At 51.9% G+C, this 64,547-nt stretch overlaps 5 protein-coding genes across 7 annotated transcripts; 4 read left to right on the plus strand and 1 right to left on the minus strand.

Moving 5' to 3' along the window:
• Positions 1-3,536: 3,536 nt before the first annotated feature.
• IDI1 (isopentenyl-diphosphate delta isomerase 1) lies at positions 3,537-11,650 on the minus strand. 2 transcript variants are annotated; one of them, XM_078619243.1, is made up of 6 exons: positions 11,544-11,650; positions 11,110-11,357; positions 8,547-8,725; positions 7,821-7,913; positions 7,267-7,397; positions 3,537-6,426 (listed from the first exon to the last, which is right to left on the minus strand). In XM_078619243.1, exons 2-6 carry the CDS (start codon positions 11,205-11,207, stop codon positions 6,109-6,111), a joined length of 819 nt encoding a protein of 272 aa, XP_078475369.1. In that variant the 5' UTR covers positions 11,208-11,357; positions 11,544-11,650; the 3' UTR covers positions 3,537-6,108. The 2 variants fall into 2 exon arrangements, with proteins under 2 accessions (XP_078475369.1, XP_078475370.1); XM_078619244.1 differs by lacking the exons at positions 11,110-11,357; positions 11,544-11,650 and adding an exon at positions 10,949-11,067.
• Positions 11,375-20,018, plus strand: LOC144736668 (E3 ubiquitin-protein ligase TRIM11-like). 2 transcript variants are annotated; one of them, XM_078619240.1, is made up of 6 exons: positions 11,375-13,345; positions 13,772-13,870; positions 15,077-15,310; positions 15,971-15,993; positions 17,396-17,493; positions 18,397-20,018. In XM_078619240.1, the coding sequence occupies exons 1-6, from the start codon at positions 12,644-12,646 to the stop codon at positions 18,951-18,953; spliced, it is 1,713 nt and encodes a 570-aa protein (XP_078475366.1). In that variant the 5' UTR covers positions 11,375-12,643; the 3' UTR covers positions 18,954-20,018. The 2 variants fall into 2 exon arrangements, with proteins under 2 accessions (XP_078475366.1, XP_078475368.1); XM_078619242.1 differs by lacking the exon at positions 13,772-13,870.
• Positions 20,019-23,095: 3,077 nt separating this feature from the next.
• LOC144736664 (uncharacterized) lies at positions 23,096-26,438 on the plus strand. The gene is made up of 3 exons (XM_078619236.1): positions 23,096-23,513; positions 24,304-24,417; positions 26,391-26,438. Exons 1-3 carry the CDS (start codon positions 23,196-23,198, stop codon positions 26,436-26,438), a joined length of 480 nt encoding a protein of 159 aa, XP_078475362.1. The 5' UTR covers positions 23,096-23,195.
• Positions 26,439-33,802: 7,364 nt separating this feature from the next.
• HSPB3 (heat shock protein family B (small) member 3) lies at positions 33,803-35,291 on the plus strand. Its single transcript, XM_078619282.1, has one exon. It carries the CDS (start codon positions 33,839-33,841, stop codon positions 34,622-34,624), a length of 786 nt encoding a protein of 261 aa, XP_078475408.1. The 5' UTR covers positions 33,803-33,838; the 3' UTR covers positions 34,625-35,291.
• A 7,213-nt stretch (positions 35,292-42,504) lies between these two features.
• On the plus strand, positions 42,505-64,323 carry LOC144736624 (integrin beta-1-A-like). The gene is made up of 4 exons (XM_078619189.1): positions 42,505-42,654; positions 61,689-61,761; positions 62,365-62,453; positions 63,902-64,323. Exons 2-4 carry the CDS (start codon positions 61,689-61,691, stop codon positions 64,304-64,306), a joined length of 567 nt encoding a protein of 188 aa, XP_078475315.1. The 5' UTR covers positions 42,505-42,654; the 3' UTR covers positions 64,307-64,323.
• The last annotated feature ends 224 nt before the right edge of the window (positions 64,324-64,547 follow it).

Here is a 64,547-nt window from a genome sequence, read left to right on the forward strand (position 1 = left end):
TGTTCGATAAGATTTGTGACGTAACCAATTTGCAGCAGTCAGCGGGTGCAGACTGAACGTCTGCCCTGCCAAGTGCCACTCGAGTTGGCTAAACTTTAGTGGTTCATGATCTCTTTACACAGCCGATACAAATACTTGATAAGCTCTTCAACTTAGGAATGGTCGCGCAGAGATTATTTCTACGAACCCAGCTCCCTGCGTTAAATTTCCATCAGCGACCGATATTCGTGGCGAATGATATCCCCCCCGCCTCCACCAAGACGCATTGACCAGCGTGGTGAAGTTCGGTCAAACGACCCTCATGACCAGCACACACCGCAAGGCGGCCTTCCGTCTGTAAATCACCGTTATACAAGTCTACGTGTTATCACAAACTCGGTGTTGTCGGCTGTTTTGATCAATTGTGACCGCTGCATTTTCGCCACTTTGCGGAAAACCGAATCGTAGTTTGGCCCGTGGCCCGTTGCTTTGTGGCTGCGAATCAAACGAACGAACCAAGTTTGCCTTCTCAACCACCTCGCGCCCCCCCCCCCCCGTTCCACAGTTCCCCATTCACTTCAACCCCACAATGCATTGTGCGCTTGTGATTGTGGGCAAAGCGAGTTCAGCAAATTGCAAGCGGGCAGTCACTGGTCTGTCCGGCACCATGTAAAGATAAAATAAAACGCATGCGTACCGGCATCAACATCCCATGTTTTCTGGCAGCATCTGCGTTAGCAGGCGAAGTTATCAAGCGGTTTAAACCGCCCCCAGTCAAATCAACAAGATGTTCGGTCTGCAAAGGCAAAATGGTAAAATTTTTACTTAACTTTTGTGACTGTAGGAATTCATATTCTTGGTTCTTTCGGTAAAGTCACGGAGATAGAAAAAAAATTAAGCAAAAAACCACGACGTTTCGATCGCCTCCAAATGCAACTGCTTATAAGCTTTGCTCACTTTGATATGCTTATAAGGGCTTTCAAAGTGAGCAAAGCTGTGCGGCGGTTTTTTGCTTTTAATTTTATTTTCTATCTACGAGACTTTACCGAAAGAACCAAGAATACAAAATGGTCAAATCAAGGCTTTACATTGCTCTCTGACATGTTGTCGCTTTGTCTTGGGGAACTGAAGTTCAGTTCCTGAGGAAGCTCCCAGCACGTGAAGCGAAACGTCGGACTTGGTGCAGAACTTTCACGTAGCGTGTAAAGCCGCACGGTGCAACGTTGAAGACCTGCCGTGCGCCGGCGCAGAAGGCCCATAGGCTGGTGCACTGAAGTCTCATTGATCTTGCATGGTGTAACGGATTATTGTATTAATTGCTCTCAGCGGAGCCCTGTGGGAGCCGGTTTGCATGATAAAGGTGACCTCTAGCGCAGTGGTTCCACCACACCTGTGGCCCGTGGACCCGTAGTGGTCCGTGATGCCGTGAGAAGTGGTCCGCCAAACGATTTCAGATGCACAGTAATGTTTTCCTGCCAATTGCACAACTATTTAAATTATACATGAGCCAATAAAGAGCAAGTTAACCCATTCCCATGACGTACGTGTACGTTCCGATGTGCACGTACGTCGTCGGAAGAAATACGGAACGGTACCGAGGCTCCCACAAGGCCATGTGGGAGGGCGCGGCACAATTTGGCGCCAGATATCAAGAGCGGTCGTGTCGCTACAGTTCTGTGTGGTGAGTACAATGTCTTTAAAAACGCTGCTGAATAAAATTAACGCTAACTGCTTGCGCGTTCTGAGATTTGGCGGTGAGCGAGACACCCACCCTGCAACTTGCAACCATCTTGGAATGGTAAAGAGTTAAGTTTATCTGGCTTTTTCCATTTACATTGTACAGCCCTCAGAGGACCGTCGTTGGATTGTTGAAATATTATTGGTGCATGACAGGCCGCAGTCGATTGTTGGGAGTTGGCTGTGGTCCTGCAGGTCCAGACAGGCTGTAACCACTGCTCTCTTGTGGCAAGACCCATTGCATGCGGCTGCGCACGCAGAGCCAGTGCACACGACCTGTCCAGCCTGGCTCGCCCCGAGCCCAACGCTGCGCGTTGCGTCAGAGCACGAGCTTCCGTCTGGTCGTTAACTTTGTAAATGTGCTGGACTTGTTTGCGAGTGGCATGGCGAGCATGCGGACCCCATCGTTCTTGCGCTGACCTTGGGCTCCATGTGCCTGGTGGCCTCTGGTTGGGTGCAGCGGCACAGCCTCGGCTACTCAAACGGCGCGTGGGGGGAGGGGCTTTTGTTAGTTCATGAGCCCAAATCAGATCTCACCCGCACGGTTACCCACCTGAGGTGGCATTACTCGACTGGGTTCCAATAATTTTGCGTGGCCATCCAAAAGTGCAAAATGTGATAACCATTTTAAAAGAAATGGTGTTTATCAATAGTCATCTCAATACTCATAAATCGGTACCACGAAATTGTGGCTCTTTCAGGTTGTAACCCAGTTCTGCTCTGACCCGTGGACTAGATTGGAGTGTGCTGCAGGCTGGGCTAGCTCGACTTGAGGGCTGAGCGAGGGTTGTTGCTTGTGTGTCCTGCTTGACTTGCATAACTTCACACTTGAGTTTCGGTTTTATTCCCCCCCCCCCCTCTTCGAGTGTGTGCGTGTAAATAATTGGAAGGCTGTATTAGTGCTGCCTGTCTCTCTTTCAGGTCTTGAATAGGGCAGTTGGTAATGACGGAAAACGTACAAAAAAAAACGCAAAATAACAATAACATTATCAAAGTTATAAACAAGTACGTGATTGTATTCAGGATCAGTTTCCTGCCCCTGTGTATAACAGCGATGGTCAGAAGTGCTGCTGGACGCGGTGGGCAACAAGAGGACGAAACTGAAGCAGATGACGCAAAATACAAACCCAATGAAATATGACAAATGTGTTTGTGTGACCGTGCCTCGGAGTGGTGCGTGATTGTATCGCTCCGCTGACAATTAAAAAAAACATGTACATACGTGTGCTCCTTACTGCGTTTCCTTTTGCTACCTTCACACCTTCATCAGATGGGGGGGAATTTGAAACCGTGGTTATGGGGGGGGTGCCACGGATCCTGTGCAGGATACATTGTGTGCGGGGAATGTCAGCAGTCATAAAACGCACCGATACATTAATACATAACGTGACACGCCAAACAGAACACAACATGAAAGTCATTGCTTCACACTGACTTGAGGCGTAAACGTGATCTGTGTAGTGTGGCCTTGGCAACGTTAGTTGTTTTTGGGAGCGGAGACCAGCGAGTGGTCTTGATGGTGGTGGGCGACAGGCTGATGACCGCTGTTGGGTAACGCCAATAAGGGCTTGTTGCAACTTCTCAAATTATAAAACTTAGCGGTGTCGAGCTGGAGTTTGTCTGTTCCACTGTGAAGTTGTAAAATGAGCACTCAATGTCTTTATGAGTCGGGCTCAAACCAAGCGACCTGTATACCAGGTGAGGCATTCACATCTCACACCAGGACCAGGGACATCACAGGTTTGTTAGTTCGTGTCTAAACCACACTTAACATGAACCCTCGCATGTTCAATCCCGTTGCTGGAGGCTCGGAAGCAGGACCGTGTTGAAAGATTTATTCTTTACATTCCATTTTAAGCATTATGCATTGGAGAGGAGGCAAGCCCTATTCCACACGTTTCCCCGACACAATTCCCCAATAGGGAACAGCCGGGGGGCAAGAGGATCATCGCTCCACATCACCTCTCACGGCTGCCTGCAACAGCCACACAAGCCGCCGTATGTTGACGCCTCGTTTTCAGCCACTTGGAGATCGGCTCCGGGCAGTGCAGGCCATTACTGTCATTACTGCCACCGCTGTTGTAGGCGATTGCAGCCAAGCTGTTGACACCAACTCTGACAAGACTGCAACGTCTTACGGATAAAGTACACGAGCCTCTTACACGTTTCACACTCAGTGCATACCTCTTCTGCAGCTACCACCATGGTGACTTCCCATGAACGGCTATCGATCCCTACCACCCCCATGCCTTACAGCGGGGGGGGGGAGAGACAATCTACTTGGGCCGACCGCTTTGCCTCTTCCACACCACGTTCAGCCACCCAACTCCACTCGGGTTCCGCTGCTTTCCAAGCTCCACTCCGGTTTAAAACTCTCCCGTCGTCTCCTCTCTCCCAAGCTTCCAAAGACAAACAAAGCAAGCTCCCGGAGCACTCCTCAATCTGAGAAACGCAAACTCGAATCCATGACGCCTTCACGAGCGCCGCTGGTTGCCGGCCATGCTCAGCAACCACGAAACAAAAAAACCACCTGCAACTTGACAAGAAGCACAGTCATGCGCAGAGGTGAGGCACCTCGAAGAATCTGATGAACGATGGTCATCCTCTCACGAGATGGACTGGCCACTGCCATAAGAATGTGGAATTTCTTGACCATGAACGGTCAAGAGCATCGTCTCCAAGCTCCCGCGAGCTTGGAGACACTTTAATCGACATTGTGCGGAGTGTTCCGCAGACATCTCCACTGCAGTTTACGCGTCAACGGAAACCGTAGGCGTTCGTACACAAATACCGAGGCGCAAGCCTCGTGTTCAGTCTAAACATCCTGGTTAATGTTATTAGGATTACGCTCGTTGACCCAGCAAAGTCTTACCGAGTCTCATGACTCTCTCAGGAGGGTCCTGCCAAGCTTTCGCAGTGGCAGGGCGATGAACGCTCCGTAGAAGGAGTAATTTACGGGTAACTTTTCTTCAAATTACTCGAGCAGCGAGTTTAGTAGTTTCAAGAAATCGGCCGAGACGAATCAGTTTCATCCGCGATTAAAACATCTGCACACAAAGTTAAATCTACGTAAACCGACAACGACAAGACCAGCTTCGGGGCTTGGGGTAAAGCTGCCGACTCATTCCACAGCAGCTGTTGATTCAGAAAACAGTGGTGGACAGGGGAGGCACTTGCCTATACACCCAATCCTCAATGTAAAACTTCATTGGACCAAAATAGCATTTGTGTTTGTGGCCAATAAGATGTATTGTGCATATTACAACACAAACCATGAAGAGGGCGCAAAGGAGCACGGAAGAGGTGCGCATGCTCGAAGTTACAGAGTAGGAAGAGGAACACGTGGATTAGAGGACACACCCAAGACGAAAGACATCATGTAGACCAGTAAGCAGAGTGGGCTTTGGCAGAAGGCATGATGGGCTGAGACGACGGAAAGAAAGGCAGCCTGAGGAGAGAAACGCGTTCGAGAAGACGTCCACAGGAGATTGCATTCGCATAAGCGGAGATGCTGGATTTCATTATACCATCGCGAGGCCGTGACATGGCAATGGTATGGGAAGGCCTTCATTTAGCAGTGGATAGTGCCGCGATGATGATGATGGTGTCTACATAAACAATGTGGAGGATGCAAGCAAATTCATCATAGGACAGATTAAGCGACTTGAAAGTTCGAACAGAACACGATATAAAAAAAGGTTGTGGGTGTACTCGGGAAAGAGGTGAGACACGTACACGCAGGATGGATGAGGAGAGGGTACGCAACTTTGAGGTTGGGAATAGAACACAGCAAGAGATTCCTGTCGAAGTGATCAAGAAGAGGACGTCATGATGGTGAGGTGCATGTGCAGGACGGAGAAGTGCAGGTGACCGAGATGGGCATTGGGGTGGCTTCCAGGAAGTCGGCAAGCGAGGGGAAGAGAAGACCAAAAACCAGGTGCTGTTGGTGATGAGAGTAAAAGCGGCCTTTCAACATGAAGATAATGACGATGGAAATGTACAGCTGTCAATGAAGGACGTGCCAACCACGTGACGAGTGGAAAACCTAAATCCAGAAAGTGGTGATGGTACTACAAGGCGACTCTGATGTCTCGTGTCTAATTTGTCACTCTGTGGCAGAGTAGAGGTGACATCAGCAGCAGCATCGACCGGGATCACTTCTTAGCGCACGTGCTTACCCGGTTGCTCTTCAGAATCTGCCTCTGAATAAAGAGGCACTTTAGGGGGTGGGGGGGGGGCACTGCTGCTCATTGGTGAGGGGGTGGACCCATACCCCCCCCTCTCAGACCCTTTCGCACAATCGCCACTGCTCCGTAATCGCCAGGCACGGGCCTATCGGGCGGGCCTCTCCGTTTGCCCTGGGGCTCTCCTCGCCCCCACGCGCCTTCCGCATCACATGCGGTGGATGGTGGCGTGGTCCTTAAAGGACTCCAGGTCGTGCAGGTTGTCCCACCAGCGGAAGAGGAAGGACTCGGCGATGAGACGGAACCAGGGCGTGACGAGGGTGGAGCCGTCGCGCGCGCGTGCCAGCAGCTCGCGCAGGCCGTCCGGCGTCACGTAGCGCACGCTCTGCACCTCGTTGGGGTCGGGCGTCACCTCCACGTCCTTGCGCGCAAAGAGAATGTAGTCCACCTCGTGCTCGCCCCACACCCCGTCGGACGCAGCCTCGTAGTGGATGCGCGTCAGGTACGTGAGCTCCTCCGGGGTCACCTGCCGATTCACGACGACGACATTGGCCAAACGTCCAAATATCGGACCACGGAGCTCGGGCAGCTGTTTGTGGCGGCTCTGGTTGGATGCTCGCTTGCCCGTGGGTTACCCCGCACCGCCGTGCGCGTTGCAAATTCTGCAACGTTTTGGAAATGCCCGTGGCACACAATCGGGAGAAGACCACCGCTGTCGGCACACAGGGCTCCTGGCTGTGGGAGTCAAGAGTGGTGGTGGGTCGGCGACTGCTGCTCCTGCTGTGAAGGCTGGAGGCTGTGGAGAATGGCTCATACATGGCTGGCTGCAGGTTAGAGGCTCGTAGCAGCAAGGCGAGGAAGCGGCTGCTGTCGACTGCTGCTGCTGTTAACAGCGCATGCTCAGCCCAGCTCGTTGAACAAAGCCGAAATGTAATTTGGACTAAGTGTGCATTGGTCCAACTTCATTACTCCATGCCCAGTTTAACATTGGCTAAACACCACCACCAGCGTTCTCCTCCACTAAACTATATACTAAACACGCTTTTAATTTACCAGTTAGGCCCACTGAGATATATCGCTCTTTTTAGAAGCGACCTGGCCACAAATGATAGCTCAATGAAGTGGCTTATGTGGAAATTTATAGCAGCCAAATACTCTAATTGCGTGTTTATTCTAAATGTGGAGAGAACAACTGGAAAACCCAGAGAAAAATCCACGTGACTACGGGGGAGACATGCAAATTCCAGATATACAGGCGTCAGTGTCTGGATTGAACCCACGACCTCCTGTACACAAGGCAAGGTAGTGAACATCTCGCCACCGTGGCACTCGTTATCAAGAGTGCCTCATCAGCCCGTGTCCCCACCTGCTCCATGGGGATGCCGAGCTCCTGGTGCAGCCGGCGCTGAGCCGCATTCCGCACTCCCAGCGCCGCCTCCTCCCTCATCTCCGAGTCGACGTGCAGCGGGTGGCTGCAGCACGTGTTTGTGAAGCAGCCTGCAGGGACATGCCGGCAACAACACGCAGCAGTGTGCACAGAGACACCGAGAGAATGTACCCCTGGCCTGAACAAACTCGCCAACCAGCCACAAGTATTAGACACACTAACCAACACCAGTCACTCGTACTAGACATACCTCTACCCCTAACCAACTTGTAAACCAGCCACCAATACTAGTTCACTCACAATCCTTAGACTAACCCCTAACCCCACCTCCTGCACATTTCCAGGGACAGCCAATGGTGTAATAATAATGACAGTCATTGCATTCATTTCTCCAAGACAGTCGCACCGATACCCACATCTTAGGAGAAAACCGACGAACACGGCGAAACCCCATGAAAACGAGGGGACAGCACTCAAAGATCCCCTGTGATGAACGGAGCGCCGTGTCGACAGCGCACGTAGGGTGCACGCACCTGGGAAGGTGATCTTGGCGTCTGAACGCTGCTGCAGCAGCAGCTCATTCTTGCTGTTGAACAGGAAGACGCTGAAGGCTCGGTGCAGCATGCCTGCACAGCGGACGCACGCACACGCCACTCAAGTCAGCACCGTTCGGTCCCCGCCCGCACGCCCTCCGCTGTGTAGCAACAGCAGCGCCACCACTCGACCCCAATCGACCACGGCATACGCCGAACTAGACGCCAACCTCCGAAACTTGTGCCCGGTGCCAATGAAGTTATTTTTTTTTTAAAAGCAAATGTTTTATTTATTTTACCAAGTAAGGCCCACTGAGCTATGTAGCTCTTTTTCAGAAGTGACCTGGCCACAAATGATAGCCCAACGAAGTGGTTTATCATCACGTTGAAATTTATAGCAGCATTTATCGCAGCCAAATATGAAATGTGGAGGAAAAAACCAGAGGACCCGGAGAAAAATCCACACGGCCACGGGGAGAGAGACACGCCAAATATACAGCAGGCGTCAGGGTCAGGATCGAACCCACTGCCTCCTGCATACCAGGCGAGGGAGGTAACATCTCGCCACCGTGGCAGGACGTCGACACACCTACCAGATTATAAGCACCACCCCCAAATTTGCCATCAAAACACACGGGGGAGAAAGGCGAGTCTCATAACCCGGAGAATACGGCAAGTTGTGCAATGGAAATGCTCGCGGGGGGTGGCGCGCATGCGCCGCTGGACCTTTGCGGATGTTCTCATTGAGGTGGCAGTTCTTCTTGGTGTCGGCGCCCACGGGAACGTCGTCCCGGTCCACCAGGATGCACATCTCGGCCAGCAGTTCCACCTGGCGCCCGTCCAGCCCCGCCGTGTCTCCTGCCGTGTCTCCCGCCGGCATCGCGCCACCCAAGAAGCTGCTCAGCCTTGCGGTGGTGGTGTGGGGGGGTAGGGACACGGGTTATCGGTGTGACACTGGCTGGGATGTTCGGGAGTGATCGCTGGTGGAACAAGTGGTGCGGCAAAGCCCGTGGGTTCTAACCTGGCTTCCTCGCTCGAAAATCTTCCCTCAAAACACTATCCTTGAAGCAGAGTAGTGCTGAGTACAGCAGTCACATTTGCTCATGCGATTTGTAACTCTGATCCGTACTTGTGTAGTATCCATGTTGATGTGTAGTTCTATTGAGGGACTGTGTGGTGTTACCTTGGTGTGGTCTGGAACTGTTTTATTGTTTTTGCTTGATAAATCGAACTTATATTTTACATTTATTTGGTATTTATTCATATTTAGTGGCTTCCTTACCTTTTAATCTATTTTGCACTCTTATCGTTACGTTTTTGTATAATCCATAAGAGTTTTTTGGGTTAGATCGCGTAAATATATAAATGTGTCATTAAACCCACCACTACCGGACACAGCCAATTAGCAAGGCTTGTCACGTGGGCAGAACGTGCCAATTCGTTACTAGTTGGAGAGCCAAGCCACAACATTTACAAGTGTGGCTTGGCTCTCCAACACACCGGTGTGCTGTACTAGTGACGAATTGGCACGTTTTGTTTACGTGACAACCCTTACTAGTTGGCTGTGTCTGTGAAAATAAGCACTTCACAGCTCATCGGATTCCTCCTCCTGCAGTCGAAATAAAGCATTCCGATTAGAGCGCTCTTGCTTCCGACATTAGGAAGCCACTGGAGCTGTCCACTTTTAAATAATCATCGCCAGGATTGAAAAACTCGTTTCTTTACAACTGGTTCAGTGTTTAGTGGTGGTGTCCTTCCGCCCCCCCCCACACCTCTGATTAGTGTGGTTGGCTACGTACGGTGCGAAAAAAGTTCAACATACACACATACTGCACTATACAGTACACATACTACACAACACCAGTGACGGGCCGTGTATTTTACAACTAGGCCTTCAGTGCTATCCTCCCACAATTAAACCGCCTTCGAATAACCTCACCATGACACCAAGGCTTTAGTCATTCGACGTAACCACCCCATATTCACAGTGACAGTAACCTTAATCGAGTGGAATAAAGTGATTTAACACGAGGCTCAACACCTATGAGAGTTACAATACACTAATTGCAGAGACATTAATACTGGTAGGATACTCCTGGCTACACCAGCCCACAGGGGATTATTGTGTCCGTCGTGCAGGGAGGGGCTGGGTGGGCTGGGGAGGGGCTGGGTGGGGAGGGGCTGGGTGGGGAGGGGCTGGGTGGGGAGGGGCTGGGTGGGGAGGGGCTGGGTGGGGAGGGGCTGGTCACCCCGTGGTGCCCTTATAAACTAAACGTTTAACCTACTCACGCCGGCTTGTGCCCGCGCTCAGTCGGCCATATTTGCGGAATACACCACGCCACCGTTGACCCTGGCCACACTATACACTACACATACTACACTATACACATACTACACTATACACTACACTACGTACGGTGCGAAAGAAGTTCAATATACATACAAGGATTCGACCATTACAGTACTTGGAACTCAAGTCAACAATGTAATTAATCGTAGTAAAATAATTAGGGAAATTAACTATTTCACTTTTAAAAGGTGACATTTAACGTAAACAAAACAATGAACGCGGGACTTTTCTTAATTTTAAATGGGAACCTACGCTGGCTTAACTTAATCCTCGACGTTGTGTTAATGAGCTACAATGTTTTCCCATGGCACTCGCTCACCCAATGGTCTTCTACACAACGCTACAATAGCGAATTTTCTCACATTCACTTTCTTAAATGTTCCCTCAGCAACTCTCGAACATAAACAGACATTTTCTACGCTTAGATACATTTTCTACCCCCGATTTCCCCCTGGCAATGCAATGCACAAGGCCGCATGCACAAGGCGACTGCATTATGTCTACGCGCGCGTCATGCTATCACTGTGCTTAATCAACGTTTAGTTCATTTCGTAAATTATTGTTAAAATGTATTTATGATTTTATGCCGAGTGTCTGGCTGCTGCTGCTGCTGTATCCCGTACGACGCTTACAGCTCATTGATGACAAGAGATACAGAAATATAATCACGAATTATTTAATATTACGTGGTGCACAAATAACAAAAACATATATTTATAGGCGACGTTTCAAGTAATAGCCATTTTCTTCATAGTATCGACACGTAAAGCACGCTTACCTCGGAATCGCCTTGCGATAAACACTTAAATCGCTACACTGCGCGTGCTAAAGGCCTTTTCCTCACACGAATGTGTCGGGAACTACTTCGGCTCCACCGGCCGCTTCACACCCTCCCCCATGGCCCCTCCCACTGGCCCCGCGCCCTCTGGGACTATTCACCTCCTCTGCGCGGACGAAGCGAGGAGCGCGCGACACAGGCCCCGCCCCGCGACGACCCCGTTGGCCACCGCGATCACGTGACGGAGCGCGCGCGTCATGGCGCGAGGCGACCTCGACCAATTGGAGGCGGAGGACGGGCGGGCGGGGTGTAGGGGGGATCGCGCGGCTAAGTGACGTCACGTAAGGGCGGAACGGGGAAGTGGAAATTGACGTCACGACGCTCCCGCCGACGTCACCGGCGCGTGAACCTAGACACATGACGTCACCAACAAAAAAACCACAGACGAGTCACGTGACTGTCACTTAACAGTCGCACATTGTATAACGAGTATGGAAACATAGACAATTTTTTTACATAAATTATACAAACGCAGAATGTTGATGAATGCAAACTATGACATTTCACCGAAAACAACTTCAGATTTACAGCTTACAAGTTTGACGGGAAGCTCCTGGCTGAGGTGGCGGGCGGGCGATCGCGGCTCCACGGCTCCTGGATCCGCAATCTGCGACTCCACTCCTGGACGCGGACTGTGTCGCGTGATCCCATTGGGCCAATCAGACGCGGGTAGCGCTCGTGGTCGTGACAGCCTGGAAGAAGCGGGGTGGATGTCCCGTATCAGGATTCTGGATTATCGCTGGGTGCGACATCCACGTGGTTTTCCTTTAAAACTTAACCCCTTTCAGACGTTGTGGTCTAAGTCATCAGCCATAGTCGTGCGTCCCTGACTAAACGAGCGTGCTGCTTGTCAACGTGGCACGACGCAAGGACGGGGCTGGAAAGTCCACATTACCGTGGCGAGTACCAGGTCGACCAGAGTACAGTGCAACCATGTTGGACCCTGACCGCCGCTCTGTGAGCAGCTCCATGCAGCTCTGTGCCGGTGCTCTCCATTGGAAGGCCCTCGGGCCCCTGGTGGCCTTGAGCGCGGCCCTCGACGATATACACGGAGTGAAAACACCCACCACCACCATCATCATCATCATCGTGCCCACAATGGTTTCAAGTGCTGTGGCGTCCCTCCTGACACTGGAGATGTCTTCCCGGCGAGAGGGCCACCCCACCCGCCTCCTCAAGACTTACATTATCGCAGACTTTGATCGCGCTGTTTGTTGCGGGCTGCTTGACGTTTCGTGCCATTGGTCTCCTGTGCTCGGCAGGCTGTGGTTGTAAACAACAGCCTTGGCGCCTCCTCTCACGGGCCACGGACCTGGGAGTCAGTCGGCTTCTTGTAACACAGCAAGCGTCTTCTGTGCAGCGTCAACCTAGAGTCCTAGACAATCAGCCTCGGGTATTGCCTCGGTACAATTGTCGGGCCACGGATCTCCAATCGTTGGTTCGCAGAGGGCGGTACCTTGTGGAGAATGAGCCTTGATTGAGGATCATTGCCCGAAACGTCGCCGATTATATATTTCGCCTTGTAAGGCGACAGTGTTGTTGATAAATGTGTTGAGTTTCGTGTGTGTTGTATAATCACCGTGATCACGGACGGTAAAGTATGCTGACACTGGCCAAGCCAACACGACATTAAATATGAATCCGCATCGAAAGTTCAACGTTTATTGTGTGTGTGTACCAGGCGAGAACTCGAGATTAGCAGGACAAGTCTTTATATTGACACAAGAGTTGCCTGGGTGGGTGGGTGGAGGGGGTGTGTGTAAGCTAAAGTGTCGTTGCCACATCACCTGGCGTCATAAATGTACCCAGCATCTCGCCTCGTCACCAGTACACCAATCAACTTCCCTCTTCTCACATCACCTCGCTTCGTGCCTCTGTGCAACCCGCAGCCCGCGTCCTCCTCCGACCATGGCAGACATCGACCTCGACCTGAGGTGCCCCATCTGCCTGAGCACGTTCACCTGCCCCTCGACGCTCAGCTGCGGCCACTCCTTCTGCCTCGCGTGCCTGGAGGACGCGTGGCGGGTCGCGGGCAACCCGACCAGCTGCCCGCAGTGCCGAGCGGTCTTCCCCGTGCGCCCGCAGCTGAAGATGAGCGTGGCGCTCGCCAGCGTGGTGGAGCGGCGGCGGCTGCTGCGGCGAGCCGGGCGTGCGGCGAGCACCCCCGGCCGCCCCGTGCCACGCGCGCCCCACCTCGGTGACCACGTGCTCGGTGAACACGTGCCGGGCGTGGACGCCGCGGAGGAGCGAAGTTGCGGGAGGTCACCTGGCGGCGGTGGGCGCAGAGGTCACGGAGTCGGCACCGTGGAGGAGGAGGGCGAGGACGAGGCGCGCGAGGTGTGGGCTGAGATCACAATCGGGGTGTTTAAGATGTTCATACTGCGGGAGGAATCCGATGATATGCGAAGCTCTCTCTCACAGGTGTCCAGTAGGGGCACGGCGTAAGAACGTTAACAGCAACAGTTATGAAAAACATGGTAGTCGCGCAAATATGTTTTTTTTAAACATCACCCAAACACATACAAATTAAACGAAACCATCCCCATCCTACCATGCAAAGTCCACTGAGGTATTAACTTATATTGTCAGAAGCGACTTGGCTATCACAAATGATAGCTCAACAAAGTGGCCCATTATTTGGACATTTATAGCAGCAAAATAATCAAAATATCTCGATGCATGCCTCTAAATGTGGAAGGAAAAAACCAGAGGACCCGGAGCAAAATCCACGCGGCCCTGGGGCGACCACGGCGTCTTTTTCAGAAACAAGTGGTCGGAGAGGAGACGCGAGCGGTGGAGGAGCAGAGGGAGGAGGCGGTGGCCACCGTGAGACGGATGGAGGCCACACGCGAGGACTTGCAGGTACCCGGTCTGGGCCAGCCTCCGTGGCCCCGTGACTGACACCCTTGGACTATTTGGCCGCTATAAATGTCCAAATGACGGGCCACTTTGTTCAGCTATCACTTGTGGCCAGTTTGCTTCTGAAAAATGCTTCTGAAAAATAAGTTAACAACTCAGTGGGCTTTGCCTGGTAGGGCGGGGATGATTTAGTTTTATTTGTATGCGTTTGGGTGATTTGTTTACCTTTCTTGTCCTTTGCACGACTATCGTGTGTTTGTTTTGTTTGTTGTTGTAAAGTCCTTACCCCGTGCCCCCACTGGACATCTGTGAAAAAGAGCTTTATAGCTCAATCGGATTCCTACAATATAAATAAAGATTCTGATTCTATGAGGAGTTGTTGACTCTCCTTGCAAGGTCTAATCCATGAATTCTAGTGAACCTTGCGAGTCTTAAAATGAGTGTGGCAACTACACAGGATATTGCACTGGGGTGGATATTGCTGCTTGAGTCGTAAAAGTTGCGATGTGGTAACTCAACTGGAGACCCACCTCAAAGCACGTGACAGGATAACTAACTCCATGGCTTGCTGTGGGTGAGACACAAGAATACACCAGGTACTGAACCCATCTCTCTCTACCCCAGCCACGAGTCCCCGCTTGAGTTAATGATTCTGCTCGTTTTATTGCTTTGTCTGGAATCCCGCACCTCCAATTAGCACGGTTGGCTACGTACGGTGTCATCACCAGGGGAAACATCAACAAAAAGTCTACTTGTTTGTGTTTGTCCCTTGTGGTGATGGGACTTTGTAGGATGAACGTTGAGATGTGTAAGGGCACGGGGTGACCAATAAGGTCTGAATTGGTCTGTAAAAAGGTAGAGCACTGATAAGCGGTTGACAGGTTTGTGATATACACGGTTTACAGGGGCAGCATTGAACAGCTGATACGAGGTAGCGAGCAAGTTACATGGCATGGGAAGGTTGACATGAGCTGCAGAGAATGACATTTTACAAACATGACTATTAAACAACCAGAACTTTATACAATGGAAATCTAGTGAGCAATCCAAAATAACATAATGCATGACACTAACGAGAGGAACCCACACGTGGCATTTAATACGGCATTTATAACAGCACGAACTACAGTCACACTCACAGCACACATCCGTGAACATATAGAGTCCCAAATGGTAATTTGGAATAAAATCCACCGCTCGTCTCTGCAGGATTCCATCGTCAGGTCCAAGGCTCGCATCTCGGGCAAGTTCGCCCGCATGAGGGCGAGGCTGCACGAGGACGAGGAGGCGTTGTTGCGTCGCGCGCACTTGGCGGGGCACGAGCTGCTGGTCCGCGTCGATGAGAGCATCGCTCGTTACACGCGGGAGGTCGGCGAGCTCCAGGCGGCGGCCAATCGCCTGCGGGATCTCGGGCAGGAGAGCGGCTCGCTCACGGCGCTGCGGGTGAGGACATGCTCGCAGGTGTTGCTCTGGTCACTTCCTGGATACCTGTGAAAAAGAGCTTCATAGCTCATCGGATTCTTCCAGTATGAATGAAGGTTCTGATTCTGAAATATTGCGGGGCTAACCCATTGATTGACTTGTGGGTCAGCAGCAATATCTTATAGTCCACTCGACACGTGACTGGTAAAACTAAACTAAACTATTTTAATTTGACCAGGTAAGGCCCGCTGAGCTGCCTGGCCACAAATGATAGCTCAACAAAGTGGCTTATTACGTGAAAATGTATAGCAGCCAAATACTCAAAAGGGATGTTTCAGTGTAAAGACAAGAGAGCAGCTGGATTCTGAACGAGTTTGAGTCTACACGGCACCTTACTGGACTCCTCTGTCCGTATTGACGATGTGATTTTATTAACCATTTTCCCATGACGTACTAACATGTATGTCATCGGAACGAAACCGATAAAGATAAAAAAATAACGCTATCGGTACTGAGGCTCCCAAAAGGCCATGCGGGAGGGCGTGTGACAGTTTGGCGCCAGGTATCTCAGAGTGTGGTCGTGTCACTACAGTTCTCTGCTTGCACGTTTTGAGATTCAGCAGTGAACTGGACCCATCGGAATTGGAAAGGGTTAACAATGCTCAACCTCTCTCCCCGCAGGGCCATATGAAGATGATGCCCAGGTATGGCACTGAGCCTCTTTGCGCGCAGCCGCCAAGCTGGGACCGCGTTTGCTCGCGGTGTGAATGCTCGAGCGACGTGAGGGGATTTCATGAGTCAGGAACCCAATTGATCCAATCGTTTGCCGGGTTGGCCTCGCAATGAGTCGCGCCGTCCGCCGAAGCCAATCGTGGCCTGCGACACGGCCCAGCTGACAAACGTAGCAGAACTCGCGACGCATTTGACGAACAGCGGGCGCCGGTGGTTGGCAGGTTCGAGCCCCAGCCGCCGCCCCTGATCAACACGACGCACCGTGAACGCTGCACGCCCTCGGCTGCGCGCTACACGTTGTGAGATCCCGTGGTGGTGGTGGTGGCGGCAGCATCACGCTGTCAAACTTGACCACATTTCAGAAGTGACTCGCAAATTTACTTAACACCTCTCCATACCAGCAGAGTGGTTGCCCGTGTTCAACCCGGTGCTGTATACGCATTGTGCCGCACAGGGTCAGCTGCTTCTGGGGTCCCCTTGGCTAGACTGCAGCAGGCCAACGGAACAACGATGTGAGATGCGAGGTGCTTTGAGTTGTCGACAAGTGCCCTGTCAATGCAAATACTTAAAATTCTTCTCTCTGCGTAAAAACAAATCCAGTTCATCAGCCGATTGACCATCCCGGCCAGTGCTTCCTAAGAGCAAGTGAGCCATAATCCCTATGAGAGATTCTCTCTGTGTATCAAAGAGTTGTGTGCATTACATAGAGGGTTGCTCCACACCGCTTAGGTGAACCCGGCTCGCGACGCTGCATTAAATACTGGTACGCAGGAGGTCGTGGGTTCGACCCCGCACCCTGACCATGCCTGTTGTTGTATATTCGGAGTCCGCGTGTTCTTTCTCTGCTCTCAGCATGGATCGTTCTCCAGGTTTCTCCTCCGGTTTTGCTCCCGTCCTCCACATTGAGAATCAACATGCGCTTACATTATTTGGCCGCTACTATACATTCCCACGTATGATATGAGCTATTATGTGTGGCCAGGTTGCCTCTAAAAAAGAGTGATTAGCTCAGTGGGCTTTACCCAAATCAGTTTTCGGTTAACGTTCCACCTCCCATAGTGCTCCACGGTTTCGACTGACGTTAACATTTTGATTGACGGTAGCGTGTTTACGTTATGCACGCGGCGCGCCAACTTCGGCCAATCCAAGCGCTCCTAAGTGGGGCTGTGCAGTGCCCTCAGCCAATCAGCCACGCCCGTAGTTTTAGTGGAACGGATTAAAAAACCTGAACCGAGGGACTGCTTTACGTCAACTGGTTGAGTTTATATCATCCTATATTCCTATGAGCCCCTCCCTTCACCTGCCGCAAGTGGAATAGGAGCGCACCTGGCTAAAGGGGCTCACGTGGAGTCCTCGCTGCTCTCTCGTCCTCAGGTCCCCCCCACCCACACCCCCACCCAGCGACTTGTCAGTGCTTGATGACATGAGCTGGCTGAGTGGAGTTGTGGAGAAGTTCAGGCTCTCCACTCTGTGTGAGTTTACATTCACACGGGCTCTGTGTGAGTCTATGGCTCTCTGTGTGAGTCTGTGAGTCTCTGTGAGTCTATGGGTCTCTGAGTCTATTGGTTTCTGTGTAAGTCTATGGGTCTCTGTGTGAGTCTATGGCTCTCTGTGCAAGTCCAGTCTCTGTGTGAGTCTATGGGTCTCTGTGTGAGTCTGTGGGTCTCTGTGTGAGTCTATGGCTCTCTGTGTGCGTCTATGGGTCTCTGAGTCTGTGGGTTTCTGTGTGAGTCCGGTCTCTGTGTAAGTCTATGGGTCTTTGTGTGAGTATATGGGTCTCTGTGTAAGTCAATGGGTCTCTGTGTGAGTCTATGGGTCTCTGTGTGAGTCTGTGGGTCTCTGCGTGAGTCTATGGGTCTCTGTGTTAGTCTGTGGGTCTCTGCGTGAGTCTATGGGTCTCTGTGTGAGTCTGTGGGTCTCTGTGTGAGTATATGGGTCTCTGTGTGAGTCTTTTTGAATTGATGGAATTCCGAGTGGTTGAGTCACAGAATGAGTGAGATCTCTGGGCATTGTTGTTTCTTTGGTGCAAAGCTCTTGGGTGCTGTCGGACATCAGAGAGTCTGTGTTGTTGGGCATCGTCTTTGCCTTTAGTTTGGTGTCCTTCCCCACACCTTTGATTAGCAACGTTTGTTATGTACAGTGCGAAAGAAATTCAACATAATCCATCTTGACATTTAAAGGATGTTTGCTTTGACTTACGCGACTGCTAAATAATATTGGTCTAGAAAGCCAATATGTAATTGGTCGATTGGATAAAAAAAATACATTTAATTTATATGTGGAGACAGAATAAGTTCTGCGTATATTTGCTCTCACACCAGATTCGTGTTATTATTATCTGTAATGTAATATATGTATTAATATTGTTCATTCAGATGGTTGCTCACCAACTCTGGACCCAAACTTAGCCGATAACAAACTTCAGATATCTTTGGACCTCCACACGATGACGCGGAGTGGTGGCAGCCAGGCTCATCCTCATGGTCACCCACAGAGGATCGACTGGTACTACGAAGCCCTCTGCTCCGAGAGCTTCTCGTCGGGTCAGCACTACTGGGAGGTGGACGTGGGAGGCCCCGGGTGGTGCCAAGTCGGAGTCGCCTATCGGATGTTCCCACGGAAAGGGAGAGGCACTTCGAGCCTCGGCTCCAATCGCACGTCCTGGATTTTATGGAAAAATGACGACGGCTGCTCAGCATGCCATGGCGGGGTGAAGACCTCGCTGTCCGTGGAGCGGCCTCCCCGCAGAGTCGGGGTCTACCTGGACTGGGACGCGGGGCTGCTGTCATTCTACCGCACGGACACCGTGGAGACGTTGCACTCGTTCCGGCATGCGTTCGCTCGCCCTCTGCACCCCGTGCTGTGTTTAGGTGACGATAAGGAATCGTTGACGATTCTGGATCTGAGTCCCGCGTCCGCTCCCTGGGAGTGAGACCGACCTGCCTGCCGTGGTGCGTTGCCGGGGTGGAGGGGGCGACGCGGCGTTTCTCCACTCGGCATCGCAGGAGGCCGACTGAACGGACCGCCAAAACGACACGTCCCCATTGCATCACGAGCCCCTCCCGTCATACTGTAGGGGCTGTGCGGGGGACACGGCCAGGATTGAGTGTACGGGTCACACAAGGGGTCAAGGGGTCACGCCTACAGAAATAATTAATTGAAGATAGGCGTTGGATGTGGGGAAAAAAACCCAAAAGATACAGATTGGGGGGAGGGGGTGGGGGAGGAGAGAGGGGTTTGTAGGGAAGAGTGAGACGAAGGCTCGGGGCTCTGGGAATAAAAGGCGTCAAGTCAAACAACACTTGTCCCTGTCCTCCCTGGGGATGGAGGGGAGCTAATCACTGCTCTGCGGCACTTTGTCATGGCGATAGGTTCACTTGGCCCGTGTAAGTTATTCTGTTTCGTAGATTTGTTGTTGATTTTTCCACCACGGTGGCAAGATGGTCGCATGGAATTTTCTCCAGGTCCTCCGTTATTTCTCTCCACATTTAGAATCAAAGTGTGTTTAGAGTATTTGGCTGTTATACATTGACCACGTGGTAAGCCACTTCGTTGGGCTATCATTTGTGACAGCCAGGACGCTTCTGAAATAGAGCTACATAGCTCAGTGGGGTCTTACGTGGTAAAATTAAAAAATAGTTTTTCTAATAGTTAGGTGCCCCCCCTTCCCTCTACCCTCCCCGCTACCCCTGCTACCCCTGCTACCCCTCCCTTTGTGTTCCTCTCCCCCCCTGCCTCCCCCACATCAAAAAACCATGCTCCCACTCGTAGTCCCTACCCGGGGGGGCAGTGGAGCCCAATTTTTTCCACCCTCCCCTAAACCCAGGAGCACCGAGTTCAGGATTTTCTGTGCCCCCTCCACCCTTGTGACGTTCTGTGCTTTGTACCGAGCTCTTGTTGAATACAAAACAACAACAGTTCGTGCCCTGCAAGTGTGCCTGCCCTAGGAGCGTCGGTGTTTGTAGTTGAATGCAACAATAAAGTTCCCTTACCCGGACGGACTCGTGTGGACTCCCTTGTCGCGCGGAATGAGAAGCAGAGGTCGGAGGCAGTACGGCAGGAGCACGCTTGCTGCTATTTGACATGAATGTTGCCACTTTGGGGGGGCTGGGTGGGTGGGGGTGCACTCGGTGTGACGGACGACTCGCGGGCCTGGAAGGAAGACCATTGGATCAGGGCGTTCACGAGAAGGGGCTTTGCGACACAGTTTGACCTGGGCCTTGGAAGAAGCAATTTTCGAGACCGTTTCCCGCGGGTCAAATCGACGAATCCGGAAGGTGATGAGGTCTTACATATAGCAACAATCATAAGACCCCTGACAACCTCAATTGATGTTTATCGGAACCACCCGACCCTTCTCGTTGCTGTGCACTCAATGAGATGATGATTGCCCAATCTCCGTTGACCGGCGTGTCGAGGTGCTTCCTCTGCTAAACGTCGAGCAGCCCGATCCTCGAGTGGCCAGATTGTCCCACGACCCGGCCACTCGTGCCACTCCGTAGGGGACGTCTCTCTCACCCACCCACTGAATCTCTCAATCAACCACTCACCCAATCAACCATCCACCCACTCAACCACCCATTCATCCACTCATCCACTCATTCACCCACTCATTCACCCACTCAAACATCTACCCACCCACTCAACCACTCACTCATTCACCAACTCAACCACCCACTTATTGACCCACTCAACTACCCACCCACACACCCACCCACTGAATCTCTCAATCAACTACTCACCCAATCGACCACCCAATCAACCATCCACCCACTCAACCACCCATCCACCCACTCATTCACGTACTCAATCATTTATTCACTTACCCACCCACCCACCCACTCAACCACCCACTCAGTGGCGCCACGCCTCCCCACACCGGTACCAACTCGCGCTGACCAGCTTGGTGAAGTATGACCAAGAGCGAAACGACAACTGGCACACGGGGTGGACAACCCTTCATCAAGCAGTGGACAGAGAATAGCTCCATAATGACTGGATAGTATATGCCTGTTTTACTAAAGATGGTTCTAATGTGGAATTACAACCCAGGCACGCACACAGTGTAAACCAGCGATGCCGAGTATATCAGCAGCCTACTTGCTGTGCTGCCACATGCTGACCACCTCGCAGCGCCGTTGCAATGTGCACGATGTGGGCGTGATCCACCAACCCCCTGGCCGACAACTCGCATACTGTCACGATGGGCGGGAAGTCCCTATACCCCAATCCCAAAGGAAACCGTTGCTAATAGAACTTGGACGGGTATAGGGACTTTCCGTCCACCCCCCACTCTGCCGACCGTTGGGAGTCGTCAGTTGTGGGAGTTGTTGTCGTTGTTGTCGTCGTTGTTGTTGTCGTTGTTGTTGGGGCTGCTGGATGAGGAGGCCCCCACCACCACCACCACCGCACCTATGCGGACGGTGACGGTTGTTCGACCATACTTCACCACACTGGTCAGTTCGCGGGTTGGTGAAGGCCCGGCAGCATAGACGATTGGCGTGAGTACAGCACAACGGCCGCCTCGCACCGCGGCTGACGGCCACAGCCTATAGCACCTGTTGCTGTTGTTGTTGCTGCTGCTGTTGTTGTTGCTGTTGCTGCTGTTGTTGTTGTTGCTTGGCTTGAGACTCTCACACGAGGTGAGCTCAGTCGGCGTGTTGGGCTGCGGCGGTGACGAGCCCCTGTGGGAGCGGTGGCGCAGTGGTTAGCGCACTGCGCTGCAGACCACAGCCACCCGAGTTAGATTCAGGCTCACGGCCACCATCAACGGTGACTATTGTCTGAACCGTTTCTGGGCCTCCCCTAGGTCGACTCGGCCTCAAGTGAGCAGCCGGTGCGGCGTGTAAACATCGCCACTGGGGAGACAAAGGCGGCCGTGCGTAGTGCTGGCCACCCACCCCTTCGTGTGCCGTGCCGGCCTTCATAGGTGCTGCTCGCTAACAGCACTTGCCCCTACACGTTTCTTTCGGATATGCCTGGGACCTTTGTCGTTATATATACATATTGCAATAGGAGAAGTAGGCCAAACACCCTCTAACTAGAGCTCTCCTTTAGTGGAGGCCCCTTCTGTATACAGAAGCTTGAGGCAGCTCTTGCAGGGCTGCGCCTCTGCCTTCACCTACCTAATGCAGTGCTAATTAACAACTGTAATAGATTATAGGTGTTCCACAATTAGTGTATATCTCTCTACTGGCCTCTCTCTATGTGCCGGCAATAAGGACCGTTGCCCGAAACGTCGCCTGTTAAATTTCTCCGTTTAAGTTCCACACACAGAGCTCCGCGTGATATTTGAATGTCTCGATTGAAAACGATCAGCGTCATATTTTGAAAGTTCAATTCACGGCAATGTAACTTTGTATACAGCCCTGTTCTCTATCCACTGCTGGATGAAGGCCTCCTGCAACCCGCCCTGCCGTGCGGATTGTGGCAGCGGTGGGGGCATTATTTGACCATACTTCACCTCGCTGGTCAGTGCGGCCTGGGGAAGGATTCGGTACCTCTGGTGAAGTGTGCACGAAAATTCAGTGCGTATTTAAGGATTTGTTTTTTTACAGAACACAGTTTATTGTCCTACACCAGAGCCAGCGGCCTTCTTCATGGCCCAGTGTCACCACCACCAGTGCCAGACGAGAGAACAACGCCTAAAGGCGACCAGCACAGAGACAATGCCCCACGTAGCAGAGCATTTATAGCCCGGGGTGAGCAGCTACATCATGGGATACCTTTCATTTTTATCAAAGCACGTTGTGTTTGCATGTTCACCACAAGTACTGGGTGGTTAATGCAGACACGATTCCTTGCAAAAGGCTTCTGTTTGATTTTATTCTGGCCAAAACGGTCCCATGATATAATATAGTTACAAAATAGATGTTACATTTTTTTAAATTAAAACACAATACAGTACTGAAATTCGTAGCCAACGGTGCTAATCGCACCTCCAGTGAGCGCGGTTGGCTGCCGTGCGCAAGGAGTTCAACATCCGCACTGCGTACCTACATCGTCTTGAAAGACACCGATTCTCAATTCCCAGGCCGCGTTTCCCCAGCGTGGGAAACTTCCTGTGCCCCTTCACCGAGGCCATACGTCGCCCTGGAGGAAGAGCGGGGGACCAGTAGGCTGCGCCCCGTGCTCTCTCACTCTCTCTGTCTGTCTCCGCTCCCTCAGTGGCACCATGGGGGGAGTTTGGAGGACAGCCGCTCCGCTCTTCCTCCTCGCCACCGTATTCTTCCCCCCCGGTGGCGGAGCCCCCACGGCGATGTCGCCGGGGGTGACACCACCATTTGAGGGGGCGCTATTAATTGAGGTGGCACCACCAGGGGAGGTGTCACCAGGGAAGGGGGCACCACTAGCGGAGTTGGCACCAGAGGAATTGGTGCTAGCAGAGGTGGCATCAGTGGAGGAAGTGATGCCAAAATCGGTGGTACCAGCGGTGACGATTACAGCGACAGCCACAACATCAACCAAAGCACCAACCAAGTCACAAACCACGGTAAGAACGTCACCAACTACAGTGCTAACCACCACGAGGCTGGAATTGATTTCGTCAAAAAAATACTCCACAGATTTGGAATTCAAGAGATCACTGGACCTACCGTGCGGTCACCCACACAACCATCGCGCGTTGCCGTCACCACCATCGTCGACACTGTCATCGTTATCGCTACCATCATCGACATCACAATCGCCACCATCATCATCATCACCGTTATCGTTATCGCTACCACCATCATCATCACCATCACAATCGCCATCATCATCATCATCACCACCGTTATTGTTATCACTACCACCATCATCATCACAATCGCCAGCATCATCATCACCACCGTTATCGTTATCATCACAATTATCACCATCGCAATCGCCATCATCATCATCACCACCGTCACCATCATTGCCGCCATCGTTATCATCACACTCGCAACGTCATCACCGCCATCACCACCGTCATCGTTATTGCCATCGTTATCACCACCACCGTCACATTCGCCACCATCTCTATAACCATCATCATAATATTATCACCATCAAATTTGCCACCACCTCTATAATCGTCTTCATCACCGTAACCAACTGAGGTTTGACTGTCAAGTAGAGCGAATGGGAAGTGCTGCCCCCTACAGGCGTGGGCCAGAGGTCACTTGAAGAAGGGATCTGGAGGAAGGGGAGCTCACAGAGCTACCTCCGAGATCCTTTCTGTGGGCCTTACATGGTAAAAAAAAAAAGTTTCTAGTTTTATTTCAGAAACTCCGGGACGTTGACTGTGACGGTGCGTGCAGGACCCCCGCTCGCACGACCAGGAGATCTCGCACGCCAATCAGAAGATACTGTTCGTCGGCATTGGCGTCGTAGTCGGCGCCATCGTCATCATCTTCTTCATCTGCGTCGTCGAGGTCGGTAATGGGGGTGGGCGTTGAAAAGGTAAAGGCGCAGCCCTGCAATTGCTTACGAGCGACACTGCTGGCGGAAAGAGGCGTTCCGTCGAGCGCCACACTCGGGCGGTGGTGTTTGGGTTGACTGCTCCCACGCTAGAAGAGGTGGGAGTCGGCCCACGCCTCTCAGCCACCAAAGACGCTCCGTGCCGTTCGACCAACTGCAGTGGACGCGCGTTTATTCCGCTGGGTGGCCATTGTTGAAACTGCTGCGCCGGGCGGTGTAACGTGGAGAGGGATCCTTGTTTGTGGAGGTGTTGGCGGTCGTGGCTGAGAATGGAATTTAAATTCACTTGGCACGAGGACCCGAGTTGTGTTTTGGAGTGAGAATAGGTTTTCCCCTTTTTCTGGCAACAAAAGGTCAGAAGCTTTCGTGGCCACAGGATTTCATACTCTTAGGTTCTTTCGGTAAAGTCACGTAGATAGGAAAATAAATAAAGAATAGATCACGACGTTTCGATCGCAACAACAAGCGGTCGTCCTCAGGTGAAAGAGAGAAAGAGAGAAACATGCCTCTGTGACGAGGCAAGGGAAGTGATGGCTCACCCCCGCGTCCTCTGGTCTAACACCGTTTGAGACGAAAGAAAGCTGTCTCTGGTGTGGACCAATCAGTTTCAAAGTCGATGCATTTATTATCAGAGTACGTTTTTTGTTTGCATTCTGACCACAAGTATTGTGGTCAATGCAGACATGATTCCTTGTAAAAGGTTTCAGTTTGGTGTTTTAACATCTTAACACCTTTGGAACCTCATTTGCCAGTAGAAAAATATGATAATTGGTTTTTTACCCTTTTATCTGGCAACAAAAAAGGTGTCAGTTTTGTTGCCAGATAAAAAGGTAAAAACCAATTATCATCTTAACACCTGTTTTGTTGCCAGAAAAAAGGGGTACTGGCAAAGGAGGCCCCATGATGTATTTTGGAGTCTAGGAACCACAGCAGCGGTGTCTGTTCAGTGGCTCTGGCCTGGCCATCACGAGCCCCTGAGAGAGGGTGAGTGAGACGGAGACAGCCAGCCCCAGGTCTTGGACTCGTGCTCTCGGCGGTACTGGCAGAGTGATTATCACATGGGCAGTGCGGACCGATACGACGGCAGTGAGCACGTCGTGCGGGAAGGGTTGGTCCACAGAGGCCGCATAGAACAAAAGCGGTGACGTACAATAGATGATATTCGTTGTTGTAATTACCGGCGAAATTTCGTACTCGAATTGTAAATGTTATGGGCTTACTCTCCAACACACTGGTGTGCGTGCTGTACTAGTAACAAATTGGCACGTTTTATTTACGTGGCAAACCTTACTAATTGGCTGTGTCGGGTGGTGGTGGGTTTAACGACACATTTATATTTACGCGATCTCACCCAAAATACCTCCATCATGGAAAATATTGGTCGTGAAAGTCTGCTACTATGCGTTAAACTGGGATCTCGCGAGTATCCAAACTATCCACGTTATGCACAACACGAGTGGGGGACCTGACTTGGGGCATTTGCGATGGTATTCGTAACAGCACGAATTACAATTGCATTTTCTTCTTGATGTGCAGCAGAGCGCATGCATTTTAACAGCACAAACATAACAATGACAGCGCCACGGCAACACGATATCTGAATAAGGCAGACCTCGCTTAGCGCTCGAGAAGCGTTCCAGGGGAAGTGGGCAGCGCTGAAAGCAGCGTCGCTGAGCGGGGTCTCACCGTGCCCCATTGTGTCCATGGTGATGCATTCCCGACGGTTTCATTGACTTCATACGAGCCATACACGAGGGCTTCATTGGGGCCTCGGCAATAGCGCTCAGAATAATAATAATACAGATGGAAAACATTATTTCGTGAATAGAAATAATAAAACATTTTCATCGTAACATAAGTACTGTACCCCCCCCTCTCTCACCCCTGCCCCCCCACCCCCCTCCCGCCCCCTCTGCCCCCCCCCCAGCTGTCCACCCACAACAAGCGAGGCGAAGGAGGCTCCCGGCGCGGGTGAGCCATCACCTCCCTCCGTCTGTCCCAGTGGTCACAATAACGGTGACAACGACGACAACGACAACAACGACGACGACGATGACAACAACGACGATGACAACAACAACAACAATGACGACAACAACGACGACGACGACGATGACAACAACAACAATGACGACAACGACAACAACAACAACGACGACAACAACAACGACGACGATGACAACAACAACAATGACGACAACAACGACGACGATAACGACGACGACGACGATGACAACAACAACAACAATGACGACAACAACGACAACAACAACGACGACGATGACAACAACAACGACGACAACGATGACAACAACGACGATGACAACAACAACAATGACGACGACAACGACGACGATAACGACGACGACGACGATGACAACAACAACGACGACAACGACGACAACAACGACGACGACGAACACACAACGATTTGTGTGTCCGGTAGAGGCCACCCGCTCTCCTCTATGGCTGGTGGCATCTCCGAACCACGGCACCTCGCTGCTGATGTCGTCAACGAGTAACACACCCCCATCATGCAAACTCCGCTCATCCTCGCAGCAGCAGCGGCGGCAGTCACCGCATCGCGCGGCACTCTCAGGCACGCTTCCACGGCCGTCTGGAACGCTCTTCCCTTCCGATATCAGGAAGCCACTGGGAGCTGTGATGCCCCTTTTAAATCATCATCGAGATTGACGAACTCGTTTCTATAGAACTGCTCTGTGTGCTTAGTTTGTTGTCCTTCCCCCGCACCTCCGATTAGCGCAGTTGGCTACATACGGTGCGAAAGAAGTTCAACGTGCACACGCAAAGAGCGCATCGCACGAGACAAGCGACTCGCATTATCGCATCTCATCGTCTCATTTCTGAAAGGTTCACACCCCCACCCCCCAGCGGTCCTTGTGCGGCACAAAGCGGCTTGGAGCCTGGCCCGCAAGGAGGGGCCCGGGTTCAATTCCCGACTCGCGACGCCCTTTCAGCGTGGAGTTTGTGGTTCTCCGCTTGTTCGGCGGATTGTGAGCGCAGGAGCCACGGCGCCTTGTTTCCACAGAGGGCCGCGGGGAGAGGGACTCGGAGTGGGGGCCGGCCACACACTGAAGTCACGTGTCTTACGGGAGGCTCGAGACGATTGAGTAGATGGAGAGATGTCGATGGGAGGCACGGCGTTCAGAGTGTGGGGGGTGGACACATCACAGGAGACACGTGGCTTACGGGAGGCTTGAGCCGATTGAGTAGATAGAGAGGTGTAGATGGGAGGCACGGCGTTCAGAGTGTGGGGGGTGGCCACATACAGGAGACACGTGGCTTACGGGAGGCTGGAGCCGATTTAAGATCGCGAGGGTGACAAATGTCGACGTGCAACGGCCACTCGACGTTGGGCGCGGACGAGGAATGAAACGGCGCCGTGGTAAGTGGCTGCCTGTTGCCCCCAGGTCGACTACGCAAGGCTACAGCCAGCTGCCCACCGAGCCCAGCGGGGTGAGTTGCCGTGCGCATGATGATGATAATGCGTCTGCCCCGAACCGCACTTGTTGAGGTATATATATATTTTTAGTAATTTAGAGTCTGGAACGCGCGCAGTTTTTTTTGTTCACTCTGAAAGAAAGACGGACAGAGAGGGAGAGAGATCCGGAGGCGCGGGAAACCGTAGCCTTTATTCAGTTGTGGATATATCTGCGAGTGTGTGTGCGAGTGTGTGTGCGTGTGTGCGCATTGTATGTGCGAGTGTGCGTGTGTGCGTGTGCGCTGCGTCCCTTCGAGGGCCAGGAGCGCGGCAAGGCGGTGGCCTCCTCCCAGACGTGGAAGCCGCTGTGGCTCAAGGAGCTGAAGCTCAAGGAGCTGAAGCCGCTCGCGTCCGCAAAGCTGGGAAACCCCCCGTTGTCGTCGGACGAAGAGGACGAGCTGTTTAGCCGGACGACGGAAAAGTAGGGTACGTGCGCGCACCGTCGGACAAATGGCTAGAAGTTTATCGTTGAACAGGGGGGCGGGCAACCCAAATAACTAGAAGAGCCTTTTTGTTGTTCAAGGTGGTCCTTAATTAATGATTTCACGAAGCGTCTTCTTGAAGAGCCGCATGATGATGGTTGTGGTTGTTGCTGTGCGGATTTACCCAGGGAAACCTCACCGAGGGTCGGGTGGAGGAGGGTGCACGGCACAGATTTTACTCGCGCGATCTGACCCGAAAATGAATCGTGAATCTGTTCCAGCGGTGTTTGTCCACGTGGGAGGAACCTGGGAAACAAAGACAAAGATCCCCTGTATAGCCTGTAACAGACTGTTGCGGCAAGTGCTGTTAGCAAACACCTACGAAGGCTGGCACGGCGCACGAGGGGTGGGTGGCCAGCACCACGCCCGGCCGCCTTTGTCTCCCCAGTGGCGATGTTTACCACACACTGCACGAGGTACTCATTTGAGGCTGAGTTGACCTAGGGGAGGCGCGGGACCGATTCAGATAATCGTCACCGGTGTTGGCCGCGAACGGGAATCGAACTCGGGTCACCGGATTCGTCGCGCAGCGTAGCGCTCACCGCTGCGCCACCGCTCCCCACGGCGGCAACACAGAGGAACAGGAAGCGCAGATGGATTCGCGAATCCCTAATTTCGATCGTATCATTGGTGTTTATTAGTAATAAATCGGTATTTTGCGACCCCCACTGCCACTGTGTAGCATATTATTACGTGCCAGGGACTCTTTGAGACGATAGGACAATAGTCTGAGTCCATAATTGGCAATAAGTAACGGCAAAGCGGTTATAAGTGACTCACAGAATTGTGCGCAGTTGCGTATACAGAGTCCACGACATCCCTGAAGGCATTCACCTTCAGCGAGCGCGATGCCGATCACACAACGCGGTTCGAATTCGACCCTCGATCGATGGCTGCGCCATCGCCGCACACGCGTCGAATAAAAAGCAAGGGACAAGTCCTCACTTACTAACAACTCCTCTATCATTTTTCATTGCTGGAGGGGTTTCCCCCCCTACCTGAAAATCCTGGCTCCGCCATTGCTTGCAGCTATTAACAGGATGGGGGGCCATGTCGCTGCTGCTGATGATGATGCTACTGATGATACTCATGCTACTGATGCTACTGATGATACTCATGCTACTGATGATACTCATGCTACTCATGCTACTGATGATACTCATGCTACTGATGCTACTGATGATACTCATGCTACTCATGCTACTGATGATACTCATGCTACTCATGCTACTGATGATACTCATGCTACTGATGATACTCATGCTACTGATGATACTCATGCTACTGATGATACTGATGATACTCATGCTACTGATGATACTCATGCTACTGATGCTATTGATGATACTCATGCTACTCATGCTACTGATGATACTCATGCTACTCATGCTACTGATGATACTCATGCTATTGATGATACTCATGCTACTGATGCTACTCATGCTACTGATGCTACTCATGCTGCTGATGCTACTGATGCTACTGATGCTACTCATGCTGCTGATGCTACTCATGCTACTGATGCTACTCATGCTACTCATGCTACTCATGCTGCTGATGCTACTGATGCTACTGATGCTACTCATGCTACTGATGCTACTCATGCTGCTGATGCTACTCATGCTACTGATGCTACTCATGCTACTGATGCTACTCATGCTACTCATGCTACTGATGATACTCATGCTACTCATGCTACTGATGCTACTCATGCTACTCATGCTACTGATGCTACTCATGCTACTCATGCTACTGATGATACTCATGCTGCTGATGATACTCATGCTACTCATGCTACTCATGCTACTCATGCTACTGATGATACTCATGCTACTCATGCTACTGATGATACTCATGCTACTCATGCTACTGATGCTACTCATGCTACTCATGCTACTGATGATACTCATGCTACTGATGCTACTGATGATACTCATGCTACTGATGCTACTGATGCTACTGATGATACTCATGCTACTGATGATACTCATGCTAATGCTACTCATGCTACTGATGATACTCATGCTACTCATGCTACTCATGCTACTCATGCTACTGATGATACTCATGCTAATGCTACTCATGCTACTGATGATACTCATGCTACTCATGCTGCTGATGCTACTCATGCTACTCATGCTACTGATGCTACTCATGCTACTCATGCTACTGATGATACTCATGCTACTCATGCTACTCATGCTACTGATGATACTCATGCTACTCATGCTGCTGATGCTACTGATGATACTCATGCTACTCATGCTGCTGATGCTACTGATGATACTCATGCTACTCATGCTACTCATGCTACTGATGATACTCATGCTACTGATGCTACTCATGCTACTGATGATACTCATGCTACTCATGCTACTCATGCTACTGATGATACTCATGCTACTGATGCTACTGATGATACTCATGCTACTGATGCTACTGATGCTACTGATGATACTCATGCTACTGATGATACTCATGCTACTCATGCTACTGATGATACTCATGCTACTGATGCTACTGATGATACTCATGCTACTCATGCTACTGATGATACTCATGCTACTCATGCTGCTGATGATACTCATGCTACTCATGCTGCTGATGCTACTCATGCTACTCATGCTACTGATGCTACTCATGCTACTGATGCTACTCATGCTACTCATGCTACTCATGCTACTGATGATACTCATGCTACTCATGCTACTCATGTTGCTGATGATACTCATGCTACTCATGCTGCTGATGCTACTGATGATACTCATGCTACTCATGCTACTCATGCTACTGATGATACTCATGCTACTGATGCTACTCATGCTACTGATGATACTCATGCTACTCATGCTACTCATGCTACTCATGCTACTGATGATACTCATGCTACTGATGCTACTCATGCTACTCATGCTACTGATGATACTCATGCTACTCATGCTGCTGATGCTACTCATGCTACTCATTCTACTGATGATACTCATGCTACTCATGCTACTCATGCTACTGATGCTACTCATGCTACTCATGCTGCTGATGCTACTCATGCTACTGATGATACTCATGCTGCTGATGCTACTCATGCTCTGTGCGTGATCCCAATGGAGTAGATTTGCAGTGTAATTTTTTCAGCATTGAGATGTTTTGGTCCAATACCACTTGCTTTGTTTGTGTGTGTGGGGGGAGCGGTGGTGTAGTGGTCAGCGCGCTGCACTATGAACCCGGCGACCCGAGTTCGATTCCCGCTCACGGGCACCACCGGTGACGATTATCTGAACAGGTCCTGGGCCTCCTATAGGTCGACTCAGCCTCAAACGAGTACCTGGTGCGGTGTGTAGTGAACATCGCCACTGGGGAGACAAAGGCGGCCGGCGTGGTGCGGCCTCTGTAGGTGCTCGCTAACAGCACTTGCCCCAGCAGTCGGTTAAGGCTACACGGCACATCTTTGTCTTTTTGTTTTTGTAGCTATGGGAGGAATCCAGAAGGGACCCGGAGGGAAACTGCAGCCCCGGGGGACAAGACGCGGACGTCGCCGCTGTGTGTTTCATCTCCCCGCCTGCTCATCCGTCGTTCTGCGTGGCTGTTGTTTGGATCTCCGTCTGAGCTGTCTATCTATACGTGGGTCTATCTGTTGTCTGCCCGTGCCTTCAGTGATCTTCATCTGTCCATCTGTTGTCCGTGCGGCTGTCTGTCAGCATGCCTGTCCCTGTCTCTCTGGAGACGCAACATTCTGTTACATCTTTAAAAACATATTCATGTTTTTTTATACGCAACACAACAAAGTCTGCTGTATGTGGCTACCACGTTGCAAAGAGTCCAGAGTTTATTCCAATGTTGGACAACGTCGTAATCATCTTGGGTAGTGGAAAACAACGCGAAAAACGAAACACTGAAGTAATTAAAGTCAAATGATTTAAATCTGTTTCTGGAATTTTGCCACTGCGAGGGTTTGTAACCGGCACGTGACGCGTCGTGCACCGATAAAGCTGAGCGGGTGAACCTGGTGCCACAATCCGGTGAACCTGGCGCCACGATCCGGTGAACCTGGCGTCATGATCCGGTGAACCTGGCGCCACGATCCGGTGAACCTGGCGTAATGATCCGGTGAACCTGGCGCCACGATCCGGTGAACCTGGCGTCATGATCCGGTGAACCTGGCGCCACGATCCGGTGAACCTGGCGCCACGGTCCGGTGAACCTGGCGCCACGGTCCGGTGAACCTGGCGCCACGATCCGGTGAACCTGGCGCCACGATCCGGTGAACCTGGCGCCACGGTCCGGTGAACCTGGCGCCACGGTCCGGTGAACCTGGCGCCACGATCCGGTGAACCTGGCGCCACGGTCCGGTGAACCTGGCGCCACGGTCCGGTGAACCTGGCGCCACGATCCGGTGAACCTGGCGCCACAATCCGGTGAACCTGGCGCCACGGTCCGGTGACCGCCCCGGAGTTGCTGGGACGTCTCTTTGGTTGTGAATGCTGCCAAAAAGGCAAAGGTCCCCCGTGTAGCCTTTGACGAGGCTGTTGGGGCAAGTGCTGTTACTGGGCAACGATGGAGGCAGGCACGGCCCACGAGGGGCTGGCGTGGCCAGCGGACACGCCCGGCCACCTTTGTCTCCCCAGTGCTGGTGTTTACACACTGCACAGGGTACGGTTGAAGGCCAGCACCAGTTCACATATTCGTCCCTGATGATGGCCGTTAGCGGGAATCGAACTCAGGTGGTCGGGATCATGGTGCAGTGCGATAATCAGTGCACTCCCGCTGCCGTAGTGCACACTTACACATAAAGACAAAGGTCCCCGTGTAGCCTTTAAAAGGCTGTTAAGGCAAGTGCTGTTAGCGAATAGCACCTATGAAGGGAGTCGGTGGCCAGCACCACGCCCGACCGCCTTTGTCTCCCCAGTGGTAATCTTTACACAGTATCGTCTAGTAATATAAGGCTGAGTTGACCTAGGGGAGGCCCTGGATCAGTTCAAATAATCATCACTGCACTCCTGCGGTAGTGTAGCGGTTAGCACGCTGCGCTACGAACCAACACGAGTGATAATTATCTGAACCGGTCCTGGGCCTCCCCTAAGTCAACTCAGCCTCAAATGAGTACCTGGTGCGGTGTGCAAACATCGCCACTCGGGAGACGAATGCATCTGCGCGTGGCGCTGCCCACCCACCCCTCGTGTGCTGTGCCCTCCTTCTAAGGCGCTGCTCCTCGCTAACAGCACTTGCCCCCAGCACTCTGTAACGGGCTACACGGGGCATCTTTGCCTTGTGTGTCCCTGAGCAGTGGGGGAGCGGGGCAGGGGCGGGGGACGGTGTCAAGTGGCCGCGGCGTCTAATTTTGTCACTCGCGCCGGGAGTTGTGGGGCGAGACGCAACTCGGACGCTGCGGGCACCATGGCGCTCGCCTGCCTGCGCTTCTGGGTCGAGACGCCGCTCCGCTACGGCGACCTGCTGGAGGCCGGTGGACTCCTCGACGAGCCCGAGCGCTTCCGCCTCCGCCACGACCTCTTCGCCCTGCCCGGCCCGCGCGTCGCTGCTGCCGGGGCCGTGGCGCTGGACGGGGACCGCCGGGCCGCGGACGCGGCGAGGCCCCCGGGTGAGCCGGAGCCGAGCCAGTCTGGGCCCCGGAATGCGGAATCCCAAGAATCTGGGCTGCACGAATCCGGATCCCAGATTTCTGGATCCCCGACAGGCCGAGAGTCCGCTGCCGGCGGCGAGGAGTCGCGCTCCGGACAGCGGACGTCTCGCCAACCTGGGCCACGTGAGCTCCAGATTCACGACTGTGAATCACAGGAGTCCCACGCTGGATCACGAGGGCCAGGACCTCCAGGACCTCGCGGCTCGGGATCTGGGACTCCAAGTTCTGGCGCGTCCGCACCTCCGAGGCCAAACTCTCCTGAGTCCGAGTCTCGCGAATCCGGGCCCCGCCCGCCGGGCCCTCCGCGCTTCCGCCTGCTGCTGGACCTGCTGCAGTTCCGCCCCGAGGACGTCCTGCTGCAGGTGTGCGAGGGCTGGCTTCTGCTGCGCGCCGAGCACGCGCCGCGCTTCGACGCGCAGGGGCTGTGCGCCCGCCGCGTGACGCGCGCGCACGCCCTGCCCGCCGGTGTGGGCGCGCGCCACCTGCGGGCCCTGCTGTGCCACGACGGCATCCTCGTGGTGGAGGCCATGGAGGCGGCCTGATGCTCGTTACCCACAACCCCCAACCCCGACTCGGACCTGCCCGACCCCAACCACCACGGTGACGTCTGCCGTCGGGATCGTTCGCTCGCATCGCGCACGCGTTTGTGGGTGCCGCTCGCTGACAGCGCCCGGCCCAGCAGGCTGTTGAGGCTATACGGGGGATCTTTGGTTGGCGTCTAGCGTGTTGAATAATACTTTAAATGTTGATATTGCCTCTTCTCTATTGCGCAATCTCTTCAGCTTCTCGTCCCTCCCCCCACGGCCCCTGTCGCGATCCCCATGCACCCGTCCATCGCGGTGTCACTCATTCCTCGGCCCTTGCAGCACGCCCCTGCCATCTCAATCACGATTCTACTATCTTGCCAACGTTTTGCAAACTATGCGAAGCGCCTTGAGTGACTGCGCTCTATAAATATAAAATGGCCTTGGATGCGGGACAGATGTGATGGCGCATGTCATAGCCCGCGTGTTTATGGTGTCATCACTTTGCTCCGTTGCTGTAACTTTTGTTGTTTTGGTGACCTCCCAGGTCGATCTTGCAAATGAGACCACAAAATATCAACTTGGACGTGTTGCCTGTGCTACACAAATATACCACAAGACGGCGCTGTGAGCCAGCACTTTGCCCGCTATCATATCCCATTGAAATAAAGGTGGCAATATTGAACTGGCCCGGTAATTTGATTTTCTGTTGCGTGCAAATGTGAACACCAGCCACATCAGACACAAGTACATCTCTAGTCGGCATGCTCATTGGTTCACTGCAGCTCAAAGACTCAGTCCCTGCAAGGCGTGCGGTGAAGTTAGGAGATGCCTCGTGCGTGTGCGTGCGAGTGCGTGTGCGTGCGTGTGTGTACGTGTGTGTGTGTGTGCGTGTGTGTGTGTGCGTGTGTGTGCGTGCGTGTGTGTGTGCACGTGTGTGCGTGTGTGTGTGCGTGAGTGTGTGTGTGCGTGTGTGTGTGTGCACGTGTGTGCGTGCGTGTGTGTGTGTGCGTGAGTGTGTGTGTGTGCGTGTTTGTGTGCGTGTGTGTTCGGCGTTTGAAGGCCTGAAGACCAGAGACGGTGATCTGGCCAGCAATGTGCTCATGAGGGAGGCAGTTCCATATGCGGGCAGCAGAGTTCAGAGAAGGGAGCTTTGTCCGGGCAGCATGTTCTGACTTGTGGGTTTTGTATTCAAGTTAAACACGGAGTCATCTGTTGCACCATCATATTAGTTAATTGACTCATGCACTTTGGTAAAAACTCGACTGCTGCGATGCTAAAATAAAACAAACAGTTTAAATAGTTTCTAGTTCACTTACCCCGCCATCGCTCATCGGAATCCTCCAGGATATATAAAGATTCTGATAGAATCAATAAATTACAGATCCTGATTCTGACTGTAGCCACGTGGTGGTAGCTTTGCACGTGGCCTCTGATCCTGCACTGGAGGCAGCGAGGGTTGGTGGATCCCACACGGATCTTGTGGGTGTTGTGGGTGTCGACGAGGAGCCGTATTCTGGCTACAGCAGAAGATGCGGACCCCCATCTGTGCCGTCTCGATGGGATAGAGCGCTCCCCCTCGCACGCGTGGGTTTCCACCCGCGTGTAAACACTCAATCATTGGCTGAAAATATCTTTAGCACAGAGCTCCGTTGTCTGGTTCCTCGCGCCTCGAGGTTGTTCTCAGGCTTTGAGAGTGTGCAAATACTTTGCTGCGTGTTACAAGCTGCATATGTTAGAACTGTCCACCAGACAACAACACACTCAGCACAATGCAAGTCACAACATACACTTATCCACTCACTCTCCCACTCACTAACCCACTTACCCACACACTCTACCACTCACTCACTTTACCCACTCACCCTGCCACTCACCCACCCACTCACTCACTCACCCTACCACTCACCCTACCACTCACTAACCCACCCACCCACACACCCTATCACTCACTAACCCACTTACCCACACACTCTACCACTCACTCACTTTACCCACTCACCCTACCGCTCACCCACTCACCCACCCACTCACCCTACCGCTCACTAACCCACTTACCCACACACTCTACCACTCCCACACTTTACCCACTCACCCGACCACTCACACACTCACCCACCCACACACCCTACCACTCACTAACCCACTTACCCACACACTCTACCACTCACTCACACACTTTACCCACTCACCCGACCACTCACCCACCCACTCTACCACTCACTAACCCACTTACCCACTCACCCTACCACTCACTAACCCACTCACCCACTCACCCTACCACTCACTAACTCACCCACTCACCCTACCACTCACTAACCCACTTACCCACACACTTTACCACTCACTCACACACTCACCCATCCACTAACCCACCCACTCACTCACCACACTGCAGGTCACCCAACGTCTCTCTCTGCTCCACTTTGGAATTCTCTCTTCCCGTCACCATCATCACCATCGTCGTTTTTCCCCCCAGGTCCTGACAACAATAACTTCGGTCATTTCCAGGAACGTGTGACCGCTTATCGAGTTAACACCTTCAGCGGAGCCGGGTTGTTTCTGTCTGGCCGCGTGGCGTGTTTCGCCTTTGCTTAGCAACCGTGATATTGTTCAGAATACAGATTTTTTTTTGGGATTAGATCGCGTAAATATATAACTGTCGTTAAACCCGCCACATCCAATTAGTAAGGTTCAGTAAGGTGTGTCGGCTGGTGGCGGGTTGAACGACACATCTATTTTTTTACGCGATCTCACCCTAACCCCCCCCCCCCCTGTATTATGGATGACATTGGTCGCGAAAAGCCTACGTGCTAAACGTGATCTTGTTTACGTGCTAAACGTGGTCTTGTTGTTTACTCATTTTTTGGCGATGGCAGGGGACCTGGCGAACAGGTCGAGAAGATAAACACAAACACGGTTGGTTCGCAATCTCGATGAAGGAGCGATAACGGCACAGATAACTGGACAGATTTTTTAAAATGATAAGTCATCTCCCATATGAATGAAGCTAAGAAATATCTTTTGGTCCACTGCACCGATTGCTCCAACAGATGGCTGCTTTTTATTTCAATCTAGATTTGAAGTTTTCGTGACTGCAGGGATCCACACTCTTTGGTATGCTTTAAATTTCCTTTGCACAGAGTCCTGAGCTGGTAAAATAAAAAGAATTGTTGTGAGTTAGAGTTGGGTATAAATGGCCAGGCCCGATACGATGGTGTCCTTTGCAGCTGTTAGACCGACACAGCCTGCAAGTTGCCTGTCCCACGGGGAACGTTGCGGCTGCTGCAGCGAGGAGGATAGATGTAATCTCCAGCCTGGTGATTTAGAAGTTTCAATGACTCAGGAAATGTAAAAAAATCGGCCGCTCAGTGGATGTGCATGCAAAGACTTCATTAACTAAATCCCGCTGGGAGCCTTGCTTGTGTTTACCTCATCATCAGCAGCAGTCATTACCTATCCGCTGCTGGATTAAATAAATGTTATCTTCACATGTCCGTCTCTCCATCTAAAATGCACAATAAAAAGTAGCTTTTACGCATCGTATCAGTCGCACGCACGCCCTTCTGCGAGTGTATCATGTATGTCAACATAATTTATAAAACCAAGCAGAACTCGGCAGCGGTTTCGACATTGAGTGTCTCATCAGCAGGGTATTGTATTCACATATCTGTATACCCCTCGTGGTCCTACGACGCATCAGCGAACTGCAGCATGAGTCACCTGGTTCACGGGAGGCTGGAGCTGACTTCTAAACGTGGCAGACGGGAAATCGCAGCCTTCCCAACCCACCAATGCGTCTGTCTGGGAGGGGGGGTTGGCCATACTTCACCACGCTGGTCAGTGCGACATCAGAGGGTGTCGCGGTGGCTATGAGATGTTCACTCCCTCCTCTGGTATGCAGGAGGTCGTGTGTCTTTGGAGTTTGCGTGTCCCTCTCCCCGAGGTCGGGTGGATTTTTCTCCGGGTCCTCTCTGGTTGTCCACCTCCACATTTAGAATCGACATCACCACGCGTTCAGAGTATTTAGCTGCTGCGAGACATTTCCACGTGATAAGCCACTTCTTCGTTGAGCTACCATTGTGTGATAACCAGGTCGCTTCTGAAAAAGAAGCGACACACCTCAGTGTGGGTCTTAACTGGTGAAGTAAAACTAGTTTAGAGTTTAGTTTAGAAGGGATGGAAAGGCGGTGAGTTTATTTTTCGTGATGACAGCACATTGTACTCTTGTGTGTCTGGAGCTGAGAGAGAATGAATACAAATGCCTCCTCGCCTGCAGCCATCCGGCTCAAGACCATCAGCTGAGGTGACCGCAGCTAGGGACGTCCGCCCCGAGGCAACATCATGGAGCTATCGTTTGATGAACACGTCCTGATCATGGGGGTGGTGGTGGTGAAGATGAGGATGGTAATGATGGGGATGATGATGGCGGTGGTGATGATGATTCTTCCTGTGATTATGCTGCTGCTTGTGGTGGTGGTGGTGATGATGATGGTTATGATGATGGTTATGATGATAGTAATAATGGGGACGATGATGGCGGTGATGATGATGATTGTGGTGATGATGGTAGTGGTGATGATGGTAGTGATGATGGTCATGATGGGATACGATGATGGCGGTTGTGGTGATGATGGTAAAGATGATCATGCTGGTGAAGATGACGGCGGTGGTGATCTCCAGCAGCAACGGAGGGCAGAGGAGCGACGCTCACAACAACGAGCGTAGCGCCGGGTGGATAAAATGCGGCAAGTTGTTACAGTAGGGGGTACAGCTGGTGGTGCATCTACCGGTCATTTCAGTCAGCCAACCCATGGCACCTGCTGGGTCTGTCCCGAGACCTCCTGCCAGCAGCGAGCCTTCGACACTTCACGTGGCCTCAAAGTGCACCTAGCCTGGCACAGCCGCAGTGGTGACGTCACCGTCAACTTCGTGGCGATTGGCGGCTGTTGGTATTGATGGTCGTGATGATGTAGATCGTCATCACGACGATTGTCGTGTCTACGGGGTTTGCAACGACTGCCAGCACTGTACGTGCTGTGGAGACTTTGCAGGATGTTTACACGGCCCTGCAGTTATAGCTGAGGTTTCCTTTGTGTGTGTGTGGTGGGGTGTGTGGTGGGGTGTGGTGGGGTGTGTGTGTGGTCGGGTGTGTGTGGTGGGGGGTGTGTGTGTGGCAGAGTGTGGTGGGGTGTGTGGGGTGTGTGTGTGTGTGGGGTGTGAGTGGTGGGGTGTGTGTGTGGCAGAGTGTGTGGTGGGGTGTGTGGGGTGTGTGTGGCAGAGTGTGTGTGGCGGAGGGTGTGTGGTGGAGTGTGTGTGTGGCAGAGTGTGTGTGGTGGGGTGTGTGTGTGGGGGGTGTGTGTGGCGCGGTGTGTGTGTGGCAGAGTGTGTGTGGTGGGGTGTGTGTGTGGGGGGTGTGTGTGGTGGGGTGTGTGTGTGGCAGAGTGTGTGTGGTGGGGTGTGTGTGTGGGGGGTGTGTGTGGCGCGGTGTGTGTGTGTGGTAGAGTGTGTGTGGTGGGGTGTGTGTGTGGGGGGTGTGTGTGGCGCGGTGTGTGTGTGTGGCAGAGTGTGTGTGGTGGGGTGTGTGTGTGGGGGGTGTGTGTGGCGCGGTGTGTGTGTGTGCCATAAGGTTCACATCTACCACAACGAGCCTCTTGCCCGTCCAAGGAGGGGTGTATTGCAGTAAATCTGAAACCTGCAAGCGAAAATCAGAGCGCGACGTGATATTAATTGCATCAGTGAGTGTGCAATTAGTAAGGGCGCGGTGACACAGACTTATTGCATGTGAAGGTTGTAATCCCTTGTTCATCACGACGTCCTTTTTACTTTGATGTCTCAACAGCAGCGTGACGGAGACCACGTGACGTGAGGGTCTTTGTCGTGAGGGTTGTGAGTTGACGCCGAGGAGGGGGGAGGAGGCGCCTCGCCCCCCCATGTGGAGTGACGTCACCCGCTAATTATTATGAATGTGGGGGGGTCTATATGGGGGACGTCACCTGCTCATGGATATTAATGAGGGGGGCTGGTCGATGTGGAGTGACGTCACGAGCGTTAAGGACAGACATTCCTGGGTGATTGTAGTCGGTGTCTGGGTGAATATGGTGGGAGCGGTGGCGCAGTGGTTAGCGCGCTACCCTAGTTCAATTCTCGCTCACGGCCAACACCAATGACGATGCTCTTAACCAATCGGGGGCCTCCCCTAGGTCGACTTAGCCTCAAATGAATGCCTGGTGCGATGTGTAGACGTTGCCAATAGGGAGACAAAGGCGGGCGGGAGTGTATTACTGTAGATGTGTCACAGCAGGGCATGCGGTGTGTGTGTGTGCTCCCTGCTGATTTTGCCAGCTAAAGTAGAACTTAGAACGCCGAACTTAGAAACCCTGACTCTTGTTGTGCCCTGCTGTATTGAAGTCTCCACACGTAAGCAGCAATGGGTGTCTGAGTTCCATCAGCCTGTTGGCAATTCCTGGGTGTGGTTCAAGGATCAGGGTTAATCATTGACAAACTCGACAAGAATGTGGATTCTGACTGTTGACACATTGGCGATTGAGAAGACAGCCAGCCATCATTCTACACTATCAGAACCTTTATTCATCATGGAGGGTCACAGATGTATCAAGTAGGGTCACAGATGTATCAAGTAGGGTCACAGATGTATCAAGTAGGGTCACAGATGTATCAAGTAGGGCCACAGATGTATCACGCCACGTGAGTGCACATTGGTAACACGACGTCTCTTGCACGCTCAATAAGCAGCAGCAGCAGCAACTGTGTGCCTATAAACAGACACGAGCCATGGTCGATCTACTGTTGGATTAAGTGATGGTTGTGAGTGGTGGCTGTATTGGTAGTGAGTGGTGGTTGTAGTGGTAGTGAGTGTTGTGAGTGGTTGTGAGTTGTGGTAGTGGTTGTGAGTGGTGGCTGTAGTGGTAGTGAGTGGTGGTAGTAGTGGAGGTGAGTGGTGGTTGTAGTGGTAGTGAGTGTTGTGAGTGTTTGTGAATTGTGGTAGTGGTTGTGAGTGGTGGAAGTGAGTGCAGTGGTAGTGGTGGTGGTTGTGAGTGGCGGTAGTGGTTGTGAGTGGTGGTAGTGGTGGTAGTGGTTGTGAGTGGTGGCTGTAGTGGTAGTGAGTGGTGGTTGTGGTTGTTAGTGGTGGTTGTGGTGGTGGTAGTGAGTGTTGGTAGTGAGTGGTGGTTGTAGTGATAGTGGTAGTAGTGAGTGGTGGTAGTGGTTGTGAGTGGTGGTAGTGAGTGGGAGGGGTGGTAGTGGTTGTGAGTGGTTGTGAGTTGTGGTAGTGGTTGTGGGTTGTGAGTTGTGGTGGTAGTGATAGTAGTTGTGAGTGGTGGTAGTGAGTGTAGTGGTAGTGGTTGTGAGTGGTGGTAGTAGTTGTGAGTGGCGGTAGTGGTGGTAGTGGTTGTGAGTGGTTGTGAGTTATGGTAGTGGTTGTGAGTGGTGGTAGTGAGTGTAGTGGTAGTGGTGGTGAGTGGTGGTAGTGAGTGTGAGTGGTGGTAGTGAGTGTGAGGGGTGGTAGTGGTTGTGAGTGGTGGTAGTAGTTGTGAGTGGTGGTAGTGATAGTGGTTGTGAGTGGTGGTAGTGAGTGTAGTGATAGTGGTGGTGGTTGTGAGTTGTGGTAGTGATTGTGAGTGGTGGTAGTGATAGTGGTTGTGAGTGGTGGTAGTGGTGGTGGTTGTGAGTGGTGGTAATGAATGATTGTAGTGGTGGTGGTTGTGAGTGGTGGTAATGAGTGGTTGTAGTGGTGGTTGTGAGTAGTGGTGGTGGTAGTGAGTGTAGTGGTAGTGGTGGTTGTGAGTGGGTGTAGTGGTGGTTGTAGTGGTAGTGGTTGTGAGTGGGTGTAGTGGTGGTGGTTGTAGTGGTGGTGAGTCAGGGTCACGCCCCTCCTGCCGTCCCCACCCCCCGCGTCTCGCCCGGGCAGCAGCAGCAGCCACAGCAGCCACATCGCTCTCCAGCCAGAGAGGAGGAGGAGGTGAAGAAGGTGGAGGGAGACGAGCGAACAGAAGAAGCCACTCGACGAGACAGCGAAGAGCCACGAGGTACGTGTCGGCTACAACTACACTCGCAACAACCACCACCACCACACAACCTTAACGCCAGCCGGAGCAAGGAGCAGCAGCAGTAGCGAAGTGAAGGGTGTTGAACAATGGGGCTGGCAGGCCACGCCTGCTGCCGGCGGCAGGACGAGATCAGTCGATTCCGTTACAAAGAAAAGGGGGCACAACTAGACAACAACCACCACCACAGACAACAACCACCACCACAGACAACAACCACCACAGACAACAACCACCACAGACAACAACCACCACCACAGACAGCAACCACCACAGACAACAACCACCACAGACAACAACCACCACCACAGACAACAACCACCACAGACAACAACCACCACAGACAACAACCACCACCACAGACAACAACCACCACAGACAACAACCACCACAGACAACAACCACCACCACAGACAACAACCACCACAGACAACAACCACCACCACAGACAACAACCACCACCACAGACAACAACCACCACCACAGACAACAACCACCACAGACAACAACCACCACAGACAACAACCACCACAGACAACAACCACCACCACAGACAACAACCACCACCACAGACAACAACCACCACAGACAACAACCACCACAGACAACAACCACCACAGACAACAACCACCACAGACAACAACCACCACAGACAACAACCACCACAGACAACAACCACCACAGACAACAACCACCACAGACAACAACCACCACAGACAACAACCACCACAGACAACAACCACCACAGACAACAACCAAATACTGTACAACAACCACCACAGACAACAACCACCACAGACAACAACCACCACAGACAACAACCACCACAGACAACAACCACCACCACAGACAACAACCACCACCACAGACAACAACCAAATACTGTACAACAACCGGCAAGCGACAGGCACGGCAAGTGGAGGAGTGAGTGTACTGTTAGTAAGAGTTAGTAAGTCCGTAAGTTAGTAAGAGTTAGTAAGTTAGTAAGAGTTAGTAAGTCCGTAAGTTAGTAAGAGTTAGTAAGAGTTGGTAAGCGTTAGTAAGAGTTAACGGTGCGAATAGTGAGCGGTGATCCAAAGGGGCTCTACTACTACACTGTCACGCCTCTAAGAGTTGATACTTTTTATTTACAAAGACAACGAACGGGACACAACTTAAAAGCAACTCACACGCCACAACCACTCACCACCACAATCACCACAACCACCACTCACCACAACCACTCACCACAACCACCACTCACCACAACCTCTCACCACACACCACAACCACCACCACTCACCACACCACAACCTCTCACCACAACCACCACACACCACAACAACAACACCGACTACATGCAGTGACAACCACCACACACAACAACAACACTGACGACATGCAGTGACACACACCACCACAACAACAACAACCAACAATAGCAAACATCGGTGTGTAAATGAATGAACTGCTACTAATAACGGGAGTATTTACAATGAGCGCAACCCTTGACAAACAACTCTTGAGGAAGCCGCAACAAACAACAACAACCACCATGAACACAACTTGTAATAATGGGCAACATCAGACGATGTGTTTATATTACAGCCAGTTAACAACCTCATGGGAACCAACACCACCTGGCTGGGCTTCTTATCTTGGCGTCTTGAGAGAATTATTAAAGCACAATAGGCAACCGAAACCATCAACGCCATCATCAGCAACAGCAACAATCGTATTTAGCATTCAAAATCAACTAAAGTTGATTGGCGAGTCTTGAGACGTCTTCAAACATTCGCCTCGAATGCAACGGGGAGAGGCCCTTTTGTACTTTGAGGCCGTGTCAGATTTGTGGCTTGCGTGGTAAGTTTGTATGGTTTTAAATCGTTGTTGTTTCTTTTGCGGCTGTCTATCCCGGTCAGATGTTGCATCAATGGTGCAGACCCTTTCACTTTGTAAATACATCGACAATCCCTGCTTGTGATCACCGATTATATTCGTTCAGACGTGCCAGGGTCTCGCCCACGGGCCCCCCGGCTTTCCTAGCACCGCTGCCGGGTGGCTGCAGCCCTGGCCGGCAGACTGAGCCACACCCTGCCCCCCCCTGCTCCCCGCGAGGACCTCTGCCCCTGCTGCTGCTGTGTTGGTCAAATGCCCTGCAAGGCCCCCACGTTGTGTCTCCCTGCCCCAGCAGCGAGCGGGCGGAGGCGTTGCAGAAGTCTGCCTCGTCCAGCCCTGGCCACGTCCATGGAATCACCGCGTTCACCACCCCCGCCGTTGACTTAACCACAAAGCAGTACCGATTTTACCGGACCCCGGTCGGCGGAATGATTGGCTGAGTTAACCCACTCCGACCTCTTCTACCCTGACCGCGATTTGAATGGGCAGGTTTGAATGGAAGCCAATGTGATAATCGCACTCTGTAGCCTGCGGCAAAGTACAGAATTCGTGTGCAGACTATTTAACTATACATATGTTTTTATTTAACCAGGTAAGGCCCACTGAGCTATGTAGCTCTTATTCAGAAGCGACCTGGCTATCAAACGATAGCTCACGTGGAATGTTATAGCAGCCAAACACTCTTAAAGGCGTGTGACGTTGATTATAAATGTGGAGGGAAAACCCGGAGGAGCTGGAGAATAATTCACGGGGAGAGACAGAGAGACGCAAACTCCAGATATACAGCGGGTGTCAGTTTCGGGATCGAACCCACGACCTCCTGGGTATACCAGGCGAGGTCGTGAACATCTCGCCGCCGTGTATAATACGGTAACGCTGTGAAATGGCACGGCAATTTATTCTACCCCGTCAATCCACATCTGGATGCGGGCTTCCATCATCATGCTGTGGTCGGACTTGCTGCCGACCACAATATTTAAACGCACTGCTTTGTTCAATATCCTTTTGGAGATCCTAGCCCCCGCAATGGGGTGTCTACATGGATGTCCCTGTACATGTTTTATAGTGGAGGGGGGGGGATGTGCTGAGAATTTAATTTAATGCGTATGTGGAGCAATGGTGCCAACTTCACAAATGTGTGGCCATGGGTCAAGAAAGGGCACGGATTGTAAAAGATCAGCGTGCTGATTAAGCATCAAGCGTTGTGTTTTGCGATAACTTACGGAGGTGCGTCTTATGTTGGCGCAGTTATCGGCACGGTTTCCTGCATTGTGGTTCCGGTGAGTCATTCACCTGCGTTGTTACCTGCAGGGCCGCCGCTACATGGAACCAAGGCGAGGAAAACTTTCGCGAGCTTGCCAATTTGTAGTGTTAGTTTATTACTCCGCTTGTGAACGCAGGATAGACTCGGCGAGTCTCAACAATGATTCTTTTTTATGGACCTGCTAAGTTTTCGCAGGAGTGGGTGATGTTGCTGCGTGTTATCCCGATTGAGTAAATTGCAGGCGATTCATCTTCTTGGTTCTTTCAGTAAAGTCACGTAGAAGGAAAAAACTAAAAATAAAACATAATAAAATACAATTCTCACGACGTTTCGGCCACAACGCAAGCAGCCGTCCTCAGGTGAAGAACAGGGCTGTCGGAAAGACAGCGTCAGACGCTGTCATTCCGACAGCCCTGTTCTTTACCGAAAGAACCAAGAAGATGAATCCCTGCAGTCACGAAAGCTTTAAATGGGAAAAAAAATTGCAGGCGATTCGTCCGGATTTGGGATGTTTGGCCAATGCCAGTTCCATTCTATGTGTTTTTTTTTTACCAAGGGAGGAAACCGGAGGACGTGGAGGGGAACCTCCTCATTCAGAGCAGGAGAACGTACCAATTCCAGTAGAGAATCAAACTCATGCTCTTCTAGCTGGGAGGCTACAAGTATTAACATTGCACCAGCACCATCCTGTTAAGTTCGTTTATGAAATTACTGACAAAAATATCCGTCGACCACGCGTTTATTGTGTTCGTCAACAATACTTAAGTGAACGAAAATCATCAATATGATGACCACGACTTACCCACCAAAGCGCAGCTGATGATGACAAGACTAAACTAACGAGTCTGAGTGAAGGTGCAGACTTAAGATAAGTCAGGTTCGTTGTTAGAGACTGCGGGTTCGTGTGCAGTGCTGGGTGGATTATCAGATGGCAGGACTGCGAGATGTGGTGACAGCTTGGGGCAAGGCCTTAAACCAGCAGTAGATTCACTTTTAACTAATGATGATGATGATTGGAAACTGCAGACCAAAAATGGTAAATAGCTATACGCAGTCTGTATATAATACGATTACTGAGCTCACCAACGATGAATAACTAAGAGCGGACCACATTTTTGACCCTTTGAGAGGATAATACTTATCTAAATGACTGATGGATAATAATCTACAGACGAAGACTCCACTGAAATTCAACAGGCTGTCTTCGACTAGACTATGAGTAACATGTATTTTCTTAAGTTAACACTGCTGCTTGTGAAACATCATGTTGTTATGAAACCACTATGTCTATGCCAAGTAAAGGGAGGTAACGGGGTGGGGGGGGTTGGCATAGGTTGGGGCAGTTCCCGTGGCCTTCCAGGCACCTTTCACACAGGAAGTTGTGACATTCTGACGTGGGTGAGAGCGTTTGCAAGATAGCCTGGCATAATAAAACAATAAAAGTCAGTTGAGAGTTTGGAGTGTTTAAGGCAGGTCGTGTGCAGGTGCTGGTTGGATTGTTCGTTACATGTTAGGACCATCAGAGATGGCTTCATACGGCAATGGATACATCATGGCTGATGAGGAAACCTAAAGCTAAGGAACAGATACAATTGCAACGTCAATACAGACAAAGAGCTTCCCTGATCAAACAGGCATGGAGGGATGGATGCTTATTTGTGGTGGAAATTCCACATTCCTTTGGCAGGAGCCAGGTGATTAAGAGAACAGTACGTGTGTATCGACCTCGGATAGATTATGGAATTCGGACTCCCGCTACAGCCCGACAGAGAGTGCCGCATACTATACTGTACGTAACAATGCCGATTGTTTCTTCAGGAAAGGCTGGCTGAGCATGTAGGCCTTCTTGTCATGATGGGATGTTTTGGCCAGTTTGAAATCAATTCATTATTTGGTGGTACTCCATTGGCAGTGGTGTACAAACGCAAATAACATAAAACTCAAACCATTTGTCAATGACACTCACTGTTGTGAGGGAGAATATTAATTCATACCGTCTATACTTGTTCTTTTCGGACGGTGTTTTTCACGGACGTGAGCCCTTTAATGTTCTGCTTCGTGCGTAGGAAGGAAATTGGATTTCTGGGAGAGCCCCGTGCACAGTAGGGGGATATTGCTCAGATAAATCTCATGCGAGAGTTTACAAACCTACTTGCTGTACTCCCATTTCCTTAGCCACGTGGCAGCGCCAGCAGTGACCTTGAAGTTTGATCCGCGAAACCCATGCCTCCTGGTCCGGCAAACCCATCATTGTAGTGAACAAACATCTGTGCGGTGACCTTGAGATCTCTGGAGGCCGGACGACTTTACAGAGTGTAAGCCATTTCCTCAATGTTGCACATGCGGCACGTTGAGTTTGTCTTAATGCTTAATGCTTGATGCGTTGAGCAGGGCCCCCCCACCCCGCCAGACCCCTTTGGGTTGGATGCGGAGAGCTCTTGCCAGTGAACGATTCGGCCAAAGTGCTCTACCCTCGTCAGGTCACCGAGGCTAAGCAGACTTGAAACTGGATAGTGCTCGGATGGGCGTCCGCGACTGTGAACAATACAGATGTACGCACAGGGTACTTCGCAAGCTCTTCTGTGAGGACAACAACTTCAGTTGTTGTACTGTGCTCCTATGCTCTCACATCCGCCAGCCCAGCAACATTTGTTGAAACAAGCCCAACTCGGCTGACGAGAACCAGAAGGTCGAAACTGGTTCATGGTTTCCTTGCAAAAGCAAATGTTGCTGGATAATGTTGGCCTGGGAAGCCAGTGGGCCGATGGAGGGAGAATACGGAAACGGAGGTATTGATTATCCTGCAAATGTTATTGCTCACAATGCTCCCCACGCAGTGTGGGTCGTGGGGGTTGTTTGACCATACTTCACTACGCTGGTCAGTGAGGGTTGGTCAAGGCGGGGAACCCTGATGCGAGCGCATGCCCTCTGCTTGCTTACAGTAGTGCCCCCTGCATCACCATACACACACACCTCTTTTATGTACATTCGTGGTCCACCCATCCAAGCACTATCCGGTTTCGACTCTGCTTAGCCTCAGTGACATAACGAAGGGCAGCACGGGTTGGCTGATTTGTACGTAAGTGTACAGAACGTATTGTATATTTCTAAAAAAGCGTCTTTCAGTGCGGTGGTGCGTGGTTTTATGAGTAACGGCTTTTACATTTCTGCGGGGCGGTTTTAATGCCTGTGATGCGGATGCTTTCACAAGGCCCGCCTCAGGAGCTGGAACCCCCTGGGATCAAACGTTTAGCCACCGCCTGGAACTAGCCACCGCGGATATTAACCAAATTAATATAATGCCTCCCCTTCCCATTACCTCTCCCATCTTTAAACACGGGCACAAAAAAATGAACGCATTTATCAATAACACCGTGGCCTTAAAAGGAATAGATTGAATAGATGTCGTTTTGGCCAATGGCCCTTTTTCATGGAATGACGACACCGATTAAATATTTTTCCTTTCAATGACCACTGTTATTGACGAATGTGTTGATTTTGTTACTTGTGCATGTGCACCACCGCCAAATAAGTTGCTTAAAATAGAATGTTTTTCTTTTCCTTTATACAACCCATCAGTCGCATGACCTTCTGTGAGTGCGTCTTATCAGCAGCGTTGGTTCAATGCTAGCGAAAACGCTGGGCCCGATTCGACATTCAGCTTCTCGTCAGCCGAGTCTGGCTTGCTCTATCTAACCAACGGGGTTGGATGTGGAGACCCCTCCCTACCGGGAACGTGAGATCTGTAATCCGGGCACAGCCAGCTGCCTGCGTGCGCGTGCCATTGGCGTCGCTGACATGTAACTCTTTTCGGGATAAAACTAAAAATGCGGGGCAGTAGGAGCTCCGGTTGAGTTTACATGCGTGCAGCTTTTGCGGAATACAGCCTGCCCCGTAGATTTCCGCGGATGTGCCCGATAGCTCCGCGATTGTTGGGTTACGTGGAAAAAACATGTCAGGCTTTGCTCGCCGGTAGGAGGTTGTCACGTCGGAGCGATGTGTTGTGGAATTGTCCGTTTCGGTGACGATTGGGAAGGCGTTCGTGCGTTCCTGAGCGGACGGGATATCCGGCGCTGGGAGCACTCGCTGCCCGTACGTGCTGAGCAGAGTATGTTGATATGTGCGTGTGTGCACGCTCACGCCGTATAAGGTGCTTGCTGACAGCAGTTTCCCCAACCATGGCGGCGACGTGGGGGGCTATTGTCTTTTGCTTGTCGCACGCCAAAAGGATACTGCTCTGTGAAGCCGAACTCTGCCTTGATAAGTGGAGTCTTTCCATGAGTCACATCGCCATATTTACTTTACAAGACACTCACTGTGTCTGTCTGCGAGTCAGTCCGTTAGTCACAGCTCCTACTTGAGTCATTTTTATTTAGCACGGTCACGTAAGGGCTCATCCATACTCCAAGAAAGCAGGGACCTCTCCGGCTTGTTTACCCGTGACAGTCTCGCCGAGTCTCACGACTCCTTTTCAGGAGGGGCCTGCCAAGTGCTCACAGTCGGAGGTGATGGTTGTGTAATCCTAACCGAGTAATCTGCGGTGTAATTTGTTTGCGTATTTGGCAATTGGACTGACACCGACACGCGATGGCCTCCTCTTGCGAATTGACACCACCAGATATTTAACGACCTCTAACACTGCAGTTATCTACTGGACATCTGTGAAAAAGTTACTGGACTTTTGTGAAATTGAGCCCTATAGCTCATCAGATTCCTCCAATACGAATATATATTCTGATTCTGATTTAATCGGAGTGTACTTTCTCTTGGTCATGTCACCACCCCTATACGGTACTGCCCCTTATTGATAATGCATTCAAGACTCATCATCTCAGACTAAGGTCAACGAGTGACACAATGTTAACCGCGCAGCGTTGGTTTTTTTTTCTTTCCTTGAGCGAAAATGTCGAAGCTCTCTCTTTCCATTGCTAAATGTTGTTATATCTTCAGTTCAAAGTTGGGAGAAGTTTTTGTAAAATGAAGAGAACAATCCGGCTAAATTGTTCCTCGGGCTCGTGTCTTTGTCTCGCATGTGACGTACAGGGACTCCTAGGTTCCAGAGGTCTGTTGGTAAGTCAATTAATCCAACTTTACTCCTGTTGATTCCAAACATGCTGTACGATCTGTACACTAAACACGGGAAGTGGCTTTAAAAGTTGTATAATCTCCTGTAGATGTAGATACCTCTCTTTCTTCACGTTCTGCAGATGTAGATGTCACTGGTTCTTCACGTTCTGCAGCTGTAGATGCCACTGGTTCTTCATGATTTGCAGATGTTGATGCCACCACCGCCATCCATTGCGCGGCGGTTGAATTTATGACTGTCGGTCCGAACAGGAATCTGGACATACGGACCAGGTTTGTTCGTATCTCTGAAAGTTCGTAAGTCGAATGCTCGTAAGTAGAGGAGTCTCTGTATCAGGATTGTAGCACAGTAGACGTGTGATGTAAGGACACCAACTTGCGGGGTGCAAGTCCACGTGTGTGTGCATCCTGATGAGAAGTTGCTGCCTGTGTCGGGGAAGCTGCCCTTTGCTACCCACCGCCCTCCTCCCGTCCCCCCTCCCCCCCACCAGTGTAAACTGTGTTGTTTACATGCGAACTGTGCGGCCATATAGAGTGCGCCTACGTGCAGTTTCTGCAGGTACGTATGTTGAAATTACTCGCCACAGTGCGTGGCCAACCGAGCTCATCGGAGGTGCGGAAGGTAGACAAAGATTCACCCCCTAGGTCGGCGATGGTCAACGCGGACGAGTTACCGGGGCCACGGATGCCCCCGGCGCCCCACAGGTTGCCCACCACTGTCCTCGTCTGTAAGCGGTGGGCCGGTACCAGACTTGATTCACCGCGGGACGGGATTTATTGACAGGAAAGCACTGAATCGTTTTCGTCACTCCGGTGAGAATGTTAGGTGCTAAAATATATAAGTTGACAAATGTGCCTGTTTTCCCACGTTTAGCTCTCCACGTGAAAAAATTAAACTAATATTTTTGAGAAGAACGTCCATACACCGAGGAGACGGAATGACGGAATCGGTTCGTGTCCTCCATGGATTGTCGCACCGTGAGAAGCGGCAGTGGTGGGCGGCCGCTGGGGAAGGCCTCCATCCAGGCTGATGCTGACATTAATGGGGTATCTATAAACCGATCACCCTCTGTAATGTTTGTTCTTCGACGGAGCACTGCCTTGCTTAGGTGAAGTATCGTGAGTGCCGTGCAGACCCGGCTAGCTGGACTGGATAGCGGCACCCATGCCAGCTAGGTACTTGTCTTGCCTCGAGACAACGTGTGCTCCCTTCGCCAACCCGCACTGACCGGCGTGGTGAAGTATGGTCAAATCCCCCCCTCCCCCCCCCCCCCAATGCACCTCAACCATGGCCCCCGATCGCCAGCAGCTCCGGATCCACCCACCGACGATGTCGGTCGAGATGGTGAAGGGGAGCAGGTGGGTGCTACGAATCGCTGGGTACTGCGAAAGGTGGCGGCGGCGGCTTGGGGGAGGCATTGATCCAGCAGCGGATTGACCATGTCTGCCGATGATGATGCGCGTATGATGTCTGCAGTGGGCCAGGGAGAGTTTTGTTATCTGGGAGGTTTGTACTGCGGTGGCGGTGACGCGTTGGGCTTGGCGCGGCGTCTCTCCGTGTTCACGGCAGCCAAGGTCCAATTCACTTGCGCTGCACCCACCTTCCCTGTCGCTCTGCCTGCAGTCACCTACGTGGGGCTGGGCCCCATCTCGCCACGTCCCGTCGCCTGTACCCGGCTGTGTCACAACGTTGACCGTGGGACAGGCAACTTGCAGGCTGTGTCGGTCAAACAGCTGCAAAAACACCGTTGTATCGGCCCTGGCCAACTATAGCTCACAACTCTTTTTTATTTCACCAGACAAGGCCCACTGAGCTGTGTAGCTCTTTTCCAGAAGCGACCTGGACACTAATGATAGCTCAGCAAAGTGGCTTATCACGTGGAAACGTATTGCAGCCAAATACTCTAAACGTACTTTGATGCTTAATGTGGAGGGGAAAACCGGAGGACCCGGAGAAAAATCCACACGATCATGGGGAGACACGCAAACGTCAGGGTCAGAATTGAACCCACGACCTGCATACCAGGCGAGGTAGTTAACATCTCGCCACCGTGGCGAATTACTCGGCGGAATCTCGCCGAATCTAGGGAGGCTCAAGAGATGCCGCTGAGTTTCGGGGCATTGCCTGAATGGGCTCCACGCGTGCCGTACACTGTCGCCATGAGAGTCTCGCCGAGTCTCCGGGAGTCGTTTTCAGGAGTTTCCTGAATTCATTGGGATGTTGTGGCCCATTGAATTCCATCAGCGAGTGTTCAGCTCTGTGTGGGAGGAAACCAGAGATACCCGCCCGTTCAAGGACGTGTAAGAACTTCCTTGAAGAAATGTTACGGTGATAGGCACATGTCAGTTTTAAGGCTATCGGAAGCGCACAAAACTGTACATACGAGACAGACACCAGCGAGAAACGCTTCAAAGCGAGACGGTGAAAAGGACACACAAATAATCCATTCTTGATCCGTTAAGCATATTCATCATCACAGTTCCATCGATTCGCCTAGTTCATAGGTCCTCTCTTTTTTTACATTTACGCAGCTAAACCCAAAAACCTCTGTTGTGGATAATATTGGTCACGAAAGCCGACGTGTTAAACTGAGCTGCTTTCTTATGGCAAATGTCCCTAAGCGGCCCAACACTTCCGGACCGAGAAAAATAATATGTCTGTGGATGTGTGCGTGCTGTCAGCCGACCTGCCGACACTGCCGGCGATTGTGCGAGCGGCGAGTTCACAGCAGCAGCGCCGACTAGGGCCTGCTGTGCGCAGATGCTGGGCTGTTTGCCGGGTTCCGTGCCGGGCTTTGTTGTGCCGGGGAGCCACGTGCTGCTGGGTGGAGGGCACGGTGACGCTGGGAGCCGAATTCTCATACGGTTCCCAGTGCAGTGTGTGGTGCGTCGTCCCTTGTGTTCCTTGGGAGGTGGTGGGGGTGTTTGATTCTTTTCTCACTCCAAATCAATGTTGCTTTGTATGTATGTTGAAAGTTCATGTGAACTCAACCAGAGCCGCCCCTACCTTTTGCTCATATTTTGTCGAGTTCAATGTACAGAACAGGTATGAAACCAGGCCAACATATTTAGGCCCAGTAATTAATATTTACTGAGATATGTGTATCCTTTAGTACAGGAACGGGGTGGGGGGGGGGGCGTACACTCTACTTGTGTTACAGATGGGCAGTTAGGTCTTCTGTAATATTTTAGTGAAATGATTAACAATCAGAGCTTTGGTTTTCTTGTGATACTGGGTGCCTCAAAATGTATTTTTTTACGTCAACATTCCCCACCTTCATTTTAAAGAAACAAAAACGCTTTTCCCTTCAACTTTCCCCGCGAGAAAAATGAATTGAAGAAGACGCTTTGATTCGGAAGCCGAGGCACTTTTCGCACGATTCAACGTTTAAAATTGTCAACGCATGGAACGAGAAGTGAAATGGAATTGACAAACGACATTCCACGTTGAACACACGTAGGAGGTGTCGCGACCAGTGTCATCCGTAGCAGAGGTTGGGTTTTTTTGTTGAGTTGGAGCGCGTGAATATAATCGTGTCGTTAAACCCGCCACCCTCTGACACAGCAAGGTTTTTATCACGTAAATAAAACGTGGCAATTCGTTATTAGTTGAGCACACCGGCGTGTTGGATAGTAAACCCACGACATTTACAATTGCTAATTGGCCGTGTCGGATGGTGGCTGGTTTAATGGCACATTGATATTTACGCGATCTAACACCAAAGAGAAAAAATAACTCTGTTATGGATGAATTCGTTGTGTGGTGGAGTTTTTATTATGTTGTGTGGCCTTGTGTAGTGTCCGCACCTTACACCACCGTCATCTACCCGTGGCCATGTAAGAAGCCGGTTTCATCACAAAACGTATAAATCGGATGCAATTCGCGCCTACTTCATGTTAACAAAAACGAAATGCCTCTGACTCCATAGCTGCTACTACGGTATTGTTAGGCAATTGCTCGCACACCAGTTTAAAACGTTTAACAATTTCATTCTCACCAGGCCCCACGGCGTAAGCAAGCACAGTTTTATAGTCCGATCTGTCTCTCTTTTCGCCTCTCTTATGTGCTGAAGAAGGGCCAATTCCAGAAACATTGCCTGTTATATATATAATTTTTAAGGCCGCATGCAGCGTTATTGCCGAATGTTTTGAGTATTTTTATGTCACGCTTTGTTCACATTCCTCTTCTCATCGGACAAGAATTTAGTTTTTCGATGTGGGGGTTGGGTGGCGTTAGCATGCCAAGCGATAGTTAAAAAAAACACTTCATTTTAGACATCCCGAGGCCAATATCTGCTCAGTGCGTTTTCGGACTGTACTTTGGGCCCCTTAAGCCGAACATCCAAGGGGGATTTTCCCGCGTAGGATTTTGCCATTGGTTCTGCTACTGCTGTGTAACTCCCCGGCGTGTGTTTTCGGGTTCGTTGCCGCGCGTTGTCAGCGTCGTATTTTCCTGTGTTTGCTACCCGCGCGTAGCAAGCAAGATGTTTCCATCGCAAGGGATGGTCCGAAGCGAAATGTTAATCAGAAACTGACGGCCACGTGGAGCGAAACGTCGGACGTCGTGCCGAACGACAATGTCGCGCGGCACGACCCGGAAGCTCCATCGCAGAACCGCCGCGGCAGAGCAACTGTGGAAATTGACGCGGCCAAATCCTGCGAAACCGATTAAAATTAATTTTAAAACATTACTCCCCTTGGTTGCTCGACTTTTGCGACCCAGAGTGAAGCAACCGCCGAAACAGCTGCTGCTGCATATTAGTGCAAGATTGTAATGCCGGGAGCATTTTGCAATTCTTAAACAACTACAACTTTTTATTTTTGTTATATCCCCGATAAAAATGTGCGCGGCTGTACGGCACAACCACGGAAAACTGTCTTGAGAAGACGAAGAAGGCTGTTGGTGCACGGTGGCATGGAGATGTTAACTACCTCACCTGGTATACAGGAGGTCGTGAGTTCGATCCTGAAACTGACACCCGCTGTATATTTGGAGTTTGCGTGTCTCTCTTATCATCATCATCACGATGGCTAGGAGATGTTAACTACCTCGCCTGGTATACAGGAGGCCGTGGGTTTGAGCCCGACCCTGACACCTGCTGCAGAGATGGAGTCTGCTTGTCTCTCTTCCCGTGGTCCCGTGGATTTTTCTAAAGTATTTGGCTGCTCAAAATTTCGACACGATGAGCCACTTGGTTGAGCTATCATTTAGCGAGGGCCAGGTCCCTTCTGAAAAAGAGCTACACAGCTCGGTGGACCCTTACCTGGTGAAGAAAAAGTTTTATAACACGTGGGAGGCGGTAGCGTGACCATCTCGGACATCGCGAATGCGATCTGAAATTCCTGACATTTTGCTGCTGCTAATCCGGGGATCTGGTTTAGAAGGTGCCCTCTTTTATTATTCTCTGCAAAGTAAATCGGTGCAAACGATCACGCCTCTGGGAAACACAACAAAAAACTAAACGTTTGTTTTCTCTTACTGCGATTATGTTGTCCCGTCAAGTTAAGAACTTGGGTTTTTTAGTCGTAGTTTTTCGTTGCCGAGACTATGATCAATGTTTGTTTGGGCTCTGGGCACGTGGAGCGTACTGTAGTACTATGTGGCCTAACCAAAACACAAATGTGGATCACAATCAATTTGTTTCAGACCCTACACTTTTAAAACTTGTCTCCCATGTAATTTGTAGTTGCCTCTAGGATCAAATCATTACAAAACGCACCCAGTCCCATATGATCTCTGAAGCTAAGCAGGCTTGAGCCTGGTTGGTGCTTGGATGGGTGGCTGGCAGGGCTTGCCAGGTCGGCGTTGGGGTGGGAGGCTGATGGCTATGTTGAGTGTCAGCCACCCCCTTGGTGTGCCGTGTTAGCCTTAATAGGTGCTCGCTAACAGCACTTGCCCCAACAGTTTGTGAAGTCTATACGGGGGATCTTTGTCTTTGTCTGCTTACAGCACACGTGGAAGCCCTCCTGTCAATCCACTGCTGGTTTAGAAGCCATCCGCGCGCTCCACTGGGTTGGCGTTGTTGTCAGCAAGGTGCCGTGCAGAGACGTGCAGTGCAGAGACTTGCAGTGCAGAGACCTGCAGTGCCGTGGTGAGCACTCGTCTTTTGCGCAGCTGCACTCTGTTGGTGCAGCGTGGCGACACTGCGGTTTGTGTAGCGAAGTTGTTTATACGCTTGTTGACGATCATGGGGGCGGGGGGGTGGTGTTAGGGGTGTTTGACCATACTTCACCGCTCGCTTGCTTGAAGCAGCAGTGATGTTCCCAGCTGCGTGACCCCTGTTGAGCGGTTCGCTGTTCCGGCAGTACATGCGTGGGAGGTGACCCGCCCCCCCACTCCTCTCCCCCCCACCACTCCACCTCACCCGCCCCCCCATTCTCTACCCCCCCCCCATCCTCTCCCCCACCACCACCACACTGCATGCCTCGCATTCCAACTCCCACCGCCATCTCCCGCCTGCAGCTCCATGCTCCCTGCATGGGGACAAGCGCAGCAGCAGCAGCGTCACGGACTGCTGCTGCTGCAGCAGAGAGAGTGGGGCCATGTCTCTTAACACACAGGGTACACTCTGTGTTGTGTTGTGTACAAGGGCCTGGTGGCTGCTGCTGCTGCTGCAGTAGATATGTAATTCGTGCCATGGTGTAGCGGGGCGGGTTTACAATGGGAGACTGCGGAAGAGGCGGCTGCTGGAGAGGTTAACAACAAGTTTTGCTGGCTGAAGGGAGGGAGGGAGCGATGGACGGTCACAGCCTTTGGACTTGCAGGTTGCTTGTGTTAATGTTAATAAAAAAAACATTCAATATGTTTCGATTGGTAAATATCAGTACATTTTCAATATTTGTGGTCTAAAGGGTGGGGGGGAGGGGCAGAGGTCATAGCCCCCCCCCCCCCCCCCTGTATCTGCCACTACACAATGCTGCACTATCTAACCACACCATCTACACCACTATAGGCTGTGCTGAGCATGCGCAACTCCAAGTCTGGGTTGTACAGCAGCATTGCGAACTACCCGCTGCACCACCATAGTGCCTGGGGCAGTGTGGAGGGTAACACACTCGGTGCAGTGCAGTGGCTTCCCCTGCGTTTGGGCTGGTGGAGTGGCCCACGCTGCACTTGGCGCGGTGTAACAGTTTGACGCTGCGAGTTATGCGACCGCATTGATTCTTGCTGCACTTGTTGTGATCGGCGGAGTGTACTCAGTAAACTCGCAGATACACGGCGTGCTTCGGTGTAGTTGTAGTGCACTTGGCTTGGTGACTCATGTTGTTGTGTACCCGTCTTGGGGGACTTCAGAACGCATTTTGTCATCCATCCGGTGGATCTAGGCACCGTGCAGTTGCGTCGGGGGAAGTGATCACCATGACCCCCACCAAGTCTGTGTGGGAGACAAAGGCGGCCGGGCGTGGTGCCGGCCACCCACCCCCTTCGTGTGCCGTGCCGGCCTTCATAGGTGCTGCTCGCTAACGGCACTTGCCCGAACATTCTCTTGAGGCTATGCGGGGGATCTTTGTTATTGTGGGTGTCTGTTCTACTCTGCTTGGCTGGGTTTTCAGTCATCATAGTCAAATAAAAGCAAAACCCATCGTAACGGAAAACGTAAATGCAATACTTTTGTTAATGATACCGTGTGGCCTTAAAGGGGATAAAACGTTTCTAGCTGATGTTTCGGGCAATGGCTCTTCTTCATTGCACAGAGAGAGGCTGGTAGAGAGACAAAGAGGCGATCACAAGCAGGGCCTCACCATTCTGGCGAATTGCCCGATGACGCTGGATGCAATTACCAGCGAAACGTCGTACTCAAAAATTGTAAATGTTGTGGTTTCACGCTTCAACACACCGGTGGACTAAAGTAGTGAACTATTTGTCTTTTGTCAACGTGACACTTTTTTGCTGATTGGCCGTGTCGGGTGGTGGAGGGTTACGACACATTTATAAATAACGCGATCGAACCCAAAATCGTTGATTATTAATAATATTGGTCGCGAAAGCCTACGTGTTAAACGGGATCACAAGAGTTGGAGACTGCGCTTGTTTACACCATGGAACCTGATGGCAATGACATTTTTCAAAATATGTTCTGGTGAAGGAAGGACCGTTTGCTGAACCTTCGCTCATGATTTTTTTTCCTTTCAAGGCCATGCCCAGTATTGTTATTGACGAATGTGTTGAGTGTTTGTTCCTGTTGTTAATTGTGCTTTGTGCACCCACCGCTAATGCATTGCCAAATAATTCAGGGTGGGTGGGGTGGGGGGTAATGTGCAGGCCGGATATTCATTTTTGTTACACGCTCCTGCGTGTTGCTTGAAACTTGTGGCCCGGTCTTTGTGCTCGCTGCTGGTGATGCTGGCGGATGGCTTGGTGGGCGGGTGGGTGGGTGGTTAGGCGGGGCAGGGCAGGGCTTGACTCACCGTTGTCTGGAACCGCACCACGCCACTGTCTGCGTCTGCTGTGCCAAGCGTCAGGTTTTTTTTTCAGCCAGCCCGCAGCGCGACCGCGTCAGCTGGCGTCACTGCCCAGCCAGCACTGATCGATCGGGCGGCAGGCGAGATGTCCATACATGGGCGTAGGCGAGGCTCGCTCCGCCGTGGTGCGTGGGGGTGAGAGGGAGGCTTGCCTTGCTCGCACGCTGCGCAGCACGTTCTTTTATTCCCAAGCGATTTTGTCCCATTTTGTCCCATTTTTGTCGCCCGTCGTACCGGTCGGCGTCGCGTCTCGAGACGGAGTGTTCGTGGCGCAAGCCCTTCGTGTTGGAAAACGGCTCGCGGAAGCGGATATCACGGAGCTTTGGTCTCCCGTGTCTGCCTTGTCTGGCATCAGAGCATGCACGCCTCCGTGTCCCCGTGTCTCCGTGTCTCATCCTCTGTCTTCCTCGTCCAGTGCAAAAATGGTTCAGTACGTTCCACGGTTCAGCATAGCTCCCATATTCCCTGTGTGCCAAGTGTCTCCGTTTCTCAGGTGTCCCGTTTTCCCGTGCCTCCGTGTCCCCACGTGTCTCCTTGTCCCCCGTGTCTTGGGCGTCTCCCTTGTCCAAAGTGCGACCGTGGTTCGGCAGAGCCCATTGCAAGTCGATACCTGGCTGACGGGCGGAGGTCGTGGTGGGGTCATTGGTGAGAAAATGATTCGTTCGAGTTGACGAGGCCCATTGGGTCCGTCACCAAAGCGATGTTGACGAGAAGCCGTGGGGTGGAAACTGAGACCACAGTGGGGTGGTCGTGATGCACGTTGACCCATGTTGTGAGTTTGGGAAGGTCGTGGCGGAAGGGGGTGGAACATGGTTGTGGGGGTGGTATGTGTGTTCGTGTGGTTGTAGGTAGTGTAGCGGTCAGCATGTTGCATCGCGAACCCCGGCTACCCGGGTTCAACTCCCACTCACGGTCGACACCAGTGTCGATTACCTGAACCGGCCCTGGGCACCCCCTATGTTGTGTATTGAACTTCTTTCCCAGCGTACGTAGCCAACCGTGCTAATCGGGTGAACTCAGCCTCCAATTAGTACCTGGTGCAGTGTGTAAAGATCACTACTGGGGAGACAAAGGCGGTCGGGTGTGGTGCTGGGCACCCACTCCCTCGTGTGCCGTGCCGGCCTTCATAGGTGCTCGCTAACAGCACTTGCCCCAACAGTGTTAAATTCTTTCCAGGGCATCTTTGTCTTTGTTTGGTTGTAAGTATCCGCGGGGACCGGTGGCGATGCAGTGGATAGCACCCTGCCCTACAAGACCTGCTACCTTAGTCTGATAACATCAGTGCCGAATGATATCAGAACGATTCCTGGGCCCTCTCCTAGGTTGACTCGGCCTTAAACGAATACCCGGTGCGGTGTGTATAAACATCAGAACTGGGGGGGGGCAAAAGTTCCAGGGCGTGGTGCTGTCCACACCGCTGCCTCGTGCACCGTGCCGGTCTTAATAGGTGCTCACAAACAGCACCTTTCCCCAACAGCGTGTTAAAGGCTGCACGGGGGGGGGGGGCAGATCTTATTCTTCGTAGGGGTGTGTGCGGATGTGCTGGCATGTCAGTTGTTATTACAGTCATGTTATCACTCTGCTACGACCCTATGTCCAACCTTCCTCTCTCCCGCATTCCGCTACCCACTCATTCTGCCGCCCCCAATCCTCAAAACCCCGACATAATGTCTCACCTTTGTAAAGCATTTTGAGATGCGCTTACATTCAGACAAAAATTATCACGTGTCGGCAACATCATCATTATTGAGGGCCAAATAGGACATTGGTGTTCATTCAGTGGGCTATAAGTGACTGGTCGCCAGGACGAAAATATATCCTCCTCGAATCAGAATCTTCATTTCTACTGGAGAAATCCTGTGGGCTCTTCTTCACAGATGTCCAGTCGGGGTGGGTCCGAGTGTTACAACAACAAACAATACAACAAACACAATAGGAGTGCAAAGTATTAGAAAGGTAAATAAATCACTTTTTAAAATGTATTTTACCAGGTGAAGGCCCCTCTTAGCTTTTTTTTCAGAATTCACCTGGCCACAAATGATAGCTCAACAATGTGGCTCATCACGTGAACGAAGTGGCTTATCACGTGAAAAACCAAACAAGAAAGACACTCCTCATACCCGACGCGTGCTGCTCGTAGTGATGCATAGTTGCGGTTTGCGGGACGTATATCGAAGTCGGCTGCCTCGTGTGGCCGAGGGCCGTATGAAGTCGCGGGCACGATGTTCCCAACCTCCGCCACGCCTTCACTGACGGTCGCTCGCTGGCCGCGTTCGCCGGGCTGACAGGACGTCGGGGCTGTGTGCGTGTGTTGTTGTTGGCGCAGATGGAGGTGCGATTGCTGCTGAGGACGGCACTGGCTGTCACGCTGCTCGCCAGCCTCTCCCTCGCCCAGCAAGGTGAGGGGGGCAGGCCACGGCCGGGATTCAGAATGGCCTTGGTGGAGACGCCGCCCAGGTCCTGGGTACCAACTCGGGTTTCGTACGCTCGCGGTCATCAGAATATTTACTTATACCGGAGGAATCTGATGAGCTATAAAGCTCTTGTTCCGCAGAGGCCGGATTCCCAAGTGCGCCGAGTTGATGGTCCGGTCACCAATGGCTGCACACACACAAAGACGGTGGTCACCGCATCGCGCAATTTCAGATGTGCTTCTGCGGCCGTCTGGAACGCTCTTCCTTCGGATATTTGAAACCCACTTTTAAATCATCTAGATTGAAAAGCCATTTCTTCAGAATCGCTTTCCATGTTTAGTTTGTTGCCCTTCCCCCGCACCTCCAATTAGCACGGTTGGCTACGTACGGTGAGAAGGAAGTTGAACACACGTACAATCGAGTGCCGCGATGAGGGATCTTGAAGACGGCGAGGAGAGATGGAGACACGCTATAACCATGCCCTGTTCCCACTACCCCCACAATCTCTCCTCTCCCCCCCCAACCCCTCTCTACCGCCCCCCCATCCGGCCCCAAAACCCCTGTCCCCCCGCAACTCCCCGTGTGCAGAATCCCACAACGAGTGTCTGTCGCGTAACGCCAAGTCGTGCGGGGAGTGCATCCAGGTCGGCAGCCGCTGCGCCTGGTGCACGATGTCCGTGAGTAGCGCGACGCTTGACACAACCGCAGGGCCGCAGGGCCGCAGGGCCGCAGGGCCGCAGGGCCGCAGGGCCGCAGGGCCGCAGGGCCGCAGGGCCGCAGGGCCGCAGGGCCGCAGGGCTGATGGTGAATAACTTAACCTGACAATTCCAGCAGCGAGGAGCTATTTTATGTAGCGGCGTCGTTCACGCAGGCTGCATCCGCAGCACACGGAGGGGCGCAAACAAAACGACGTTTTCAGTCAACTAGCGATGGGCGTTCATCCCGCCTGGGAGGCGAGTGGAGCACCCGGAGACAACCCTTGCATGCGAGGGGGGTGGGGGTTGGTGGGGGGCAACGCTCTATCTCCGATCGCCGCATAGACGAGACGAATTATATTTGTCCTGGATCGACCTGGACCCCCACAGGAAGGGAGTTTTGAGAGTTTTGAGATACTTTTGCGGTCGTCCACCAACCCTCGCTGCCTCCACAGTGCTGGGCCACAGGCCACGTGCATCGCCACCACCGCCCGTTGGTGCGTGTGCCGTTGAGCGTTGGCCTCTGGGACTGGGTGGGGCTGACCACGGGCACTCCGGTCTTGACCCTTAATATTCCAAAAATCTTTTGACTTTCCTGTGCCGGCGTAGAAGCATTGCCCTGCTGCCTTCTCCTTGCAGCCCAAGCCTAGGGCACCTGGCAAGCTCTGTGGGTCCTGGTGTTCGCACATCAAAGTGGAAACTGGACTCAATTCTTTCGTAGCTTCCGAGATGTACAGAGATCGGGCAGATTTAAGCGTGGTTGTTTTCCTAGCCAAAAGTGTTACTTTCGAACATGAGTCAATCAATCTGGTGAATGAGAACAATCTCATTTACATTGTGACTGCAATTCATTGACCAATGCTACAATTGCAATTGGCCCCAAGGCTTGGGTTGGTGGTTTCAGTTTTCAGATTCATTTATTTGGTATAGCCCTGTGAGCCATTCGGCTCTTGAATCGGGTGCTACCGCAACAAACAAAAAACGAAAACATGAACAAGAAAACATCTTAAAGTGACAAACATAAAAATCCAGGAAAAAACCGCAAAATCTTCCAGAAAAAGCACCGTACACCAACGCTGTGTGCAAAAATCCCAGTGGGATGCAAGTCAAACAACAACAACCACAAGAAAACTTAGATTAAAGCCATCAGTCTAACTCCATACTACAACAAACAAACATGGCCGAACCAAATTTTTTTTCGAAATCTGACCTACCACAAAGAGAGAGAGGGGTCTACAAAGAGGAAGGCGACGTTGTGGGGGTTGGAGGGGCTGGCTGGCGGTGGAAACTGGGCCCCATTTAATTACCGGAACCGGTGGTGGAAGGTGAGGAGGGGTGGGGGGTGCGGGGGGTGCTGCCGCGTCGCCCCAGCTGATCGTCCGCTCCCGTCTCCGTGTCCCGTCTGTCCCTCCCCGCTCGCTCGCCCGCAGAACTTCACGGGCGTCGGGGAGTCGAACTCGGCGCGCTGCGACTACGCAGAGAACCTGAAGGAGCGCAAGTGCGACGAGCGGCACGTGGAGAGCCCCAGGGGCCAGGTGCACGTGCTGCGCAACACGCCCGTCAGCGACCAGGGCACGAAGCTGCCGCCCGAGAACATCACCCAGCTCGCGCCGCAGCACGTCCGGCTCACGCTCCGAGCAGGTGCCGGACTACGCGGGCGTCGGGAGATCTTTGTCGCGGGCGAGCGGGCGAGGGGCGAGTTGGCGAGTTGGCGAGGGGCGAGGGACGAGTTCGCGAGGTCGCTCGTCAACAGGAAGTGGCGCGCGCCGCCTCCAGCGATTGGCAGAATCGCGGGCGTCCTCGGTGACGGTGCCAGAGTTGGGGACGATGCGTAAATGAAATGCCGGGTGCCACAGCGCCGCCGACGGGCACGTTGCCACGTGCGTGGAGGCGGGGCAGAGCCGTTGGAGTTTTTTTTGCTTGGAGAAATTCACGTCGTACCGTAGAACCCCTTGCGAGGTGCAGTGCTTAACGGATTTGTGTCTTTTTTTCTAACCTCGCGGATGAATGCGATTCGACAAGACAAACAGGTCCCCAACGGCACCGTGTGTTTATGCGCGTACGCACACGCACACG

The sequence above is a fragment of the Lampetra planeri genome, chromosome 62 (assembly GCF_965212315.1).
Source record: "Lampetra planeri chromosome 62, kcLamPlan1.2.h2, whole genome shotgun sequence".
Taxonomy (NCBI): domain Eukaryota; kingdom Metazoa; phylum Chordata; class Hyperoartia; order Petromyzontiformes; family Petromyzontidae; genus Lampetra; species Lampetra planeri.

Excerpts from the sequence above, each read along its gene's own strand:
- IDI1 (XM_078619243.1), bottom strand. The coding sequence starts at position 11,207 with ATGACGCGCGCGCTCCGTCACGTGATCGCGGTGGCCAACGGGGTCGTC. Across the intron at positions 7,914-8,546 it reads CAATGAGAACATCCGCAAAG|GCATGCTGCACCGAGCCTTC; the intron begins GTCCAGCGGCGC and ends TCCGCTGTGCAG. Across the intron at positions 7,398-7,820 it reads CGCCAAGATCACCTTCCCAG|GCTGCTTCACAAACACGTGC; the intron begins GTGCGTGCACCC and ends ATGTCCCTGCAG.
- LOC144736668 (XM_078619240.1), top strand. The coding sequence starts at position 12,644 with ATGAATCCGCATCGAAAGTTCAACGTTTATTGTGTGTGTGTACCAGGC. Across the intron at positions 13,871-15,076 it reads CCACACGCGAGGACTTGCAG|GATTCCATCGTCAGGTCCAA; the intron begins GTACCCGGTCTG and ends TCGTCTCTGCAG. Across the intron at positions 17,494-18,396 it reads GTTCAGGCTCTCCACTCTGT|ATGGTTGCTCACCAACTCTG; the intron begins GTGAGTTTACAT and ends TTGTTCATTCAG.
- LOC144736664 (XM_078619236.1), top strand. The coding sequence starts at position 23,196 with ATGGGGGGAGTTTGGAGGACAGCCGCTCCGCTCTTCCTCCTCGCCACC. Across the intron at positions 23,514-24,303 it reads CAACCAAGTCACAAACCACG|GACCCCCGCTCGCACGACCA; the intron begins GTAAGAACGTCA and ends CGGTGCGTGCAG. Across the intron at positions 24,418-26,390 it reads TCTTCATCTGCGTCGTCGAG|CTGTCCACCCACAACAAGCG; the intron begins GTCGGTAATGGG and ends CCCCCCCCCCAG.
- HSPB3 (XM_078619282.1), top strand. The coding sequence starts at position 33,839 with ATGGCGCTCGCCTGCCTGCGCTTCTGGGTCGAGACGCCGCTCCGCTAC.
- LOC144736624 (XM_078619189.1), top strand. The coding sequence starts at position 61,689 with ATGGAGGTGCGATTGCTGCTGAGGACGGCACTGGCTGTCACGCTGCTC. Across the intron at positions 61,762-62,364 it reads CCTCTCCCTCGCCCAGCAAG|AATCCCACAACGAGTGTCTG; the intron begins GTGAGGGGGGCA and ends CCCCGTGTGCAG. Across the intron at positions 62,454-63,901 it reads GCGCCTGGTGCACGATGTCC|AACTTCACGGGCGTCGGGGA; the intron begins GTGAGTAGCGCG and ends GCTCGCCCGCAG.